This window comes from Hemibagrus wyckioides, linkage group LG18 (genome assembly GCF_019097595.1).
Source record: "Hemibagrus wyckioides isolate EC202008001 linkage group LG18, SWU_Hwy_1.0, whole genome shotgun sequence".
NCBI classification, from domain to species: Eukaryota; Metazoa; Chordata; class Actinopteri; order Siluriformes; family Bagridae; genus Hemibagrus; species Hemibagrus wyckioides.
Genome location: NC_080727.1, coordinates 15,113,255 through 15,170,000, shown reverse-complemented (window position 1 = coordinate 15,170,000; position 56,746 = coordinate 15,113,255). Strand labels below are relative to the sequence as shown.

Below are 56,746 nucleotides of genomic sequence, written 5' to 3'. Positions count from 1 at the left end.
TATGAATCTATAAATGCTTTAAAAAATTTACACCGGATCTTCAGCTTTCTGACAGAGGTACGGTGGCCAAGAAGTGCAAAACACAATAACAAATCCGAAAACGCGACGACTATGGAAAAGGTTTGCGAATGGAATTCTTCCTGCTGATTGGAAGAGACAACTGTCACTCGAGATATACAGGAAGTAGAAAGTGGATTGGTGTGTGTATGAACTCAGCTCTGCTCTTATAGTGCACTTTACATCGTTTAATCTGGAATAATTTTGTCTTCTAAACATACCTGCATTCTTTAGGTGTGTTTTTAGACATCTTTATGCCATGATACGCTATCAGAATATCCAAAATCACGCCCTATGAACGTCCTTCCTCAAAGTAGTGCTGAATGAATTCCATTTTCTTATAAATATAAATAAGTATCCTTTATTTGTCATGTATACATTACTGCACAGTAAAATTCTTTCTTCACATATCCCATCCTTGGAGGGTTGATACAGCACCCCTGGAGCAGTGTAGGTTGCTTAGCAGTGGCAGCTTAGCGGTGCTGGGGCTTGAACCCCAATCAGCAACCCAGAGCCTTAACCACTTGAGCTACCACCGCCCTAAGATATATATATATATATAAATATGTATATATATATATATATATATATATATATATATATATATATATATATATATATATATATATATATATATATATATATATACACTATATTGCCAAAAGTATTCGCTCACCTGCCTTGACTCGCATATGAACTTAAGTCACATCCCATTCTTAATCCATAGGGTTCAATATGACGTCGGTCCACCCTTTGCAGCTATAACAGCTTCAACTCTTCTGGGAAGGCTGTCCACAAGGTTTAGGAGTGTGTTTATGGGAATTTTTGACCATTCTTCCAGAAGCGCATTTGTGAGGTCACACACTGATGTTGGACGAGAAGGCCTGGCTCTCAGTCTCCGCTCTAATTCATCCCAAAGGTGTTCTATCGGGTTGAGGTCAGGACTCTGTGCAGGCCAGTCAAGTTCATCCACACCAGACTCTGTCATCCATGTCTTTATGGACCTTGCTTTGTGCACTGGTGCACAGTCATGTTGGAAGAGGAAGGGGCCAGCTCCAAACTGTTCCCACAAAGTTGGGAGCATGGAATTGTCCAAAATGTCTTGGTATGCTGAAGCATTCAGAGTTCCTTTCACTGGAACTAAGGGGCCAAGCCCAGCTCCTGAAAAACAACCCCACACCATAATCCCCCCTCCACTAAACTTTACACTTGGCACAATGCAGTCAGAAAAATACCGTTCTCCTGGCAACTGCCAAACTCAGACTCGTCCATCAGATTGCCAGATGGAGAAGCGCGATTTGTCACTCCAGAGAACGCGTCTCCACTGCTCTAGAGTCCAGTGGCGGCGTGCTTTACACCACTGCATCCGATGCTTTGCATTGCACTTGGTGATGTATGGCTTGGATGCAGCTGCTTGGCCATGGAAACCCATTCCATGAAGCTCTCTGCGCACTGTTCTTGAGCTAATCTGAAGGCCACATGAAGTTTGGAGGTCTGTAGCGATTGACTCTGCAGAAAGTTGGCGACCTCTTCGCACTATGCGCCTCAGCATCCTCTGACCCCATTCCGTCAGTTTACGTGGCCCACCACTTCGTGGCTGAGTTGCTGTCGTTCCCAAACACTTCCACGTTCTTATAATACAGCTGACAGTTGACTGTGGAATATTTAGGAGCGAGGAAATTTCACGACTGGATTTGTTGCACAGGTGGCATCCTATCACAGTTCCACGCTGGAATTCACTGAGCTCCTGAGAGCGACCCATTCTTTCACAAATGTTTGTAAAAACAGTCTGCATGCCTAGGTGCTTGATTTTATACACCTGTGGCCATGGAAGTGATTGGAACACCTGATTCTGATTATTTGGATGGGTGAGCGAATACTTTTGGCAATATAGTGTATATGTGTGTGTGTGTGCGTGTGTGTGTATATGTTTGTTATTTTCTTTAAAAGATTTAAAGATTTATCGAATAAATGTTTTAAAGTGAAGGCAGAACTCCACACATGTCCAACAAAAACAAAGCTAGATACACGATTTCCTACTTCTTGTATATCTTAAGTGACAGATGTCTCGTCCAATCAGAGGTAAGAATTCCATTCACAAACCATAACTCACTGTGTCAGAATTGTCCTTGTGTTTTTGGAGTTTGTTTTTCGGATTTCTTATTTTGTTTTGCACTTCTCGGCACACCGTTACAGAGGCCTGTAGGTTTTTGTGCCGAAATATTTGTGCCAAACTTTTGGAGCTATCCATGATTCATTCATCTTGACCAGAGCCCCAGTCCCAGCTGAAGAGAAGCAGCCCAATGCAATTCAATTATATTTATATATTTACAGCACTTTTAACAATGGGCATTGTCTTAAAGCAGCTTTTTTTCCAGAAATATAATAATTCAGAATAAAAATGACAAAGTTTAAAATTTTACATTTATATTTAACCCTAATGAGCAAGCCAGAGGGAATGGTGGAAAGGAAAAATTCCCTAGGACAAAGCCTTGAGAGGAACACCAGACCCTAAAGGGAATCTGGCTGACATTGGATAGTGTGATTAAATAATGTCCCTTTTGTAAATAGTAATTTTACAAATTAATATTAAAAATATCAAAGACTAATGTTTTTTTGTGTGCCCATTCAGCCACATTTAAATAAATATAGTACGTTAATTTATTTTATTTTATTTCTTTTACTTCCTTAGCTAGCGTAGCTAAACAGTAAAAACTGATCAATTTCCCCATTCATCTACTTTCACTAAACAAACTAGCATTGTGTCTCAATCATATAGTTTCATACTCAACACTAAATCACTTTTACTTACAGTTCTTAAATATTAAAAACACCTCAAACCAAAAAGGGGCTGTTTGTGTGTACCAGTCTTCAGGATTTTCTAGATTAGTAACTTTATTGAATATAAGATCCAAGTTTTTGATTTGAGACACATGATAACAATAATGCAGACGGTGGAAAGTTTTAAGAGACAGAGCTCAGTGTGTTTAACATCACTGTGCATAAAATCAAGCATAAACCAGGCTCCTCTGCTTCGCACCTTGGCATGGGTTACTTTCCTATAACAACACAACAAGACTGGTAAGTCTCTGCAAGGAATATTCCTTTAGTCACTTACATTACACATACCTTTCTTACTAATGTAATAAATAAGCAAGGTTTGCGGTCAAAGAAATTTAGAATGGTGCAAAAATAGGAGAATTTTTGGCCATATCTGAAATGTCAGTATTTTGCAATTTGGCAAAATCATTTGCTTGAGACTTCAGGTTCAATTTTAAGTATTTGCTTGTGAATGTAGTTACATAAAAGTACTTAAACTCAAGTAGAGCTATAAATAGAAAATTTTACCTTTTATTCAGCTAGGCCAAGGTTTTTTGGTCTGTTTAGTTAGCTGCTGATTTATGATGGATTGATGATATTTGATTATGCAAGCTAATGTAATGAACATCTGTAGCTAATGTTAGCTTGCTAGCTACTCAGGCTCAGGGTTATCCCTGTCTGCATCAGCTATTTTTTTAGGGACACTGGTAACACTTTACAGGAAGAGTATGTTAGTTAGTTAACGTAGTAATTAATAACTAGTAATGTAGTAATGTGATAATTCTAAATTGCCCATAGGAGTGAGGGTGAGTGTGTGTGGTTGTCTGTGTATATGTGTGGCCCTGTGATGGACTGGTGACCTGTCCAGGGTGTACTCCTGCCTTTCGCCCAATGTGTGCTGAGATCCCCATGACCCTAATTAGGAATAAAGCGGGTATAGAAAACGGATGGATGGATGGATGGATAGTAATGTGATGACATAGTCCCCAAAATGTCTGTAATAGTAAGGTGTTTGTTGTAGACTGAACACATTTGGGTTTGAGACCAAATGATGAAAATGAGATGAGATTTTAGAATTTTATTTCATGGTATTTCTAGATGTCAGGGTTTTTTTTGTAGGTGAGCAAAATATTGTAACACGTTTCTGAAAGGTGTTTCTTCTTCACCCAGGTGTGACCTGCTGAAACAATTAATAGCTCTACATGATGAACATCTCCTCTTGGATTTAGTCTTCAAGGTTTCTCTGTGAAGGCTGCATTTGATGTTAAATGGGATAAGCTGACATGAAGATTAGAGAGCTGTGAGTGAGGAAAAAAGCAAAACATTCTCAAGCTGAGAAAAAAAGAAAGGAAAAAAAAAAGGAAAATCAATCCGAAGGACTGGACATTCATTTGGCAGAGCCAGGACAACAATTTGCTGGAATGTCCTGAAAAAGGAAGAAAGCACTGGTGTACTGAGGAACAGACACAGAACGGGTCAGCCAAGGAAAACAACAACAGCTAATGACAGAAACATTGTGTGGTCTGCAAAGAAAAGCCCCAAAACAACAGTCTGGGACATCACCAACTACCTCCACAGGGCAGGGGTGAAGGTCTTAAAATCCTCCTTTCAAAGAAGAATTTGAGAGCAGAAATATAGATGCCATACCCCAAGTCGCAAACCATTCACCAGCAGTAAATATCTGAAGGCCAGATTGGAATACACAAAGAAATACAGAGAGAAGGAATTCATCAAGGGGGGCAAAAAGTGGAAGGTTTAAGTCTGGGCATCACCTGGCCTTAAGATAATGGAGCAGCATTCCACATCCAGAAGATGAGACTGAAGGGAGAAAACCCCAGAAATAGAGAACAACTAAAAGAGGCTGCAGCCTAGAAAAGCATCACAGAAGAAGAACCCAACAATCTGTTGAAGCCAGTGAGTCACAGGCATGATAGTTATTGCAAGCAAGGGACATGCAACCAAACATCAAGTGATATTTACTTTCATTTACTTGATTTAAGACTGATCTGTTTTTACATTTTTGAGTATATGTGGTCTGATATGAAAGGTTATATGGTTTATGTTGTTTAACACATCTAGATAAAAAGGGGTGGGGGTGTGATAGCTCAGTGGTGAAGGTGTTAGACTAATGCTCAGAAGGTTGAATCCCACATCCACCAAACTACCACTGCTGGGCCCTTGAGCAAGGCCCCTTCAATTACTCAATTACTCTGTTGTGAAAATGAGATAAATTGTAAGTTAAGGTGTCTGCCAAATACATTTACAGAAATGTAAAATAAAAAATATAATAAGACTGAAGGGAATACAAGCTGAAGTCCTGATCGCATATCCATCTTTCGATCTCAAACCCAATGAATTGACCTTGCCATTCCAATACTTTCGGAAAGGGCTATAAGTGCTGTGATGAATACAAACTAGTCAGCGGAAATAAGCAGAAAGTCTCAAACGGAAACCTCGATCAGACGAGGCTACTGGGAATGCTGAGAAATAAAGTGGATGGCGCTGTTGAATAAAAGCAACACTCATACATGCTCACAATCGGGTTGTTGTCATGAATATCAGCATGGTTGTAATTATCTGGAGCAGAATCATAGCCGAGCTGATACTCAGAAACCACAGCACTCCTTCCTTGTGCAATACTGCATTATATGTTCATTAAGGGTTAGGTTAAACGAGGATAAATAGGCCCAAATAATGGGTGTTGTAGCAGGCACTTCTTTTTGTTCGACTCGTTTTGGAGCTATTGTTTTAATGATATATTCGAATTATTTCCAACTGTCAAACTCTATGGTCAGGGTTGTCTACACAGGCAGAAGGTAGATGTAGTACTTGCATTTCATAGCTCCTGTACCGCAAGACGTGACTGAAATCAGATATCAGTGACGTGAAATGTTTCACGCTTTTCTTTTTACTGATGTGTCCTTAGGAAAATGTTTTGCTAACTCCACATCCGACGTGATTACACAGGTGTAGTCGGTTCTTCTTTTGATGCCCTGTGTAGGCTCACAATACAGTACAATGGATTCGTAACAGACAGCGGCGTGACCCTTTGAACTAAAGCCACAGTGAAACTGATCCAAATGAACATCCTAAAATCAAATACAAAGGCAGGGCTTTACTGTTAACTTTTAAGTCCAGTTTCTGAAGTTTGCTGTTATCCAGCATTAGGACAATTAACCATCTGATATGAAAAGCACTATTTCGGCAAAAATTTAAAAGTAGGTCAGCAATAATTCTTTGAAAATTGATCGCTGGACTGAAAATCTAAATGGTTTATCATGGCTTTTGATTAATTTATGGGTCCTATTGCGATTAATTGCATAAAAGGTTTAAACACAGCTTCTTTCTATCTGTCTTCCTCTTTCTCTGCGCTCTCTCTCTCTCTCTCTCTCTCTCCTCTCTCTCTCTGCTCTCTCTCTCTCTCCTCTCTCTCTGCTCTCACTCTCTCTCTCCCTCACTCTCTTTGCGCTCTCTCTCTCTCTCTCTCTCTCTCTCACTCTCTCTCTCTCTCTCTCTCTCCTCGCTCTCTCTCTTTCTGCTCTCTCTCTCCCTCGCTCTCTTTGCGCTCTCTCTCTCTCTCTCTCTCTCTCTCTCTGCTCTCTCTCTCTGCTCACCATCTGTAAGGATTTCAGAGTCCCTCTAACACCACACCCGTCTGGGTGATATCACTATGTGATGTCATCAGGAGACCGTTGTGGCGTGATGTGACATCACTCTGGCAAAATTCAGCCCAAAAATAACGCAATTGCACTAATTCAAACAATCTGACTGCAGAAAAGAGCTCCACTGTGATCAGACCCGTGGCCTGGATCTAATTTTCTTTCTGAATCATGTGCGCATTTTTACCCAGAGAGAGAGAGAGAGAGAGAGAGAGAGAGAGAGAGAGAGAGAGAGAGAGAGAATGCGAGAGAGAGGGGGGAGAGAAAAAGAGAGATGAGGTCAAATATTTTGGCAGGAGATGGAGAAATAAAGGGAGGGATGAAGAAAAGGCATAAGAGTTGGAATTTCCCTGCATCGGCATCATTGTACACGATGGAGTTTATGCTCCATATACATGACATTTTTGAGACATTTGTTAGGACATAGAGTTCCTTTTGTGACAGGAAGTCAGAATATCAGAATGTTGAATTATTTGACTGATTTACACAACAGCCAATAGTATTTCAGATGCCCACTGAGATACCCCCACTGAATAAACAAATCTGACAGTAGCTTAGTGAACCAGTTAAATTATTTAGACCAGTGGATATTTTAACACCTCTTTAACTGTGGAGAATTTCACCAACACCTTGGCCACTTGAGCAGCATGGTGGTTTAGTGGTTAGCACTGTTGCCTCACAGCAAGAAGGTCCTGGGTTCAAACAGGCAGGGGCCTTTCTGTGTGGAGTTTGCATGTTCTCCCCGTGCCTGTGTCCAAAAACATGTTCATTAGGTTGATTGGTAATTCTAAATTGTGTGTGTGGTTGTCTGTCTATGTGTGGCCCTGTGATGGACTGGCAACCTGTCCAGTGGGTACCCTGCCTTTTGCCCAGTGTGTGCTAGGATAGGCTCCAGCAGATACCCGTGACCCTAATTAGTAATAAAGCGAGTATAGAAAATGGATGGATGGATGGATGGACCTTGGCCACTTTAAACACATCTGAAATTCTGTCACAAAACCCTTAACTCACCCTCATCATCCTCTTCCAAATGAATAAGCTCTGACCATTTTCTCTAAAACAAACAAAGCCCAGAAGAGGGAATAGTGTAATTTATGCTAAACACGTTGAGATGAATCATGTTTACTGCTAACAAGCAAGACCCTGCCTTGGGAGCAGGGCATAAACCTTCTTTAGCATGTTTACTAGTACTGTATGATTCCTCAAAAAAATTGTAACAGCTTTCCCAGAAATGATGAAAATTTAAAACTGACACAGATATTTGTGTGAGGACAAAAAGGGTCACTTCATATGTAGCACTATAACACACTGCAGTGTATTATAGGAATGATATCCTCTAGTGCGAAGGTGTGTGTGTGTGTGTGTGTGTGTGGCTTTGATCCATGACCGCATGTAGGTTATGCATTCAGGAAGAAGCTCTCTAGTTTGTTCTATTCCTGGTGGTTCCCAACACGTTTTGGCTCTGATTGATGGTGTGTGTGTGTGTGTGTGTGTGTGGGTAGGTGGGTGTGAGACGTCACTGAGCTCAAAATAGAAACGATTCCCTGTAACACACAGCACTTCAGGAAGAAATGATTTCCCACCAGTCTGGAACCTTTTACTGGTTCCAACACACACACACACACACACACACACACAGACAGACAGACACACACAAAAACACACACACAAACATGCAGGTGCTGTTATGTAAAATTCTTCAGGTAAAAAAAAAAAATACAGACTCAAACCCGGAGTGAACGAATTTCAGCTTCGGTTCATGTTTCTTGAAAGTCCTTGAAAATCTGAATGCAGATTAAATTCTGATTGTACTTACTGTTGTGAAAATCAGAACGAATAAGAGAAAGGGTGTAGGAAAGTTAGCAACACCGTGCGAAGCTGTGTGAAAAATTCAAATAGTTCAGTATGTTTACGTTTTTAATAAATGATCTCTTCTGTTTTTTGGTCCTTAGGGTTTTACAATTTGCATAGAGAGGAAGTCAGAGATGAAAACATCCCACACTAATGATGAAACAGTTACACATTAAAACAGGCAGAGACCGGGATAATGTCGCAGCTCTGTCCGGGATTCATCATAAATTATTATCTGATTATGACGTCATTGCCTGTAATGTTTAACATTTAACAACAAAAGACAGAGCAATGTCATATGTCCAGATGCAAAGTTACCGCTACCTTCCTAACACACACCATAGCGATTTACCAACTATTACCATTTTTTATCATTAATTTTTTTCTTTGTCTTCTCATTATAGTTCCATTTAATGTTGTGGAACATAAACAGTCGTTCCCTGACCAGCCTCTCTTTATTCTCTTTGTCTTAAAGGAGAAGTTCACTTCCAGAACAAAAATCTACAAATAATTCCCTCACCCCCTTGTCATCCAAGATGTTCATGTCTTTCTTTCTTCAGTTGTAAAGAAATTTTGTGTTTTGAGGAAAACATTTTCTCCATATAGTGGACTACAATGGTGCCCATGAGTTTGAACTTCCAAAATGCAGTTTAAATGCAGCTTCAAGGAGCTCTAAATGATCCCAGGCCAGGAAGAAGGCTTTTATCTAGCCGAACCATCGGTCATTTTCTTAGCAAATAAAAAATTGTGTACTTTTTAACCACAAAAGCTCGTCTAGCACTAGCTCTGGGATGGGAAGGTCCCGCGTGACGTAGGCAGTGCTACAGACCCAGTGTTTATTAGTGTGGAGGAAGAGGAGCGCTCCGAAGTTGTTGCATGTGGAATGACACAAAGTTATATGTACTTTTTTGTTAGTAAAGAGTGTTTGACTTATTTGCACTTCCTTGGTCTTTGTACGTTTGCTTAGTAAACACTGGGTCTGTAGTTTTGGAATTGTAGCTTTTATTTTTCTATGAAAATGACCGATTCCCATATGTATTCTTCAACAGACTGTCCATAAAATGTTCAGCATTTACCTCAGCTTAAAGGCTAATGCTACCTACTATATAATCTGCTGTACTGGCTGCGCGGTGATGCACAACAGGGTTGTTGCTCTAAAAACAGGAAAGCATGAACATAGCTACAGGTTGCCAGTATAGTAAATAATCTGTATGAATAGAGAGTTTGTCAGCTAATTATTTAGCTACACGCCTGGAAGCTGTAATTTACCCACAACTTCTTAAATACGTCTTAAGTATACAAATGTTAACAACCCAACGTCTTCAAACATTACAAGAGAGTTATGCGTGTAATAACCTGTGGGAAAAAAAATCTTATGATCATTTTCAGTGGCAGCTCTTGGGCTTATTCAATGAAAAAATACCGAAAAGATGAGACTATAAATTAAAAATAAATTTAATTTGATTAAAATATATTTATTAAAATAAAAAAATTAAGATGCAAACTATATATATATACTACAAATATATATGTATATATATATATATATATATACATATGTGTGTGTGTGTGCGCGCATTTAGTTTCATATAACTCTTATTCTGGACACAAATCATTTGAGGTGTGTGTGTGTGTGTGTGTGTGTGTGCATCCGTGCTTTATTTAGAGAGGATTTCCTCCCTCCCTCTGTTAAAGCATCTGCCTCCCTCTCACACCATCACAACCACTTGCTGTGTGTGTGTGTGTGTGTCTGAGTAAATGTGAGTTTCGATGGAAATGTTAAAATGATTAGCCTGAAGTAAAACATATTAAATTAATCAAAGCATCTACTACTATAACACTGGTTGTCACGGTTACTCTGTGCATTAGGAAACGCCTATACCTGATGATGTCACAGGTGAAACCTTTCATTGATACCGCAGCATGATTTAGTGTGTCATCTCTTTATGTCCTCATTATTAATGCACAATGCACCGGTGTTGACCTGCGTCACACTCGCATATACACACACACACACACAAACAAACACACACACACAAGCATTCATACCTACACACCTCTAATCGTTGGAGTAATTTATTGGGATTATTAAAGCAAACAATCTGCCTAACAGCCTATCCTGTGCTGAATTCCTCTAAAACATTAAAAGCTTTAATTATTTTAATTAACATAAATGAGAAAATACATATGCACTGGTTAGAGAGGGTTAGTCAGAAGATCAGTGTATATATACATGACAACAAACCATTATTTACAGTATCAGTCAGAATGAATTAGTATAATGTTATTCATCTTAAACGACAGATTTAACCATGCTTTAAATTGACACAGGCCCTAATTTCACCTTGTGATGGGATTATAGGTTTTTTGCAAACACTAACTAATTACAATGCTAACATAAACACACACAACCACCAAGTTCACAAGAAAAACTGCAACTCTTCAACGATAAGAACACACTCTTGAGAAACACTGCAACCACTCCAAACCACTGAGCAAATTCTGTGTGTGTGTTTGTGTGTGTGTGCATGTGCACGTGTGTGTGTTGCCTAGTACAAACATTTTGACATGTAATTATCTCAAAATACTGCAATAATTTGGTTAAACCCTCTACACACACACCCACACCCACACACACACTCAGAGGAATGTGACACATCAGATCAACTGAACACATTTACATATAATCATAATAGCCAAAATCCCACATTGACCCCAGTGTCAGATGACTGAATTGGAGGAGCATATTCAAATGAATATTTATGAGTACCAAATTGGCCCCACCCACAATTACCAGACATTTTTTAGATTATGTTTTGTTTAAATATTGAGGATATGAAATCGCTGTGTGTGTGGGTGAGATGTAGGCGATTTATCATGCTTTTAATTCACTATTTTAAGTTGTTGAATTAATCATAACAGAACTCATCTGTCTTATCCACGAAAGGCTGGTGTGGCTGCAGGCTTTCATTCCAGCCGAATCGGAGGCACACCTGAGAGCTGACTGGAGACTGAAGATGAACTGATTAGGGAAGTGAAATCAGATATGACTCCTGCTTGGTTGGAATGAAAGCCTGCAGCCGCTGTACAGATAGTCTTGAAGACCCCTGAATGAAATAAAGGCAACGTTGCTTGGTAAATTTCCTATTTCAAATGTAGTTTGGAAGGATCAGCTGACTGTCTCGCTTACAGCTCACTTTAGGTTCGTTCATATTTTTGTCAATAAAAATGTCAGTCCTGTATTAGACTAAATGCTCAAGCAAAGGTCATACAAGGTTTTCATAACAGCTCTTAATCCTGTAGTTTCCTCTAAGGTCTGAATAGCGATGTTAGCGAATTCTGAATACAGCCCACTGTGAAGAACATGCAAAATTGATATACAGTAATACCTCGGAGATCCGCGTCTCACGATTCGCGGCTTGAATTTTTCATTGGAACCTAACTAATTTGCATCTGTGAATTTTTCACAGACCCGCGAAATCCTGCAAAAGTGTTTACGGTTAATTTCGTGGCCATTTATACATTTTCATGGTTTTTAATGCGAACTTATTAAGCAAAATTTAGTTTATTAATTAGTCGTATAAATATTAAAGTAAAATCAACAAAATATCAATATAAATAAAATATAAATGTTATTTTAATGCTATCAAATGTCGCCGATGTCACGTACGTACAGTACAGCCATTACGACATGCTATTGGCTGGAAGGGTTGGAAGTAGCCAATCACAGAGCATTAGCAGTTTTACCTAGCTTTTGATCGGCTGGTAGCTACGATGCTTTGTATGCGTGATGTCACGGATTCATTTCCCCGCACCTTGTGCTCGGTTCAACACGCGCGTATATTCTGTAAGCGTGAATAAGTGATATCAGTGATTTTTTTTCCCTTGTTTTTTATACAGGCGATACTGTACTCTGTTTTTACGTCAAACATTTATTTCTTTTTTAAGGGTAATGATTTAACTTTTAAATGAAATTAAAGTGTTTTAAATGAAATTAAAGTAAAATGTAATAACAGTAAGAAAGACTGAACAGAGTCGTAATAAGCCCAACATTCTGATAGGAAGACTAATTAATGATGAACTCCTATTTGTACTAAAATGCTAGTATTTGTTTCTGCTCCCTGCTGGTGGTCAGGTCTATAGGTGCATCCCAGATCACATATACCGATCAGACATAACATTATGACCACCTGTCTAATATTGTGTTGGTCCCCCTTTTGCTGCCAAAACAGCCCTGACCCATCAAAGCATTAGATCCCTGAAGGTGTGCTGTGGTATCTGGCACCAAGATGTTAGCAGCAGATACTTTAAGTGTTGTAAGTTGTGAGGTGAGGCCTCCATGGCCTCCATACTTACAGGGCTTAAAGGATACTTTTGATAGATACTGACCACTGCAGACCCCACAAGAGCTGCAGTTTTGGAGATGCTCTGATCCAGTCGTCTAGCCATCACAATTTGGCCCTTGTCAAACTCGCTCAAATCCTTACGCTTGCCCATTTTTCCTGCTTCTACATTTTTCACATCAACTTTGAGGACAAAATGTTGACTTGCTGCCTAATATACCCCACCCACTAACAGGTGCCATGATGAGGAGATAAAGAGTGTTATTCACTTCACCTGTCAGTGTTCATAATGTTATGCCTGATCGGTTTACTTACTGTTCTATGCCATTGTGTGGTATAAATAGTGTGAGTTGTGTTCACACTGAAAATACCAAGAAGAAAACATGCACTTCAAGAAAGAGGGGTGGGGCTAGCGGGCTATATATTTTCATATTTCATTCAATATCATGAGATACTTTCATTTTTTCCTCATTGTGTGATCTATTTTACAAAATTGTAAAAAAAATTCTCTGAGTTCTGATAAGAACTAGTTAGTAAAAACATTTGGTTAGTAAAATGCAGTTAGTAAAGACATTTGGTTAGTAAAATGCAGTTAGTAAAGACATTTGGTATGTTACTAACAATATCAGAACCATATTAAACAAGTATTTAGGGCAATAAACAATGGATCGGTTTAAGGTAAAGAGCAGGGACTGTTCATATAAAATGATTTTAAATTACTTAACTGAAGCTACGCAGCCATTAGCACGTAACCTAGTGAGCTTTGTTTGCTTCATATTGTGTCATTTTTCTGTCTTTTTTTTTTTTAATTCTCTGTTTGGGACCTGACTGTGCACTGTGGTGGTGTCACAAATCACACTAACACTTTCGACTCGCCCCCTCACTCAGCATACGCTCATAACAACGGCTCCAATTTGATTTACCAACTGGCCACACACACACACACACACACACAGAGAAAGATACACAGTGTAACAAAAGCCTGGAAAAACAAAGAGGAAAATTCCCAGTCTTGTTAAACAATAAAACACTAATTAGCCCACTAGCATTAGCGGTAATAAAAATATCGTCTAGACGTTTGTAAAATGAAACACTGTTTATGTCTGAAAAGACGCTCAGCATAGACTGTTTACCACAGAGTGCTGAGTCGAGGGGAAACGGAGAGAGAGAGAGAGAGAGAGAGAGAGAGAGAGACGGGGTCAGGAAGACTGACTGAGTGAGAGATGTTAGTGATGCCATGTTGAAATATAATTTGCTGTATAAAGCTGTAATTGAACTACAAACAAATTTAGTTAATTTGTCATCCAGTCATGATGAGCAGAATGAGAGAATTCACATGTGGGGAAAATGTCTCTTCAGTCAGTTTGTGTACAGAATATAAATAAAGTAGCATAAAAACAATACAAAACACACACACACACACACACATTATTTACAGCTTGCTGGCTAAATCATTTTGGGGGACACTGATGATCCACTACTGTAAGATAAAGGTTTTTAAAATAAACTGATCTTTACTTTTCTCAGTCCTCATATTAGCTAGCACTAACACGCTAGCATGATTAGCACAATATCAGAGTCCCTGGGGAAGATTAAGGAGTGATTTGGGAGAATTGCTAATCCATTCTGCATTTTGACATTATCTAATGCAGAGTAACAACCAAAGGTGATATTTAATTTGAGCTAGCTGTTAGCCACTAGGCAAGCTAGCACATATTATGACAAAGGTAATGTTGCTAACTGGTTGGTCTGTGTGTTTCTGTCTGTCATCATAATACTGCCTAAACAGTTCAACCTTTTAACAGCAAAAACATAAACAAAGCTGTAAGATCTTCATTATACAGGCCACAAATACACTCTGATGCTAACTGTTAGCAACATGACAGCAAGCAGCCAAACTGAGACCCAGCTCAATTTTCATTGTGTTTAATGAAATATTGAGTTGAGTAAACATCCACAGGGAGGCTGTAAAAAGGGAATAAGTCAGTGAGAAGGAATTTATAATCACAGCTCCATCACAGAGATAAAAATCTGACGTTATATTCACACAAGCCATGCACTCAAACAGCCTGCAGTGTTTTAGAAGCTAGCTGCTAGGATAACGGTCTGTTTTCAGTGTTCGATTGTGTCCGGTCACAAATCATTCACATGACCACATGGTGGACGGTTTTAATGATGATCTTAAACATTTACATGGAGAGAGATTAACCTTCCCACTCTGTAAGAGGAACAAAAATGAAATTACACTGAAAAAAATTAGATCAGTGAAGCTGCACCATTAACATTCCCCCCCAAAAAACACCAGCGAGCCGCTGAATTATTCATATTTAGCGTTAATGAAGTAAGAAATCTACATTAATAACCTTCTGTGTGATAATCAGGACTACACATCTGAGGGTAAATGCTAATAAATCATTAATCTATCATTACTACTGCTGTGATTTATTGATATTTAATTAATTACTCGGAGAGGATGGTTAATTATGGCAGATGAATATTTTACAGCTTGAATGAATTAACATTTGGTTTAAAGCTGAAACTGCTCTACGTTTAGCCGTTTGAGGGGAAATTTATTACACCAATTTGCCCCTGTGTCTCGGTGAATGAAGGCAAGCTACATGTCTAAAATTAAAAATGAATTTTTAAAGTGTCCATTTACCCCACAGGTAGACATTCGCTAATAAAGCTAACAAGTAAAAGAAATTCATAGCCTTCAGTTTAGCACTAGAATTGATTCTACTGTATATAGACATTTAGAAAGCTACTTTGGCTTGTAGCTCACCTTATTCAAAAACTTTCTTCACACATTTACCTAGGATACACTGTAAGAAAAGCTGTGCAACCTCAGACGCCGAAAACCACTGAGCTGCCCGAGGACAGGGGGCAGTTTACATAAATGTGGCCACCCGACATCATTTATATAACAGACGGTTATAAGGTTTTATCAGTAAAATGTCAGCCATACTAATCAGCCAACATAAAATCAGCCATACTGTCTCACTAACACAGTTTACTGTCTTGCACCTTAATGAATTCATTACTGTTATCAGAGTTTTAACCACACAAGCCTGTACTGCATCCCTGACTGACCTGAACAACGCTATAATTACAAAATAAACACAGTGTACGCTGTTGTTCTAGTAATATACTGAGTGACAGCGTGGTGTGATGAACCACACTGAAATGGATTATTTTCCTATAACAGCTGGTCTCCATGTGTTTTATTCTTCTCATACCACAGCAATGACAAGGGTAAAATGTATTAACGAATCGCATGTCATACTTTTTTATCCTTTTATATTTATGTTTAAGGCTGTCCAACACTGGTCAACTGAGTTACTTCAAATTCAGTTCAAATTATGTTTGTCACACACAACCAGACGCTGTATGACATGCTGTGAAATCCTTTGTCGATGGTCATAAGATAAGACTCAAAATAGGAATAAAAAAAAGAATAGAATAGAATTACAATAAAATAGAATTTAACTATACAAGTAGGAAAGGGCAAAATATATAAAGAGAAAATATAACAATATTATATAGAATACAGGTCAGAAGATGAAGTGAATAACACTGATTATCTCCTCATCATGGCAAGTGTAAGGATTTGAGCGAGTTTGACAAGGGTCAAATTGTGATGGCTAGACGACTGGATCAGAGCGTCTCTAAAACTGCAGCTCTTGTGGGGTGTTCCCGGTCTGCAGTGGTCAGTATCTATCAAAAGTGGTCCAAGGAAGGAATAGTTCAGAGAAGGTACAAGGCTCATTGGTGCACGTGGGGAGTGAAGGCTGGCCCGTGTGATCCAATCCGAGTCATCCGAGTTACTGTTGCTAAAATTGCTGAAGAAGTCAATGCTGGTTCTGGTAGAAAGGTGCCAGAATACACAGTGCAAAAGGGAGACAATATTAGGCAGGTGGTCATAATTTTATGCCTGGTTGGTGTGTGTATTTCTTATCTGTATATCTGTGCATATCTTTATACTTCACTACTGCTTTGCACTAGATGCTAAGTGCATTTAATTGCCTTCTCCCCATGCGCAATAACAATAAAGTTCCTAATCTAATCTAAACTAATCTAATCTAATCTAATCTAATCTAATCTAATCTAATCTAATCTAATCTAATCTAATCTAATCTAATCTAATCTAAATTATTTGGAATAATGTGCAAATGTGTGCAGTTGTGAACAGTTTTGGATGATACTTCCTGTTATCTCATGTTCTAAAAGAAATAAACACTCTTTATTTCACTTCTTTGAAAAAACACATCATGTCATGATACAGAGAACCTGCAAAACATAACCTTCTCCAACCTGAAGAATAGCCCATGTCTGAAAACGGAGCTGAAAGTTGGAGCTTTACCTGTGTTTGTTCGAGTGCTGACACTGGAGACTCCTTCCATAAATGTTAAATTTAAAAAAATATATCTATAGAAAACGTAGCTATATTATAAATTACACATAATCCATTTATTTCATAGAGAATCACTGGAATTAAATTTGGAATTCCCTGTGCTACACAACCCGTATTACACAAATGACACCCACACACACACACACACACACACACACACGCTGCAGAAATACCTGGGACTATGATAAACTATCAGTATGATCTGCGCGTGTGTGTGTGTATGTGTGTTTGTATTTTCCCACAACACTTGCTCTTACGGCACACTTCCGGCCCAAACACAGCGTTGCTGTGGTAACATTGCATGCCACCAAGCAGTTGTAGGTGAAGTGAAAGTGGGCGGTGTTCCTTTGACCTGAGTTACCTTTGTACCGTAGTCACAGCAACTCCATAGGTGTGTGAGAGTGAGAGAGAGAGAGAGAAAGAGAGAGAGAGAGAGACTGAGAGAGAGAGAGAGAGAGAGAGAGAGAGAGAGTACATTCCTGAGGACACACCCAGGGTTTCCCTTGCTGTGTTGTTACTGACGTTGGTGTTGCCGTGGCGACCAGGTGTGCCTTATTGTTGATTTGGGGAATCCGTCTGTCAGCTCCAGACTTATGAAAGAACTGTGTGTGTGTGTGTGATGTGTGTGTGTGTGATGTGTGTGTGTTTGGGGCTAGATAAAGGACTTTCCTCAGATCACAGCGCCCTCTAAAGGATATATGATATCCATGCAATTACTATGGAAACAGTTTAGGGGTGCGACACACACAAAGCAGTATGCTCACTCAAAACACTTCAGTTTTTGTTGCATTTGTTTGCTTTAGTAATCATACCTTCTGATTTCTCTGATTTCATACACATTTTCTGATACAAAACTCTACAGACTCTTAAGAAACCATGTCAAACTAAGTAGCATTTATTTTAAACGAAGATAGCAGAAGCATGCTTTTCAGGAACATCAATCCATTTCCTATACGCTTTATTCCTAATTAGGGTCACGGGGATCTGCTGGAGCCTATCCCAGCACACATTGGGCGAAAGGCAGGGGTACACCCTGGACAGTCCATCACAGGACCACACATATAGACAGACAACCACACACACTCACGGGCAATTTAGAATTACCAATCAACCTAATGTACATGTTTTTGGACTGTGGGAGGAAACCAGAGTACCCGGAGTAAACCCACGCAGGCACAGGGAGAGCATGCACACTCCACACAGAAAGGCCCATGCCTGTTTGAACCTGGGATTTGAACCCAGGACCTTCTTGCTGTGAGGCAACAGTGAGGCTAACCAATAAGCCAACATGCTGCCCTCTTTTCAGGAACAGCATTTTCCATAAAATAGATTGCACTTAAAAAAATAAACAAATATAAGTATTTAAACATTCAATAAAAGCTTCATTAAAGATAAAATAGAATCCAACAAAAATAAAAAAAACTTTATGTTCATCAAGACTAGAGCATCAACAACCTAACTGACAAGCCAGTTTATTCTCATGCTCTCGAGGGTTTAGTTCAGGGGTCTGGGAATAATTCTTTCAAAAGGCGACTGATCGAGATCCTGCTTAAAAATCCATTTCAGTCAATTTCTTTGCTTATTTGTACAAACCTGCATCCAAAATACCTCTGAGTTCACGAAGCCATCAATAAAGACCGGCTCATCAGCACACTGGAAAAACACTGGAAAAACAGCCGCAGCCACTTCCATGCTTTATAGCACCTTCAGTGCAGTTTGGTTGAACGTCTTCATCTGGCTTTCTCTACAAATATCGCCGTATCATCACAATCCATCCAAATTTGGAAACTAAGACAATTCCCCAGATGCTGCTGTTTCTCTGTACATGATTTTGAATCAGTTTCTCCATTGCTTTCTAATTCATGAAGGTGAATGGGTTCTGTGACATTACTCTCCCTCTGTAATTAGGCTTGTTGATCCGGTTTCTGAAGCAAACCTTGCTGCTGTTTTTTTGCTTAATATAGATACTATACTTCACCTTTGAACTTTTTAACAGTACATACAGCTGTAAAGGGAAAACCATTTAGTTCTTTTGTGTGTGTGTGTGTGTGTGTGTGTGAGAGAGAGAGAGAGAGAGAGAGAGAGAGAGAGATCGGGCAATTAGAGTGGCATTTGTGCTAATGATAATGAGAACTTTTCATCACACACTTTTACTTCTCTCTACTTAGTCATTTTAACAAATTACTTTTAACCGGCTGCTCCAAAGATCATGTATAATGAATGTAAGTAGCCAATTACCTTCAATTTCAGAAAGCATTTCCCCACAGATTGTATGTTAGACAAATAAAATGAGACAAAAAGTACATTTTTAAACGTATATCTGTTATCTATATATTTGAAAACATAAATGTACTTGTTGCACCCCTGCCTTTTGCCCAATGTGTGCTGGGATAGGCTTCAGCAGATATCTCCATGACCCTAATTAGGAATAAAGCGGGTATAGAAAATGGATGGATGGATGGATGGATAAATGCATGGATGGATGGATGGATGTACTTGCAGCATCTTTCTTTCAAATAAATGGCACTTGCTTTGACCAGAATACTCATCAGATCCATTGCAATTATTCATTGTTTGGTTTTGAAAAAGCACTTCATTACTAGTGGATTCTGCTGTAAACTAATCCCCATCAAATCTTTATGACTTATTTGTAGAGAATAAACAACAAAAATACCTGAAACTTGCTAGCGCATAAAACCAAATATTGTGCTACTCCACCCTATTCCTGCTGCCTAATAGGGGAATTAGGCGTTAGGGTATGAAAGTAGCACTTATGGGAAATTCACATGCTAAGTTCAACCCTGATAGACAAAGAGATTCTCAACACTTGACCTGAAGCTTCATGAAAATGTGTGTGTGTGTGTGTGTGTGTGTGTGTGTGTTCTCAAGAGTTTCTCAGTGTGCAGGCGCCCCCTGGTGCTGATTTTCAGCAGTGCCGATTTAAACATTTTCAGTGAGACTAGTATATATACTAATAATAAATATACTTATGGGTTTGTTTCACTGAACATTACACATTTTTTTATTAAAACCTTAAACACAAATCCCAAAACATCTCACGCTTCTTCACAAAGCCAAAACTTCTTTAAAAACAAACAAACAAACAAAACAAAAAAGCAGAAAAAAACAAAAAAGCAAACATTAAATCAAAATCATGAACTCTTCCATTTATACCAATCATTTGACTCAGATGGCACACAAAAATAAGCAAACACACACTCACACACACAGAGAGAGAGAGAGAGAGAGAGAGAGAGAGATTTATGAAGGTTTATTAAAAACATAATGAAGAAATATAAATAATATTCTGGTCCAAATGACTTAACCCTTTTTAGACTGAGATTGAGATAATTGTGTGGTGCAAATATTTATTAAAGAATCGCAAAAAATATCGAAATATATAATAATGAAAATGTGTGTACAAGAAAGAGTACATGTATAATAATTAAAATGATATAAAAGCAAAATAAAAGTAGCATGCCAGTAAAAGGAAAGCAAACTAAATGCACCGGTGTACAGTATTTACTACTGCTGTACAGCTCAGTTGCTCCTCTAGGGGGCGACTTCTTCACACAACTCTATCTATCTCTCTGTAACTATTAAGAAAATGATACCAAACAAACACACACACACACACAGAGAGAGAGAGAGAGAGAGAGAGAGAGAAATAAAGCAGGGCTATCATATATTTTGAGGTCCTGATCTGCATCCCACACACTTCACACACACATACACACCCCCACACACACACACACACATCAAAAACACCCAGACCTAACAGTTTACTGATGCCTCATTTGTCTCTGACATCAAAAAGATGATCTTTGACCCTTTACAGGAGTAAATAAAGCCATTGTCTGGGTTTGGGAATTCTGAGTGTGCACAGTGGTGAACTGTCACACACACACACACACACACACAGGATTTTATTTAAGTTGCATATATCCATCATCATCACGGTTAATATTTGTTAGTATTTTATGACAACAATAAAACACACACACACACACACACATACACACACACACACGCACATCACACTTTCTTGTTTACTTCCCTGCCCCCTTTGTTTGATAAAGAGCTAAACTTCTACACTTCTGAAAAACTTCTGAACATTTCAGAAGTTCATCACAAACTTTCTTATGAAACGTAACAGGTCGTTTAATCCAGCTTTACACTGTAGGATCTTTAATCTTTGGGCTGATCCTTGGTTGTGAATTGAGACAGCAGTCTTTAAACCATCTATCCATCCATTTTCTGTAGTGTTTATCCTACACAGCATGACAGGGAGCCTGGAGTCTATCACAGGGGACCTGGGGCACGAGCCAGGGAACACCTTGGATGGGGTGTCAACCCACTGCAATCACAATCACACACACTCACACACCCATTCACACACTACAGATAATTTAGAGATGACAATCAGCCTATAACACGTGTCTTTGAACATCAGAGGAAACCCACAGAGAGAAAATGCAAACTCTGTGTGCTACAAATGTGCTACGTCACTGTGCCCCCAGACTGGAAGAAAACATAAATTCTCAGTAGCAACCGATTTAGTGCCACTTTGAGCAAATTGAGTCCATCCAGGAGTCTGAGTTGTTTTAATTCAAATCTCAGCATGTGAGTGCTGCTAAAACAGACAGCTGAAAGCTACCGATTACACTGATCAGGCATAACATTATGACCACTGCCCGGTGAAGTGAATAGTGAAGGGAACCGGCAAAAGGGTCATGGGTGGGCAAGGCTCATTGATCCACGTGGGGAGCGAAGGCTGGCCCGTGTGATCCGATCCAACAGACAAGCTACTGTTGCTCAAATTGCTGAAGAATGCTGGTTCTGAAAGAAAGGTGTCAGAATACTTAGTGCATGACGGGTCAGGGCTGTTTTGGCAGCAAAAGGGAGACCAACACAATATTAGGTAGGTGGTCATAATGTTATGCTTGGTCAGTGTATACGATGGCAAACTCACTTTGTGAAGAATGCTGTGTGTTTATGCTATTATTTGATGAATGATATGGTGAACATGTTATCATACAGCCTGTTAGAAAACATGGTAAAGTGTGACAAGTAAACTTAAAAGCAGTCACACTGTGTAAAACTGGCTTCAGAGAGCACAGTCCTAATCCTTGTTTCTGCAGTGGACAGATTTTCCCAGAACAACAGACATGCTCCCTACTTAGGGAACCTCCTGTAAAGTGGAATGTAGGAGTGTGAGGGTTTTCTGAAGGGATTCTGATAATAATATAATGCATTTTGAAGAGAGAGAGAGAGAGAGAGTGTATGTGTGTGTGTGTGTGTGGTTTTTCAGTCAGCTGATTCACATTTCAGAAGATCAAACTGGAAAAAAAACAGCCTATGAAGTGGGAAGTTGAAACATAGTATTATGACATTGTCGACCTCCATGATTTTGAGCTACAAAGTAGGGGGAAAAAACATGGACGCCTCCACTCTTGTCTGTTTCCAGAAGGAATCTAGGCAGCTAACTGTGATGTGTGCTGTATTAACCTCCTCAAAGCAGCGTCCAGAACAATTCATTTAACAGTAAATACATGCTAATTTGTTCACAGCAGCCGTGTCGATGTGACATCGCTTGCTGAACTCCGATTGACGAGACCATCCTAACTTTTGTGTGTTTCTTTGTTTTCCTCTTTGGATGTTTGGACATTTTTTGGGGGGGAAATGACGAAGTTTAGACCAACCCTAATGAATCCTGCGTGTGTCAGAGACGAGGTGGTGTCCTGCTGTCACACTGCACACAGAACATTTCTCAAAACCAGCATGTCTCCAAAACACTCCACATCAGCTGCCATACGGTTTAAAGGAACACTTCAGCCACAAATTAGAAAAACAGTTCCCTTTGCTCCAAATGGTACACAAATGACATGTTTTAAAGGAGGATGATTTACACACACAGATACACATTCATGCTAAACTGGAAGCTTCTTTTACTATTTAGTTTCATTAGCCTCATAGCTTCAGTGCAAAATCTCATAACTAAACTTGAAGTAAAGGGACATTTTTATTTTTGACCGATTTATGATATGTCTGATTATTTACATATAATCTGTGTGTGTGTGTGTGTAAATAGGTTGTATATATTTTTTCAAAATCTGTACACATTTACTTACTTCACTAACATTTAAAGAGAGAGAGAGAGAGAGAGAGAGAGACAGACAGACAGACAGACAGACAGAGGGAGAGTGAAACCTCAGTGAATTGACTTCAGGACAGAGAGACACCCAGATGGAGGTAGACAGATGGAGAGAGACAGTTGTTCCACAGCAGCTGCTCTGATTCCTCTTTCCACACTGAGCTAACATTTTCACGATAAAATCTCAGCCTGCGACATCACACCGAGGGACGAAAGACGGACAGAGAGACAAGGAGTGAGAAACAAAAGAGAGACAAAGGTGAGTAACACTCATTTGCACGTCATTAGATCGGTTATAAACTTGTTATAAACATGTTACTCATGTTCATTACAGTATGCGTAAATTTACAGTGTGCTAATTTTGTGTGTGTGTGTGTGTGTGTGAGATGTGTGAGCACCGGTTCAGTCGCGTGTCCGAGCGAAGAGGAAACTCGTGGCAGGGGAGGGGATGCTGGTGGGTGAGGGGCAGTTTGGGGGGATTTGGAGAGGTGGTGTGGGGGAGGGTGAAGTGAAAGGAGGGTCTCTTGTTTCTTTTCTTCTTCTTTTTGTTCCAAAAGTGGATTTTACATTCTCCCAGAACAAACTGCAACTACAATTGACATGATTTCTAAGCTTGAAGGAGTCTAAGTAACCTGAATTTTTATTTGTTTACTGAGTAATCTACTCCTCGCAGTACTTATTTAGTTATTTCATTTAGCAGTTTTCCCCACACCTCTGGGGTTGGTGGTTTGCTTCCCATCTCTGCCCTGTGTCTATGGAGCTCTCATGTTTTCCCTGTGCTTCAGGGGTTCTCTCTGGGTACTCCAGTTTCCTCCCAGTACAAAGACATGTGTTGTAGACTGACTGGTATCTCTAAATTGTCTCTGTAATTTAATAAATGTGAAATTGAGCTGTTATGTGCTAGGCTTCGTTTCATTCTAGTTTCATTCTCAGATTAGCAGGGAAAGCTAGCTACGCATTGTAGACACACTCACACACTCTCTCTGTCTCTCTCTCTGTCTCTCTCTCTCTCTCTCTCTCTGTCTCTCTCCATCTCTCTGACTCCATCTCTCTCACCCCCATCTATCTCACTCTCTCTCTTTCCCTCTCTTCATCTCTCTCTCTCTCTCTCTCGCTCTCTCTCTCCATCTTTCTTTCTCTCTCCATCTCTCTCTTTGACTCTCTCTCTCCCAGCTGCTTGTGGTCAGTATATTTTCCAAACTGAGGTCATTACTTAGTTTGTGTAAGAAGTTATAAATAAGAGAATAAAGCAGTTTGTGGTCAGCAGCTGGTGAATCATAAAACCAGGGCTGTAACGGTACATCGCTAAAAACAGTAAACCCTAATAATTACATGTGAACCTGCTGCATGGAGACCTTTACGGACACACAACACACACTATGCTCTGGGATTAATGACAGCGATTCTCTTTATTTCCACACTTCTATATTTTTCATAGAAGTGTGTGAGGTTGTCTGTCTATATATGTGGCCCTGTGATGGACTGGTGACCTGTCCAGGGTGTACCCCTGCCTTTCGCCCAATGTGTGCTGGGATAGGCTCCAGCAGATCCCCGTGACCCTAATTAGGAATAAAGCGGGTATAGAAAATGGATGGATGGATGGAACACTCACACACAATTCTCAGTAATGAAGGTTCATCTTTTGTTTTCAACAGATTTCACTCAGCTTTTCAGTTTCTGTCTGATGATAAATGAGGATTCGTAAAACGTATGTACGGTTCCAGCAAACATCTTCAAGTTTCTGAGACACACATGGACACACGGTTTCCAGAGATGTGTGTAAGACACTGTGAAAATCTGTAACTAGTGCATGTTATTCTATAAATACTCAAATTCACATTTATTCAGAAATACGAACAATAAATCAGCAATATAAAATAACACTGTTAGTACTGCTACTATATGAAAATGTTTATTCCTTAATTATAAAAAATACATTATTAAAATATATGATTTTTTTTATTTAAATGAAATAATTTTTTTCTAAATTAAACTATTACACTTAAATAAAATTTATGCAAATTATTATTAAGAAAATGGTGGGAAATGATAGTGTGTGTGTGTGTGTGTGTGTGTGTGGCTGCTCTAACGTGGCAGGAGTGCAAACCACATTAAAAAAAACAAACCAAAAATGAAAAAGTTAATCAGACAACAAAGCAACAAACTAAAAAAAATAAAAAGCACACAACAGTTAGCCTAGCAAAATACGGTTTCATCTGAAAGATACTTGTGTTATTATAGTGAGGAGGAATGATTTCTTCTAAATATTTAGTGAATTTTCAGTGTCTTAATGGTCAAATTTGAATCATACCTAAAATAGCACTGGGTAAAAATCAAAATCATTTGATTTATTTAGGTGTTTTATCCTCGAAACCTCCTTCAGCTCCCCGTTTTCCACACACTGTAGCCAATCAGCAGCAAGCATTGTAATGATCACCAATGCATTTTTCTGCGTTCTTGGTTTGACCGAAGAGACATTCATTAATGTAATGAGACGATGGGGAACATCACGGCATATTCGCTGACGTTACACTACGACGTTCGCTGTCAGCTCGTTAGAGTGTTTCATGACTTTAAATCCCCGTTACTGTTTCTGTTCAGAGGAGACATGAACAGATGGAGGGAATGAGGGAAGGAATGAATGAGGGAGGGAAAGAGAGAAGGAGGGGTGCTGACTTGGCATTTCATGAAAGGTGGAATAAAAAAAAAAGAAGCCATAATTAGATGTTTGGTTAAATGTGAGCCACATATCCTGCATCCCCACAGTTTCTATGTTAACTATAAAAATAACTAATAAAATAGGAATAAAGAATTTTTTTAAAAAGAGCAAACATGTTTCCTTAACTGAGGTTATGATTAGTGTTAGATGTAACAGAGAAAGAGAGAGAGAGAGAGAGATGACTCCACTCTAAATTTACATCCAGACAGAAAGTCTCTATCACTGAATACATCAAAACTAGTTCACTATATCGCAGACTAAGAACGCCATCAGTCTAAAAATTCTGTTGGGACAATTATTTTTTGTATATTTTGAAGTACTTCAGGAAGAGGTAGGTCTTTAGACGTCGTTTGAAGACTGCAGATTGATCTAAAGCAAATGCCATTACAGCACAATTTCTCTCATAAAGTGGGGAGCACTGTGTGTTTTTCACCTCCAGACGTGACAAATTCTAGAAATAAATCTGTCCTGGTGAGTGTGGTCTTAATAACATTCATTACACAGCAGGGGGGGTACAGAAACACACACACACACACACACATTCAAAGCTTTGTTTAACATTTCTTTCCTGTCTGTCTCTGTACAAATCTTTCTGTCTGTCTGTTTATGAGTATAAATGATTATTTTTCAGATGTGTTACTCTGTAGATCTTCTTTCACCTGCTTTATGAGTTTTGCTTTAAACCAGCGCTCTGTAAAATGCTAAACCACTGGTGATGTAAAACCTGAATGGAATTATGTTCATTTATTTCCCCCAATTTGCTCTACCTTTGCTCTGACCCCGTGCATTGTGGGGTTTCCTCTGGGTTCTCTAGTTTCCTCCCCCAGGCCAAAAACATGCGCTGTAGGCTGATTGCCATGTCTAAATTGTCCAGATGTGATGGGTTAGCACACTGTCACAGTGTCCCCTGCCTTGTTCCCAGAGTTTCGGGATAGATAGACGAAACTGGATTGCTAACCAGCTCCCATCTTTTTGAACTGCCGTTCCTGCTGCATCACAGGGCAGTGTAATCCTCTAATCAGATATATGGAAATAAAAGCTTTGTTTATTAATCTGTTGGAAATTGAATGATTGCTAAAGTTGCTGCGATTAACAATACACCATCCACACAGAGAGCTGGTATTTAAGCTCCAGTCTGTGGATAGATTGTGGCATCCTTAGGGTTTTAATTCATCTTAAATTAATCAAATCTGACAATATTGGGGGGAAACACTTTTCAATAGACAACAAAATTTGCACTTTTATTTATTACTTGGTTTAGTTTAGTCATTGTTCGATAAAGAGCTAAGCTCCTCCTACTTATTTGGAACACCAGGTCAGGAGTCCTTCTGGAGCTAGTTTTAAGTAACTTTGAGAAGGGGGGGCATGTGTGTGTCTGAGACTTCTGAACCACTGGAAACATCTGTGTGTCCCTCCTGCACACTGAAATACCTCTGCTGTTTCTCATTTAATGTGTGTGTGTGTGTGTGTAATATGTCCTCCGCAAATATATTTGTCTTTGTATATAATTAAGGCCTTTGAGTGTGTGTGTGTGTGTGGTGTGTGTGTGTGAGTGTGTGATGTAATCCTGAGTTTCCACTAAGTTAAAAAGGACAGCCCCTCTCTGTCTGTCTGTCTGTCTGTCTGTCTGTCTCTCACTCTCTCTCACACACACACACACGCACACATACACACACACATAAAAACATCCTTTCTGCTCAAGGTGGGTGGCCGAACAGCACTTCCCAAAGAGGCTACACACACACACACACACACACACACACAGAGGTAGTCATTATCAGTAACAGCTGCATAGGTATGAAGAAAAACTAAGTGATATCACAGAGGTCATTTAAAGTTTATCACTGGAACACCAGACTGTACCATCTTAGACACTTAGGGGTGTGAGGGTGGTGGTACAGTCCTGTATCCTGCAATAACAGGGGTAGTCATCCTGTGGAGCTTCTGTTTCACTAATCAGGGACTTCTTGTATGACATTAATAGCCTTAGGGAGCCCCAAAGAATTTAATAGTCCGAAGAAAAACACCGGCTCAGGAAAAGGAAGTTGCTTCACTCAGCTTCCTGTGGAAGTGTAATTATTGTGCTAATCTGTATATGTGTTTAAAGAGGCCAGGGCTTGTAAAATACAATTTTGACAGTTATGAACAGTGAGTTCAGTCTCAGTTCATGTTGTGACGTCAGATCTTGTTTGTTTGACGCTTGTTAAGATGCAAATTTCATTTTAAATGTACAATTTGCTAAATTTTACATGATTCCTGAATATGATAATGTCACTTTATACCAGAAAAAGCAATGATTTCATTCCCACACAAACATACAAACACATCTTTTTGTATTTCTCTATCAGACACTTGGCTTCACAAACACATATACAGGGATGAGCAAATTTTGCATTTTATAATGTTCCTATAACATCTCATTCATAGGGGCTTGAAAAGTAATAGTAAAAATAATAAACAACCAAAAAATAAATAAATAAAAATTAAATAATAATAATATTATTATTATTATTATTATTATTATTATTATTATAAATCGATTGATTAAGTAATTCAAACATTTTATCTAATAAAGAAAAGCATATGATTGCTGACTTACTGAAGTTTTTTGTTAGACATTTCTTTAAACATGGGAGGAGTGTTGGTGCTTGTAAAAGTCAGTAAGTGTAAGTAAGTATAAATCATGGTACAGCAGGTATAAACAGTTATTTCCTCACCAGTCTTCTATCTTTCTACTCTCTCTGATGAAACAAAACAAATGCTGCTTGTCATGTTCCAGAGAAACCACAAACCACAAACCTCTCCGTCCTGAACACTTGGGTTTCCCTGATGTTCCATATCATTATACAGAAATATGAACTGGAAAAAATGTGCAATGGTTTTGGACTGTGGGAGGAAACCGGAGTACCCGGAGTAAACCCACGCAGGCATGGGGAGAACATGCAAACTCCACACAGAAAGGCCCCTGCCTGTTCAATCAAAACATGGTTGTGGGATATGAGGTGCGTTAAATTCAATATATAAGCTGAAAAACTGTTCAAAGTACTTAAGGGCAACTTGAGTGCACCTGTTTAACTCTAGTGCTGCGTGTTGCCATGTTGATTTAACATCCATCTGTAAACTGGGAAGGAACTCGTCGACAATAGGTTGCGAGCTTGAGTTGAATGCAGCATTAGGATGTGGTGTAGTATTGTATGGCTTTAGTGCACAGTAGGGTACAGTGTAGTATTTTAGGCTGTAGTGTAGTATTTTAGGCTGTAGTGTAGTATTTTAGAGTGTGGTGGAATGCAGTGTAATACTTTAGGATGCAGTTTAGTCTGTAGTCTAATATTTTAGTGCAGTAAAAACTCTAGTATTGTAGGGTGTAGTGTAGTATTTTAGGGTGTAGTGTAGTATTTTAGGGTACAGTGTAGTGTTTTAGGGAGTATTGTACTATTTTAGGGTGCAGTGTAGTATTTTAGGGTGCAGTGTAGTATTTTAGGGTGCAGTGTAGTATTTTAGGGTATAGTGTAGTATTTTAGGGTACAGTGTAGTATTTTAGGGTATAGTGTAGTATTTTAGGGTACAGTGTAGTGTTTTAGGGAGTATTGTACTATTTTAGGGTGCAGTGTAGTATTTTAGGGTATAGTGTAGTATTTTAGGGTACAGTGTAGTGTTTTAGGGAGTATTGTACTATTCTAGGGTGCAGTGTAGTATTTTAGGGTGCAGTGTAGTATTTTAGGGTATAGTGTAGTATTTTAGGGTTCAGTGTAGAGTTTTAGGGAGTATTGTACTATTCTAGGGTGCAGTGTAGTATTTTAGGGTGCAGTGTAGTATTTTAGGGTATAGTGTAGTATTTTAGGGTTCAGTGTAGAGTTTTAGGGTGTAGTGTAGTATTTTAGGGTATAGTGTAGTATTTTAGGGTACAGTGTAGTGTTTTAGGGAGTATTGTACTATTTTAGGGTGCAGTGTAGTATTTTAGGGTGTAGTGTAGTATTTTAGGGTGTAGTGTAGTATTTTAGGGTATAGTGTAGTATTTTAGGGTACAGTGTAGTGTTTTAGGGTGTAGTGTAGTATTTTAGGGTATAGTGTAGTGTTTTAGGGAGTATTGTACTATTTTAGGGTGCAGTGTAGTATTTTAGGGTGCAGTGTAGTATTTTAGGGTATAGTGTAGTATTTTAGGGTTCAGTGTAGAGTTTTAGGGTGTAGTGTAGTATTTTAGGGTATAGTGTAGTATTTTAGGGTACAGTGTAGTGTTTTAGGGTGTAGTGTAGTATTTTAGGGTATAGTGTAGTGTTTTAGGGAGTATTGTACTATTTTAGGGTGCAGTGTAGTATTTTAGGGTATAGTGTAGTATTTTAGGGTTCAGTGTAGAGTTTTAGGGTGTAGTGTAGTATTTTAGGGTATAGTGTAGTATTTTAGGGTACAGTGTAGTGTTTTAGGGTGTAGTGTAGTATTTTAGGGTATAGTGTAGTGTTTTAGGGAGTATTGTACTATTTTAGGGTGCAGTGTAGTATTTTAGGGTGCAGTGTAGTATTTTAGGGTACAGTGTAGTGTTCTAGGGTACAGTGTAGTATTTTAGGGTACAGTGTAGTATTTTAGGGTGCAGTGTATTGTTTTATGGTACAGTGTAGTGTTTCATGGTAGAGTGTAGCACTTTATGGTATAGTGTATTATTTTAGGATGTAGTATAGCATAGTAATATAGCATAGTATTTAGTGTTGTATGTTATTTGTAGTGTAGTACTTTATGATGTATTGTAGTATTTCTAAGTTGTAGTGCAGTGCTTTAGTTGTAGTATAGTATTGTGTGTGTGTGTGTGTGTCCCTCCCCCAACATTGTTTCAGGTCACACTGCTGTAAGAGGATGCCGGCTCTATCACACAGAGCTGCTATTATTGTGCAGAATTAACACTTTTTTGCTTTTACCCCTGCCAACTCACCTGCCCCCGGGTGGGTTTGGGATAGAGGGAGTAACAGGGGGTTAATTGGGGTGGAGGGTCAGAGGAGTCATATCCATCAAACTGAGACGATTTACAGGCTTCACTGTGGATCTCAGTGTTGTTTTTTTTGTGCCAGTAGCTATTAATTACCTAATCTAAAGCTTCATTTTTGAATACCTCGTTTATCTAAATCCTTTATTTTATTTTTCGTGCTATACTATTTAATGCTTAAATAAATACTTTATTTAATACAGCGATAAAGGTTTTAACAGTAAAGCAAGTCTGTCCTTGGGTTTCAGTGTAAACGGAATTTTGGTGTGGATCTTTTTAAAGAATCTTAAAGAATTTTAGTGTTTAAGAATCTGCAGTGATCTGCATGAGCAAGCCTGTAACACTCATACACTCACAGCAGGCAGTCTGGTGTGTGTGTGTGTGTGTGTGCGTGTGTGTCTTTCTTCTTTGTATTTTCCCTATTAAGCTGCCAGTCATGACAGTATGGAAACTTCTTGAGTGGCTGCATTTGTAATTTGTGCGTGAGTGTATCCGCAGGTAGAGCTGAAACAAAACAACTCATACACACATGCACACACATACACAAACACAGGATTCCAAATCCTGCTGTCGTTTCCTAGTTGACCTCAGGTCAGCCTGAAAGGTTTTGAAACAAAGCCGATAGAATTGGGTCCAAGGATTAAGACACAGCCCATTGACCATTTTAAACAGAAAGAGAGAGAGAGAGAGAGAGAGAGAGAGAGTGAGACAGGGAGAGTGAGACAGGAAGAGGGAGACTTCTGGTCTGTGTGTAGCCTGTATTCAGAGCTGAAGAATGGACTTTCCTGCTAACACTGTAGAATTTTGATGGACGCGGGGGCGGGGTCTGGTGTGGGGGTTGCCTTGGTGACGTGGAGGGGGTGGAGTCGGGGGAGTGGACAGAGCAGTGGGGGATTTTCTCAGTCAGTGTGTGTGAGGGAGCCGTGTGGTGGTGACTTGGATATGGACACAGGACATACACACTGAACAGGTCAGACTTCTGATTATTCATGGAATTTGATCAACGGCTTTCACTTGGATTTTCTTGGATGTTTGATAAAACTGGATTTTCTTGGATGTTGGATTTGACTTTATATTGTTAGATTTGTGTTTTAGCTCTCAGTGCCTGAAGCCCATTGGAGGACCTTAGCTCTGTGTAGTGTGTTACAGGAGTGTAGGCTGTAGTGTGCAGAGTGTGTAATGTGATTGTGTAGCCTGCAGTAATAGTGTGTAATGTGATTGTGTAGCCTGCAGTAATAGTGTGTAATGTGATTGTGTAGCCTGCAGTAATAGTGTGTAATGTGATTGTGTAGCCTGCAGTAATAGTGTGTAATGTGATTGTGTAGCCTGCAGTAATAGTGTGTAATGTGATTGTGTAGCCTGCAGTAATAGTGTGTAATGTGATTGTGTAGCCTGCAGTAATAGTGTGTAATGTGATCATGAAAAATGTTATACTAGTGTGTAGTGTGATTGTCTAGTGCACTGTAATAGTATGTAATGTAATTGTTTAGTGCGCTATTGTTGTATGTAATGTGATTGTGTAGTGTAACTGTGTAGTGTGTTACAGTAGTATGCAATGTAATTGTGTATTGTGACTATTTAGTGTGTTATAGTAGTGTGCAATGTGATTGTGTTGTGTATTATAGTACTGTGTAGTGCATTCTAAGAGTGTGTAGTGTGATTGTGCAGTGCACCATAATAGCATGTAGTGTAATTGTGTAGTACACTATTTTAGTGTGTAGTATGATTGCGTAGTGCATTATAAGAGTGTGTAATGTGATTGTTTAGTGTATTATAGTATTGTGTAGTGCACTATAATGGTGTAGCATGTACGTAGTATTACATATAGTATGTAATGTGATTGTGTAGTGTACTTAAGTTGTCTTTATTTGTCACATATACATTACTGCACAGTGAAATTCTTTCTTCATATATCCCAGCCTTAGGGGTCAGACATGATGCAGCACCCTTAGGTTGGGGGCCTTGCTGAAGGGCCCAACAGTGGCAGCTTGGCAGTGCTGGGGCTTGAATCCCGATCTTCCGGTTACTGACACAGAGCCTTAACCACTTGAGCTACCACCGCCCTAGGGTGATTGTGTAGTGCATTACTTGAGTGTGTAGTGTGATTGTGTAGTGTGCAATGTGATTGTGTAGTGTATTATAGTAGTGTGCAGTGTGATTGTGTAGTGTATTATAGTAGTGTGCAGTGTGATTGTGTAGTGTATTATAGTAGTGTGCAGTGTGATTGTGTAGTGTATTATAGTAGTGTGCAGTGTGATTGTGTAGTGTATTATAGTAGTGTGTAGTGTGATTGTGTAGTGTATTATAGTAGTGTGCAGTGTGATTGTGTAGTGTATTATAGTAGTGTGTAGTGTGATTGTGTAGTGTATTATAGTAGTGTGCAGTGTGATTGTGTAGTGTATTATAGTAGTGTGCAGTGTGATTGTGTAGTGTATTATAGTAGTGTGCAGTGTGATTGTGTAGTGTATTATAGTAGTGTGCAGTGTGATTGTGTAGTGTATTATAGTAGTGTGTAGTGTGATTGTGTAGTGTATTATAGTAGTGTGCAGTGTGATTGTGTAGTATATTATAGTAGTGTGTAGTGTGATTGTGTAGTATATTATAGTAGTGTGTAGTGTGATTGTGTAGAGTATTATAGTAGTGTGCAGTGTGATTGTGTAGTGTATTATAGTAGTGTGCAGTGTGATTGTGTAGTGTATTATAGTAGTGTGCAGTGTGATTGTGTAGTGTATTATAGTAGTGTGCAGTGTGATTGTGTAGTGTATTATAGTAGTGTGTAGTGTGATTGTGTAGTGTATTATAGTAGTGTGTAGTGTGATTGTGTAGTGTATTATAGTAGTGTGTAGTGTGATTGTGTAGAGTATTATAGTAGTGTGCAGTGTGATTGTGTAGTGTATTATAGTAGTGTGTAGTGTGATTGTGTAGAGTATTATAGTATTGTGTAGTGTGATTGTGTAGAGTATTATAGTAGTGTGATTGTGTAGTGTATTATAGTAGTGTGCAGTGTGATTGTGTAGTGTATTATAGTAGTGTGATTGTGTAGTGTATTATAGTAGTGTGTAGTGTGATTGTGTAGAGTATTATAGTAGTGTGTAGTGTGATTGTGTAGTGTATTACAGTAGTGTGCAGTGTGATTGTGTAGTGTATTATAGTAGTGTGTAGTGTGATTGTGTAGAGTATTATAGTAGTGTGCAGTGTGATTGTGTAGTGTATTATAGTAGTGTGCAGTGTGATTGTGTAGTGTATTATAGTAGTGTGCAGTGTGATTGTGTAGTGTATTATAGTAGTGTGGAGTGTGATTGTGTAGTGTATTATAGTAGTGTGTAGTGTGATTGTGTAGTGTATTATAGTAGTGTGCAGTGTGATTGTGTAGTATATTATAGTAGTATGTAGTGTGATTGTGTAGTGTATTATAGTAGTGTGTAGTGTGATTGTGTAGTATATTATAGCAGTGTGCAGTGTGATTGTGTAGTGTATTATAGTAGTGTGCAGTGTGATTGTGTAGTATATTATAGTAGTATGTAGTGTGATTGTGTAGTGTATTATAGTAGTGTGCAGTGTGATTGTGTAGTGTGTTATAGCAGTGTGTAGTGTGATTGTGTAGTGTATTATAGTAGTGTGCAGTGTGATTGTGTAGTATATTATAGTAGTGTGCAGTGTGATTGTGTAGTGTGTTATAGCAGTGTGTAGTGTGATTGTGTAGTGTATTATATAGCAGTGTGATTGTAGTGTGTTTGTGTAGTATATTATAGTAGTGTGCAGTGTGATTGTGTAGTGTGTTATAGCAGTGTGTAGTGTGATTGTGTAGTGTATTATAGTAGTGTGCAGTGTGATTGTGTAGTATATTATAGTAGTGTGCAGTGTGATTGTGTAGTATATTATAGTAGTGTGCAGTGTGATTGTGTAGTGTGTTATAGCAGTGTGTAGTGTGATTGTGTAGTGTATTATAGTAGTGTGCAGTGTGATTGTGTAGTATATTATAGTAGTGTGCAGTGTGATTGTGTAGTATATTATAGTAGTGTGCAGTGTGATTGTGTAGTGTGTTATAGCAGTGTGTAGTGTGATTGTGTAGTGTATTATAGTAGTGTGCAGTGTGATTGTGTAGTGTATTATAGTAGTGTGCAGTGTGATTGTGTAGTGTATTATAGTAGTGTGTAGTGTGATTGTGTAGTGTATTATAGTAGTGTGCAGTGTGATTGTGTAGTGTATTATAGTAGTGTGCAGTGTGATTGTGTAGTGTATTATAGTAGTGTGTAGTGTGATTGTGTAGTGTATTATAGTAGTGTGCAGTGTGATTGTGTAGTGTATTATAGTAGTGTGTAGTGTGATTGTGTAGTGTATTATAGTAGTGTGCAGTGTGATTGTGTAGTGTATTATAGTAGTGTGCAGTGTGATTGTGTAGTGTATTATAGTAGTGTGTAGTGTGATTGTGTAGTGTATTATAGTAGTGTGCAGTGTGATTGTGTAGTGTATTATAGTAGTGTGTAGTGTGATTGTGTAGTGTATTATAGTAGTGTGCAGTGTGATTGTGTAGTATATTATAGTAGTGTGTAGTGTGATTGTGTAGTGTATTATAGTAGTGTGTAGTGTGATTGTGTAGTGTATTATAGTAGTGTGCAGTGTGATTGTGTAGTGTATTATAGTAGTGTGCAGTGTGATTGTGTAGTGTATTATAGTAGTGTGCAGTGTGATTGTGTAGTGTATTATAGTAGTGTGTAGTGTGATTGTGTAGAGTATTATAGTAGTGTGTAGTGTGATTGTGTAGTGTATTATAGTAGTGTGTAGTGTGATTGTGTAGTGTATTATAGTAGTGTGTAGTGTGATTGTGTAGTGTATTATAGTAGTGTGTAGTGTGATTGTGTAGTGTATTATAGTAGTGTGTAGTGTGATTGTGTAGTGTATTATAGTAGTGTGTAGTGTGATTGTGTAGTGTATTATAGTAGTGTGATTGTGTAGTGTATTATAGTAGTGTGTAGTGTGATTGTGTAGTGTATTATAGTAGTGTGATTGTGTAGTGTATTATAGTAGTGTGCAGTGTGATTGTGTAGTGTATTATAGTAGTGTGCAGTGTGATTGTGTAGTGTATTATAGTAGTGTGCAGTGTGATTGTGTAGTGTATTATAGTAGTGTGCAGTGTGATTGTGTAGTGTATTATAGTAGTGTGATTGTGTAGTGTATTATAGTAGTGTGCAGTGTGATTGTGTAGTATATTATAGTAGTGTGCAGTGTGATTGTGTAGTGTATTATAGTAGTGTGTAGTGTGATTGTGTAGAGTATTATAGTAGTGTGCAGTGTGATTGTGTAGTGTATTATAGTAGTGTGCAGTGTGATTGTGTAGTATATTATAGCAGTGTGCAGTGTGATTGTGTAGTATATTATAGTAGTGTGTAGTGTGATTGTGTAGAGTATTATAGTAGTGTGTAGTGTGATTGTGTAGAGTATTATAGTAGTGTGCAGTGTGATTGTGTAGTGTATTATAGTAGTGTGTAGTGTGATTGTGTAGAGTATTATAGTAGTGTGTAGTGTGATTGTGTAGAGTATTATAGTAGTGTGATTGTGTAGTGTATTATAGTAGTGTGCAGTGTGATTGTGTAGTGTATTATAGTAGTGTGATTGTGTAGTGTATTACAGTAGTGTGCAGTGTGATTGTGTAGTGTATTATAGTAGTGTGTAGTGTGATTGTGTAGAGTATTATAGTAGTGTGCAGTGTGATTGTGTAGTGTATTATAGTAGTGTGCAGTGTGATTGTGTAGTGTATTATAGTAGTGTGCAGTGTGATTGTGTAGTGTATTATAGTAGTGTGCAGTGTGATTGTGTAGTGTATTATAGTAGTGTGTAGTGTGATTGTGTAGTGTATTATAGTAGTGTGCAGTGTGATTGTGTAGTATATTATAGTAGTATGTAGTGTGATTGTGTAGTGTATTATAGTAGTGTGTAGTGTGATTGTGTAGTATATTATAGCAGTGTGCAGTGTGATTGTGTAGTGTATTATATAGCAGTGTGTAGTGTGATTGTGTATTGTGTATTATAGTAGTGTGCAGTGTGATTGTGTAGTATATTATAGTAGTATGTAGTGTGATTGTGTAGTGTATTATAGTAGTGTGCAGTGTTGATTGTGTTGTGTGTAATAGCAGTGTGTAGTGTGATTGTGTAGTGTATTATAGTAGTGTGGCAGGAGTGATTGTGTAGTATATTATAGTAGTGTGCAGTGTGATTGTGTAGTGATGTTATAGCAGAGTGTAGTGTGATTGTGTAGTGTATTATAGTAGTGTGCAGTGTGATTGTGTAGTGTATTATAGTAGTGTGCAGTGTGATTGTGTAGTAATATTATAGTAGTGTGCAGTGTGATTGTGTAGTGTGTTATTAGCAGTGTGTAGTGTGATTGTGTCGTGTATTATAGTAGTGTGCAGTGTGATTGTGTAGTATATTATAGTAGTGTGCAGTGTGATTGTGTAGTATATTATAGTAGTGTGCAGTGTGATTGTGTAGTGTGTTATAGCAGTGTGTAGTGTGATTGTGTAGTGTATTATAGTAGTGTGCAGTGTGATTGTGTAGTATATTATAGTAGTGTGCAGTGTGATTGTGTAGTATATTATAGTAGTGTGCAGTGTGATTGTGTAGTGTGTTATAGCAGTGTGTAGTGTGATTGTGTAGTGTATTATAGTAGTGTGCAGTGTGATTGTGTAGTGTATTATAGTAGTGTGCAGTGTGATTGTGTAGTATATTATAGCAGTGTGTAGTGTGATTGTGTAGTGTATTATAGTAGTGTGCAGTGTGATTGTGTAGTATATTATAGTAGTGTGCAGTGTGATTGTGTAGTGTATTATAGTAGTGTGCAGTGTGATTGTGTAGTGTATTATAGTAGTGTGCAGTGTGATTGTGTAGTGTATTATAGTAGTGTGCAGTGTGATTGTGTAGTGTGTTATAGCAGTGTGTAGTACACTATATAACTATAACCCAGGGTTTCCCATAAGGTTCCACACATAGTGTAAATGAAGAGATTTTAAAAATATATAAGTTTATTTACAAAAAGTGCTCTACATTTAGCTAGCGTCTTCATTTCTGCTTTATACAGAGATGTTTGGGACACCTCGAAGCTTGCAGAGTGTCTGGGTAGTGTGTAGAGCCGCTACAGCAGTGTACAGCGTGATATAGCAATGTGTTACTGCAGTGTGTAGATGTGTGTAGAGTTTATGATGCTGAGGAGTGTTTCAGGGTGGAGTGTAATACTTTAGATTTTGGTGTTGTATTTTAGGATAGAATGTAGTATTGCAGTGTGTAGTGTAGTGTTTTAGAATGCGGTGTAGTATTGCAGGGTGTAGTTTAGTACTGCATGATGTAATATAGAGTTATAATAAACTATACAATATATATTATATTATTATATTATAGTATCAGTACTGAGCAGAGTATAGTAGGATGTAATGTAGTATAGTAGTAGTAGTGTAATATTTAATATGTATGTGTAGTATAATAGGGTGTAGTTAAGCATATTTGGATGTAGTGTAATATTTTAGAGTGTAGTAGACACACACACACACACACACACAGAACACATGAGTTGTGTATTGAATCCTAAATGCTATTAATTGGTCCTAGAGTGACCCCCCTCAGCTCTCCTGCAGTGTGTGTGTGTGCATACTTTAGTGTATCCAGGCTGACTGCTTTCCTATAACTGTGTGACTTCCTGTAAGTGTGTGTGTGTGTGTGTGTTATCCTTTGAATCAATGACAGTCAATAACAAGTGTCAGAATAAAAATATATAAATGTTTCAGAACACAAAGTCTGGTACATGATTTACTATAATGTCTAAAGTTTTGGCACACCATGAGGAAATGTGACTTAATACAGGAGCTGGTGTGTGTGTTTGTGTGTGTGTGTGTGTGTGCAACTATTATTGTGTTCATGATATCCGGAAATCCAGGGAGCACAATAGGCACTGGTATATATGAAGCTGAGAATGTAAACAATTGTGTGTGTGTGTGTGTGTGTGAGAGAGAGAGAGAGAGAGAGAGAGAGAGAGACTCTTAATATGTATGAGAGAGAGAAGGGAGCCTCTTAATATGTATGTCCAGCATTTGCATCATGCCACCTGATGAACATATGGGACTCTGTCTCTCTTGCACACACACACACACACACACACACACACATATAGCTACATAGTACACCTACAGCTGTGAGAATTACCTTGGAATTCTTATTGGATGGATGGATGATGTCTGGATTGAGAAACAGGATAAAGATGGGGTGGAAAATGATGGATGGATGGATGGATGGATGGGTGGATGGATGGGAAACTGGATGTATGTAAGTATGGATGTATATGTTTGTGTCTGTCCATAGTTTACTTCATCTCACACACACACACACACACACACATACACACACACACACTGCAGGTGCTGCAGACACTTCTGATAAAGTTCAAAATTCTGTATAGCCTCTGTCCCAGCTGTGAAAACACCAGAACACTCTCCTCTGTCGTCCTGAACACACACACACACACACACACCACAGATCTGATTTCCACCCTTTCTGCATAAGAACCCTATAATCTACAGAGCTCTTGCTCTCTCTCTCTCTCTCTCTCTCTCTCTCCCTCTATGTGTTTGTGTGTGTGTGTGTTTAATTATATCTTTTCTCTGTTCTGCTTTTCTTCCATCCCTGTGCAGATCTGACACACACTGACCTGCACACACACACACACACACACACAGTAAAAGAGGTGCAGAAAACAGCAAGGACATACCAAAAAGAAACAAAGATAGGACACTACACACCAACACTACACTAACACACACACAAACACTACACTAACACACACCACACCAACACTACACACACAAACACTACACTAACACACACCAATACTACACTAACACACACACAAACACTACACTAACACACACCACACCAACACTACACTAACACACACCAACACTACACACACACAAACACTACACTAACACACACCAATACTACACTAACACACACCAACACTACACTAACACACACACAAACACTACACTAACACACACACAAACACTACACTAACACACACCACACCAACACTACACTAACACACACCAACACTACACACACACACACAAACACTACACTAACACACACTACACTAACACACACAAACACTACACACACACAAACACTACACTAACACACACCAATACTACACTAACACACACCAACACTACACTAACACACACACAAACACTACACTAACACACACCACACCAACACTACACTAACACACACCAACACTACACACACACACAAACACTACACTAACACACACCAATACTACACTAACACACACCAACACTACACTAACACACACACAAACACTACACTAACACACACACAAACACTACACTAACACACACCAACACTACACTAACACACACACCAACACTACACTAACACACACACAAACACTACACTAACACACACCACACCAACACTACACTAACACACACCAACACTACACTAACACACACCAACACTACACACACACAAACACTACACTAACACACACCAATACTACACTAACACACACCAACACTACACTAACACACACACAAACACTACACTAACACACACCACACCAACACTACACTAACACACACCAACACTACACACACACACAAACACTACACTAACACACACCAATACTACACTAACACACACCAACACTACACTAACACACACACAAACACTACACTAACACACACCAATACTACACTAACACACACACAAACACTACACTAACACACACCAACACTACACTAACACACACACAAACACTACACCAACACACACCAACACTACACTAACACACACCAACACTACACTAACACACACCAACACTACACTAACACACACACAAACACTACACTAACACACACCACACCAACACTACACTAACACACACACAAACACTACACCAACACACACCAACACTACACTAACACACACACAAACACTACACTAACACACACCAACACTACACTAACACACACACCAACACTACACCAACACACACCAACACTACACTAACACACACACAAACACTACACTAACACACACCACACCAACACTACACTAACACACACACAAACACTACACTAACACACACAAACACTACACTAACACACACCAATACTACACTAACACACACCAACACTACACTAACACACACCAACACTACACTAACACACACACAAACACTACACTAACACACACCAACACTACACTAACACACACACCAACACTACACCAACACTACACTAACACACACACAAACAGTACACCCACACACACCAACACTACACTAACACACACACAAACACTACACTAACACACACCAACACTACACTAACACACACACCAACACCGCACTAACACACACCAACACCGCACTAACACACAACAACACTACATTAACACACACCAACACCGCACTAACACACACCAACACACACCAACACTACACCAACACACACCAACACTACACTAACACACACACAAACAGTACACCCACACACACCAACACTACACTAACACACACACAAACAGTACACCCACACACAACAACACTACACTAACACACACACAAACACTACACTAACACACACCAACACTACACTAACACACGCACAAACACTACACTAACACACACACCAACACCGCACTAACACACACCAACACCGCACTAACACACACCAACACTACACCAACACTACACTAACACACAACAACACCGCACTAACACACACCAACACCACACCAACACACACCAACACTACACTAACACACACCAACACTACACTAACACTCACCAACACTACACTAACACACACCAACACAGCACTAACACACACCAACACCGCACTAACACACACCAACACTACACCAACACTACACTAACACACAACAACACTACACTAACACACACCAACACCGCACTAACACACACCAACACCACACCAACACACACCAACACTACACCAACACTACACTAACACTCACCAACACTACACTAACACACACCAACACCGCACTAACACACAACACCACACTAACACACACACCAAGACCACACTATCACACACCAACACCACACTAACACACACCAACACTACAGTAACACACACCAACACTACACTAACACACACCAACACTACAGTAACACACACCAACACTACACTAACACACACACCAACACCACACTAACACACACCAACACTACACTAACACACACCAACACCAACTAACACACACCAACACTACACTAACACACACCAACACTACACTAACACACACCAACACCACACTAACACACACCAACACTACGCTAACACACACCAACACCACACTAACACACACCAACACCACACTAAAAGAGAGAATAAAAGACGTGAAGGAGGAGGGATAATGAATGATAGATGACATGTTTTTGTGGTTCCGATTTAAAGAGATTACAGAGGTTTAGAGGAAACCTGAGACTGTTAATCTCTTTGTGTGTGTGTGTGTGTGTGTGTGTGTGTGGTGGAGGCAAACATAAACACTGTTATCAGCTGCAGACAAATCAGTGCTCACTGTAGGAGAGAATTAAATTACACACACACACACACACACACACACACGCCTATCTAGATGTCACATTTTGAAAGACACAAGTGACTGGATTATTAGTGTGTATTTCTTTTCCTCTTCTTATCTATCACTACACTGTGGTGTGTTTAAAGCATGGCTCATGGTTGTTCCCTACTCCCTAGTGTGCATTTAGAATGAGACAAAAACTAAATCTAACCTGATTTTCTCTTTGTGTGCTTGTGTAGAAGAGACGGCCATGATCTCACTCCCTCAGTAGGATGTAGGAGAAGAGGAGACGAGACAGAAGAAGGAAAGAGAGAGAGAGACAGCAAAAAGAAGAAGAAGAACAGGATTATTATATCTATAGCGAAGAAAACAAAAAGGGAGACAGAAGTCATTGAAGGTTGTGATTTGGGACACAACTTGGAGTGGCTGGTTCACTCTCCACTTGTATTGCTGCGCTTCCTGCTTTTGAAGCATCTAAATCCTTGCAAACTCTTTCACTCAGGGTTGCCCATACACACCCTCTCCGATCATCATGTGTCATGTGATCGTTACGTGCCGCTCGATGCTCTGGACGCTCCTCAGTATCGCCGCGGCCTTCAGCGAGCTCATCGCTTTCCTTAGCACTGATTGGCTGGTGGGGTTCCCACGCGTGCCTGATTCTGCCCCGGAGGCATCCACCGAGGCTTACCACCCCACACTGGGGCTTTTTGGGCGGTGTGTGTTTGTGGGCAGAGTCATGTGTGGCCCTTACGCACTGACATTCAATGAGATCGCCAGTGGATTCTGGAAGGCGGCAGCCATTTTTCTGGCGACGGGAATCCTGCTTCTCAGCGCCGTGGCCTTCACCTCCATTTTCACCATCTGCTTCCAGAGCATCATGAGGAAGAGCATCTTCAATGTGTGTGGACTACTGCAGGGCATCGCAGGTAAACAAATATACACATGCAGTAGCTACAAGAGCAGCTTGGCTCACCTGTGTACTTTCTATACACCTGGGGGATTAAAAGCGTTGGACAGGTCAAAGTAGTCCACTGGGTTCAATATCAACCTGTAAATGTGTCCAGGGTAATGGTAACATGAAGACTTTGGTTCATATTCACGGTTGTCTAAGAGTTTAGTCAATATTTATGCATGGAGTATTCAGAGCTGGGTTATGTAACTGCTGAAGTTGCCCCGCAGAGATTATTAAAATCACCTGCATGTAGATCATACCAAAGTTGGCCAGATTTTTCCTGAGTAAAAGCAGCTGAACAAAACCCACAATTTTTATTTTTATTTATTTTCAGTCAAATGTAATACAACCTCTCATAAAAGCGAGACAATTTACTAGTGAAAAATAAATTCATGTGATATACTGTGTGATTTAAAATATGGCAAGTATTGAAATGAATCTTACACTTATATTGCCAAAAGTTTTGGGACGTCTGCCTTTACATGTACATGAATGTAATATGGAGTTGGTCCACCCTTTGCAGCTATAACAGCTTCAGCTCTTCTGGGAAGGCTTTCCACAAGGTTTAGGAGTGTGTTTATGGGAATTTTTGACCATTCCTCTCTAGAAGCGCATTTGTGAGGTCAGGCACTGATGTTGGACGAGAGGGTCTGGGTCGCAGTCTCTGCTCTGATTTATCCCAAAGATGTTCTATCAGTTCCTCCACACCTAACTCGCTTATGTCTTCATGGACCTTGCATTGTGCATTGGTGTACAGTCATGTTGGAACAGGAAGGGGTCATCCCCAAACTGTTCCAACAAAGTTGGGAGCATGAAATTGTCCAAAATGTCTTGGTATGATGAAGCATTAAGAGTTCCTTTCACTGGAACTAAGGGGCCGAGCCCAACACCTGAAACACAACACCTGAATTCAATGATTTGGATTGGTGTCCCAAAACTTTTGGCAATATAGTGTATACAAATATTAAAATTAATATATAGATATTCTAGAATATGTATATATTACCACATTAATAATCCTATGTGTTACATCAATCAATGCCAATTTGGTTTCATTTATCAATATGGCCTCCACCCACATTATCTGACAGCATTTAAAATATCACTTGATCCAGATTTTCTTTCATATTTATATCACACTCTGATTGTTGTGTGCACAAGCCACATTATAGTAAATCCTGGACTGAATTAAACGTGTCCTAAAATTGTTGCGTGTTATTTTATGACACGTTTCACTCACCGCCCTGTGAGCTGTAGAATAAATCTAATAAGATCAGTGTTTTTGTTCATTTTTGCTCAGTTTGAAGGACAAGCTAACTGAACAGTGATCTGCTACACTTTTAGCTCACTTTCAATTCATTCATGTCCACAATAATGCAAATGACATACATACAGACAGACAGTCGGTCAGACAGACAGTCGGTCAGACAGACAGGTTTATACATTATACTGGAAGCAGGGTGATGTCACTCCAGACCTTCCTGCTGTTTAAACATTTACCACTGCAATAAAGCGCCAGCTGCTAAACTGAACCGAACTGCTCCCCGGTGTGTGTGTATATGTGTGTGTGTGTATGTGTGTGTGTGTGTTTGTGAGATTCACTAACAATGACCTCATAGAGGTCAACAGGTCAAACCCACAGCTCTTTTTAACTCCATAGCAATTTAAAGTGAGCCAAAATATTTTCACTCTCGTGTCATATCCATTAGGGATTTTCTCTCTGTCTCATTCTCCATCTCTTTCCGCATGTTTGTGTGTGAGAGTGTGTGTCTTTGTGTGTGCGTGCGTGTGTGTGTGTGTGTGTGTGTGTGTGTGTGAGAGAGAGAGAGAGAGAGAGATAGTCACTTGGGAGGCTGAGCTTATTTTGGTGTTTGTTCCAGAATATTCTGACAGGGAGGATAAACTGACCTTTTGAAATCCTTGAGGTGTGTGTTGCATTCTGGGTACCATCAACTCTCACATTAAGCTGTGGAGCCCTTTCCAACACGGTGCTGGTGCTTGATATATAACCTTTCTCCAAGTTTCCACTGCAATAAAGTGTTGATGTGTCCATGAGTCTTGGTTCAACAGTTTAAATAGACAGTGTACAGCGATTCTGTCATGATTTCATCCACCCGCTAAACGACACTGTTCCATAAGACAAGGTAATAATAATAATAATAATAATAATAATAATTATTATTATTATTATTATTATTATTATTATTATTATTACTATTATCATTCTTATTAGTATAATAATAATAATAATGATAATAATAATAATAATAATAATAATAATAATAATAATTTAATTGTAATTGTTATAATTGTTTAATAATTTAATTGCTATTATTATTATTAGTAGTAGTAGTAGTAATAGTAATATAATAACAATAATAATAATAATTTTAAACACTTTTATATTATTTATGGAATCATAGAAGCCAATTAATTTATACATTATTGCTGAGGTACATATACAAAACAATTTAGGTTAAAGGTTAAACTAAACATAAGTAATAATTTTTTAAAAAATTATACGTACATGTAAATATGAAAATGGGATATTAAGCAGATATAAAGGGAGAGAAAAAGTGGGTCATTTGGGTAATTGTTACTGGAGTATGTCTGAGATTTTAGTACTGTCTAAATCTGTCATGAAGTAATCCCCTATGGACAACACATATGCGTTGGAAAATATTATGGTGGTTTTTTATCTCCTATAAAATCAGCAGTAGGAATAATCCCAGGTTATAGAAGCATATCTTGTCTGCATTGATTAAGATGTTGATAAAGATTCCTAGGAAACTAAAAAACCTAGAAAGAGTTGAAAATACAGAACTATTAAATACAAGTAATATCCAAAAGGAAATGTTCATCATCATCATTATGATAGCACAGATCAGACCCTGGAACTTTAAACTTACCTTGGAAAATATTTTGTCCTCTGTTATTAGCTGACTGTGATGAGTGATGTATATTTCCCTTCATAAAACAGGAAATATACCTGTATGTGGATTAATCTGAAGCAAATACTCGTATGTACACCATAATTCATTTAAATATACTTGTTTTGAGCAGCCATGTTGATTACTTGCTAAGCTCGGGGTTGAGGAGAACATCCTGAGTTAATAAGTAGGAATTCTGACCTGAGGGAAGTGTTTACTTTGGTATTTGTTTGTAAGATGTCAGAAATCCAAGTTAATGGAATGTTATGGTCATGTAACCTAGTAATGATCAAACACAATGCGTGGGCATGTACCCTACAAACAGCACTTAAAGTAATAAAGGTCAAAACAATCAGTGTTTATTAAAAGAGGTGAAGGTTGTACGCATGGAATTTCCAGCATTCATCGTCTCTGTGCTTTATACAGCGAAGGCTTATCCCATGTGAATCGATCATGACTTAGCAGTGTCCAGGAAATGGTGTCCTGGCCATATAGTATGGAAGTGATCAGGTCAGTGGAACAGCACAAGGAGAAAGTTGTGTTTTGATATGTGCGAACTGCTGGAAGGACAAAAAAGCTGTTAAATGCAATGATAAAACAGAACAAATCAGAAAAATATGCCGGTAAAGCAAATTATAGTTTAGAAATGGGAAAATAATTAATAGATAAATAGATAGATAGATAAATAAATAAATAAATAAATAAATAAATAAATAAGGAATGCTCCCCTCAACTGATGTTGTAGCCAATAGTCAATTTTGGCACTAATCCATCTGTGAACAATTACATGGTTACGCATAGAAATGGAGTGAAATTCTGTCTTCCTATAGAAAGCTGGACAAAAACGATTTAAGGTAAACATAAATATGACCTGGATTATAAAATATGGCTTTATGTGCACTGTAGACAAGCATGGTTTGTGCAGACCTCAGTGTGTTTTGTGTGGTGAGTTCCTGGCAACAGAAAGCATGAAACCATTGAGAGACAAAACACTCAAGCCATAAAGACAATCCTGTTGTGTTTTTTAATTTTTTTTCCAACGAAAAGAAGCAATGGGATCTGGACCAAACAAAAAGATCAAAAACGTGTGCACTGTTCAGGAGCAAATACAATCATTGCTTATTACCTTGCACAATACAAAAAGGCCCATGTGCTTGAAGGGGATCTTTTTTTTACCCCCTGCAGTCGACCTCAACAGCGAACGTGATCCAACTAGCCGAATCAACAGATATATCCAATCTTGCCTTTCTGATTTTGGCACGCAGATTGAAATCACACCCTCAGGTTTCCCGGTGATTTCCCCAGGCTAGGATTTCAGCTCTGCTGTTGTTTTAGCTGCAGTTAAATCTCATTGTTATGTTTATGCTTTTAATAATCATGCATATTCTTTATATTGAGTATACAATTTGTAGTTCAATATCTGGGTCAGTGTTTGCTTTATGGAGTTTGCATGTTCTCCCCATGCCTGCGTGAGTTTACTCTGGGTACTCCGGTTTCCTCCCACAGTCCAAAAACATGTATATTAAGTTGATTGGTAATTCTAAATTGCCCATAGGAGTGAGTGTGAGTGTGTGTGGTTGTCTGTCTATATGTGTGGCCCTGTGATGGACTGATGACCTGTCCAGGGTGTACCCCTGCCTTTCACCAAATGTGTGCTGGGATAGGCTCCAGCATATCCCCATCATATGCATTGCATTAATTCAACTAATATTTTCCACTGTACATATTCATGAGGTACAACATTAATAACTTGATATGTGAGTTGATTTATTTTCCCTTACGTCAAGTAGTAAATGATTATTATCTAATCTAATAAATTAAAAGGTCTGTACAATGGATAATTATTACTAATTGTAATATTAGTATACTAGTCAGGTAGATAGTTGCAGGTTAAGTGATTTGGAATTGTAAAACAGGCAAACGAATACAAAACATGAGGCAGAAATATCGGAATAAGAATAAAGGCAGAAGTCAGGCGATGTGCAAACAGAGAACAAGAGACAAAGACATAAACCAAAGCGCCAGACAATGCTCACTGTGAAACATTTTAAGATGGTTGAACTCAGAAACAAAAGATCAAGTTCAACTAGCGTGATCAGATTTGTTTCTTCTCACAAGCAGTCGAGAAAATGGATCTTTTTTAACATATACACATGAGATCCATATCCAAAACCTGTCATGAAACTTAATCAGGCTATTACAGTGTAATCATAACCATGAGCACATGGACTCGCAGGTACAAGACCCTGAGCATATATCTCACAAATTGTAGGGGTGAAGTGACTCTGTATATACACTGAGGCTGTGATTAGTGTAATGGAGTCCAGGCGCATGCGATCAGAACAATGGTGACCATGAATGTGAGAGTGTTTGTGATGGATTTTGAGTTCTGTAGTCTTTAGTGGTCATGTGTGTATGCCACTTTAAATTGTGGGAGGTGTACTCGCTGGCCACGTACTTGTACTTGTACTTGTAGATTAATCTGTGTTGAAACTTAATATGTTTTTCTTTGTATATATTTCTTTACCATACTCTAGTAGTGTAGTTTTGCCTCATAAAATGCTGATCCTGAAGCAAAACCCACTTTTCTAGACTGTTCCAGAGTATCACATGGCCCTGAATTTACATACAGAAAGCAGACAAGTGTGTGTGAAGACCAGAGTGTGTGAGCAGCTGAGGGGAAGTGAAGAGAGAAGGTGTTTAGGTGTGAGGGTGATGTTCTCTTGGAGTCTGGTGTTGGTGAGAACCTTAACAGCTCTGCTGAGAGTCTGTAAAGAACAGCATGCAGTGGTCAGGATTAAATATAACCCATGTGTATAAGTGTGTCATGTGTGAATATGACTAACCCTGGCGAGAGTGTGTTTAATATGATTTATATGTTCACTGATTATTTGCTGATTAATATGAAAATCGCAAGAAGGATCACAAGAGATCTCTGGACTTATTTAATGTTGTGTGTGTGTGTATGTGTGTGTGTGTAAGAGGTCAGAGATTTACTTCTTACAGTCTGGGATACTTCTGTTATGTGATTGGCCAGCGCTGTCTTTATGACGTCATCGTGCTGCTCTTCATTAAGTTAATGGAAACAGAAAAACATTGAATTTTTCACTGTACACTTGTGCCACTAGCCCAAAGGTGACATCATCCTGAACACACACACACACACACACACACACACACAATGATCACACAGACACACATACAGTTAACCACTGTACACATAAGGCATAATTACACACACACAAACATATAATACACACATTATCCTACACACAGATAATTAAACAGAGATAATCACACACACACACACACACACACAGATAATGACACATGCACACAAGATTAAGACAAATAATCACACACAGAGTAACATATAATCTCTCTTTGTCTATTACACACACACACAGTTCTACAAAGGAGTTTTCTTTTATGATCATTCATCTCTACTCTACATTGCACCTCCCAGGATGCATGCTGAGCCATGACCGTTGATCTGCCTAGGTTCAGCTGACCTTTTGGGCTGTAAGCTGATCTGCAATTGGCCATTAAGGGTGGTGCTCAAAACTGTGATTGCTTTATATTGCTATGTGATCTGCGTAGGATGATGATGATGATGATGGATGATGATTATGTTGATCAGTGAGTGTCGTCATTAAAATCTCACTTTTGGAACTCTTAAAGAATTATGAATCACCCTGCCTTTGTACACAGCCGTAATATAGAGCAGCTGTGTGTGTGTGTGTGTGTGTGTGTGTGTGAATTGAAACCATGCCTCCTATCAGTCAGCAGTGGTTAGGCAACATGTGGAAAGAATTTATGACCTAGTTTTCATTTCCTCATCTAAAACAGAGATAGAGACAGAGAAAGAGACAAGGAGAGTGAGAGTCAGGGAGAGAGTGGGACAGAGAGGCAAGGAGAGAGTAAGACAGAGAGGCAGGGAGAGAGTGAGACAGAGAGGCAGGGAGAGAGTGAGATAAAGAGGTGGGGAGAGAGTGAGACAGAAAGGCAGAAAGAGAGGGACAGAGAGGCAAGGAGAGAGAAGCAGGGAGAGAGAGAGACAGAGAGGCAGGGAGAGAGGGGGATAGAGAGGCAAGGAGAGAGTGAGACAGAGAGAAAGAGAGAGAGAGTCAGGGAGAGAGAGGGACAGAGAGGCAATGAGAGAGTGAGACAGAAAGGCAAGGATAGAGTGAGACAGAGAGGCAGGGAGAGAGTGAGGCAAAGAGGCAGGGAGAGAAAGGGAGAGAGATACAGAAAGAGAGAGGGAAAGAGAGGAACAGAGAGGCAGGGAGAGAAAGGGAGAGAGATACAGAAAGAGAGAGGGACAGAGAAGAAGGGAAAGAGAGGAACAGAGAGGCAGGGAGAGAAAGGGAGAGAGATACCGAAAGAGAGAGGGACAAAGAGAAAGGGAAAGAGAGGCAGGGAGAGAGCGATACAGTCTGTTTTTCTTTGGCTAAAGTCTCAACTGGAGTGACAAAGGGTGGTGTGGAGAAACACACACAATTCCCTATTTGCAGCTTGTTCTCTCTCTCTCTCTCTCTCTCTCTGTTTGGTTCCTGGTCATGTCTTGTGTACAGTGGTGCTAATTCTGTGTGTCTGTGTGTGTGTGTGTGCAGGTCTGTTCCTGATCCTGGGTCAGTTGTTGTACGCAGCAGGGTGGGGCAGTGAGAAGGTGAAGCAGTACTGCGGTGTGAACTCGTCAGCCTATAACCCGGGGCTGTGCTCAGTGGGCTGGGCTTTTTACACAGCACTGCTCGGCACCGTGCTCAGCTTCATCAGCGCCGTGTTCAGCGCCCAAGCCGAGATTGCCACATCCAGCGACAAAGTCCAGGAGGAGATCGAACAGGGCAAGAACCTCATCTGCCTCCTCTGAGAGAGAACCGCAGGAAAAAACCAGAGGCCCTGATGTCGGTCATGTTAAAGCCAGCGTGACAGAGATCTAATGAGAAGAGAACAAAACCACTTTCATTTCATCTCACCACTAACTCTGCTCTTTGTTTGTTCGAATTTGGGAGAAAATTCTTCTTTCTTCTTTTTTTCTCTCTTTGTCCTTTGCCTTTACTTTATTCATTTGTTTTGTTGTGTTTGGTATGTCCCTTAGATTTGTTTTCCACTCACTGAAATGAAGAATGAAATTTGTAAATAAATGTGTATATACTGTACATAATGATGATGATGATGATGATGATGAGGAAACATCTCAGTGATGAAGGTGCTGAAACCACTAATCCACGGTCACTTCCTGTTACGGGTCGAAGTTCTGCACATGTTTAACCGGGACACAGGAAGTTTACTCCTACTGTTCCTGGATCAGTTCCTGGTTTTAAAACACAAGTAGACCTGCGCAGGTGAAACTGACTCCGGATCAATGGACCAAAGGAGCCAAGACCTTTGTTAAGACTCTTCTGTGGTATTTTTTAACAGGACTCTTCCTCCTTCACCTTTTCACTCTTTCTCTGCTCAACACGTGTCTCTTTGCTCTTATTATGTTTTATATTTTCCTTCCTCTCACTCTATTATCTTCATATTTTCCCATATCATTTCTGCTTCCTTCTTTACTTCCTCCCAGTCTCAGGACAGGAAGCAAGAGGATGAGAGATCAACAGGAAGAGGAAAAAAGAATAGCCCATTTTCCAAGTCATTTGTTCTTATACATCCATAGAGTGTGTGTGTGTGTTAGAGAGAGAGAGAGAGAGAGAGAGAGAGAGAGAGAATAATCACCAGCCACATAATCACTGCTGTCTGCCAAATAAATAAACCTGACTGAACTTTGCTGGTTCTCTCCGCCTGTTTTTCCCTTCAGACTTCCAGTAAAACCCAAAGATGTATGTGTGTGTGTGTGTGTGTGTCCTCATAGATCTTGAGCCAAAGGCTGATCACCACTCTGCATGACATCACCTTCTCTAATCCCCACGTGTGTGTGTGTGTGTGTGTGTGACTCACATCCTGTGTCAATCAGTGTGAACAGAGACTCATAGCAACAGAACAATGACAGAAATACACGGCACAAAGGAGAAAAACAGATCCTGTTGAGAGACTGACAGATACAGTGAGAGAGAGAGAGAGAGAGAGAGAGAGAAATACAAGGAAAAAGTGACAGCACAAAGAAATAGAAAGATCGTTTCCAGATTTTACAGTTTTATTTTTATTCCCAGCACTGTAGGCATGTGCATGAGAATGAGAGAGAGAGAGAGAGAGTAATAACTAAATTAACAAAAAAACTGTTTTACACACAATAAGCAAATGGCTTTGTGTCACAGCTCAGTACATCATAGCTTAGAACACCTGAATAATCAATCACAGCTCAGTATAACACCTGAGTAATCAATCACAGTTCAGTATGACACCTGAGTAATCAATCACAGCTCAGTATAACACCTGAGTAATCAATCACAGTTCAGTATGACACCTGAGTAATCAATCACAGCTCAGTATAACACCTGAATAATCAATCACAGCTCACTATAACACCTGAGTAATCAATCACAGCTCAGTATAACACCTGAATAATCAATCAAAGTTCAGTATAACACCTGAATAATCAATCACAGCTCACTATAACACCTGAATAATCTATCACAGCTCAGTATAACACCTGAGTAATCAATCACAGTTCAGTATGACACCTGAGTAATCAATCACAGTTCAGTATGACACCTGAGTAATCAATCACAGCTCACTATAACACCTGAGTAATCAATCACAGTTCAGTATGACACCTGAGTAATCAATCACAGCTCAGTATAACACCTGAGTAATCAATCACAGTTCAGTATAACACCTGAATAATCAATCACAGCTCACTATAACACCTGAATAATCTATCACAGTTCAGTATGACACCTGAGTAATCAATCACAGCTCAGTATAACACCTGAGTAATCAATCACAGCTCAGTATAACACCTGAGTAATCAATCACAGTTCAGTATAACACCTGAGTAATCAATCACAGCTCAGTATAACACCTGAGTAATCAATCACAGTTCAGTATAACACCTGAGTAATCAATCACAGTTCAGTATGACACCTGAGTAATCAATCACAGCTCAGTATAACACCTGAGTAATCAATCACAGTTCAGTATAACACCTGAGTAATCAATCACAGTTCAGTATGACACCTGAGTAATCAATCACAGTTCAGTATAACACCTGAGTAATCAATCACAGCTCAGTATAACACCTGAGTAATCAATCACAGTTCAGTATAACACCTGAGTAATCAATCACAGTTCAGTATAACACCTGAGTAATCAATCACAGCTCAGTATAACACCTGAGTAATCAATCACAGCTCACTATAACACCTGAGTAATCTATCACAGTTCAGTATGACACCTGAGTAATCAATCACAGCTCAGTATAACACCTGAGTAATCTATCACAGTTCAGTATGACACCTGAGTAATCAATCACAGCTCAGTATAACACCTGAGTAATCAATCACAGTTCAGTATAACACCTGAGTAATCAATCACAGTTCAGTATGACACCTGAGTAATCAATCACAGTTCAGTATAACACCTGAGTAATCAATCACAGCTCAGTATAACACCTGAGTAATCAATCACAGCTCAGTATAACACCTGAGTAATCAATCACAGCTCAGTATAACACCTGAGTAATCAATCACAGTTCAGTATAACACCTGAATAATCTATCACAGCTCAGTATGACACCTGAGTAATCAATCACAGCTCAGTATAACACCTGAGTAATCAATCACAGCTCACTATAACACCTGAGTAATCAATCACAGTTCAGTATGACACCTGAGTAATCAATCACAGCTCAGTATAACACCTGAGTAATCAATCACAGCTCACTATAACACCTGAATAATCAATCACAGTTCAGTATGACACCTGAGTAATCAATCACAGCTCAGTATAACACCTGAGTAATCAATCACAGCTCAGTATGACACCTGAATAATCTATCACAGCTCAGTATAACACCTGAATAATCAATCACAGCTCAGTATAACACCTGAATAATCAATCACAGCTCACTATAACACCTGAATAATCTATCACAGTTCAGTATGACACCTGAATAATCTATCACAGCTCAGTATAACACCTGAGTAATCAATCACAGTTCAGTATGACACCTGAGTAATCAATCACAGCTCACTATAACACCTGAATAATCTATCACAATTCAGTATGACACCTGAGTAATCAATCACAGCTCAGTATAACACCTGAGTAATCAATCACAGCTCAGTATAACACCTGAGTAATCAATCACAGCTCAGTATAACACCTGAGTAATCAATCACAGTTCAGTATAACACCTGAATAATCTATCACAGTTCAGTATGACACCTGAGTAATCAATCACAGCTCAGTATAACACCTGAGTAATCGATCACAGCTCACTATAACACCTGAGTAATCAATCACAGCTCAGTATAACACCTGAATAATCTATCACAGTTCAGTATGACACCTGAGTAATCAATCACAGCTCAGTATAACACCTGAGTAATCAATCACAGCTCACTATAACACCTGAGTAATCAATCACAGCTCACTATAACACCTGAGTAATCAATCACAGTTCAGTATGACACCTGAGTAATCAATCACAGCTCAGTATAACACCTGAGTAATCAATCACAGCTCACTATAACACCTGAATAATCAATCACAGCTCACTATAACACCTGAATAATCAATCACAGTTCAGTATAACACCTGAGTAATCAATCACAGCTCACTATAACACCTGAATAATCAATCACATTTCAGTATGACACCTGAGTAATCAATCACAGCTCAGTATAACACCTGAATAATCAATCACAGCTCAGTATAACACCTGAGTAATCAATCACAGCTCAGTATAACACCTGAGTAATCAATCACAGTTCAGTATGACACCTGAGTAATCAATCACAGCTCACTATAACACCTGAATAATCTATCACAGTTCAGTATGACACCTGAGTAATCAATCACAGCTCAGTATAACACCTGAGTAATCAATCACAGTTCAGTATGACACCTGAGTAATCAATCACAGTTCAGTATAACACCTGAATAATCTATCACAGCTCAGTATAACACCTGAGTAATCAATCACCGTTCAGTATAACACCTGAGTAATCAATCACAGTTCAGTATAACACCTGAATAATCTATCACAGTTTAGTATAACACCTGAATAATCAATCACAGTTCAGTATAACACCTGAGTAATCAATCACAGCTCACTATAACACCTGAATAATCAATCACAGTTCAGTATGACACCTGAGTAATCAATCACAGCTCAGTATAACACCTGAATATTCTATCACAGTTCACTATAACACCTGAATAATCAATCACAGTTCAGTATAACACCTGAGTAATCAATCACAGCTCACTATAACACCTGAATAATCAATCACAGTTCAGTATGACACCTGAGTAATCAATCACAGCTCAGTATAACACCTGAATAATCAATCACAGCTCAGTATAACACCTGAGTAATCTATCACAGTTCAGTATGACACCTGAGTAATCAATCACAGCTCAGTATAACACCTGAGTAATCAATCACAGTTCAGTTTAACACCTGAGTAATCAATCACAGTTCAGTATGACACCTGAGTAATCAATCACAGCTCACTATAACACCTGAATAATCTATCACAGTTCAGTATGACACCTGAGTAATCAATCACAGCTCAGTATAACACCTGAGTAATCAATCACAGTTCAGTATGACACCTGAGTAATCAATCACAGTTCAGTATAACACCTGAATAATCTATCACAGCTCAGTATAACACCTGAGTAATCAATCACCGTTCAGTATAACACCTGAGTAATCAATCACAGTTCAGTATAACACCTGAATAATCTATCACAGTTTAGTATAACACCTGAATAATCAATCACAGTTCAGTATAACACCTGAGTAATCAATCACAGCTCACTATAACACCTGAATAATCAATCACAGTTCAGTATGACACCTGAGTAATCAATCACAGCTCAGTATAACACCTGAATATTCTATCACAGTTCACTATAACACCTGAATAATCAATCACAGTTCAGTATAACACCTGAGTAATCAATCACAGCTCACTATAACACCTGAATAATCAATCACAGTTCAGTATGACACCTGAGTAATCAATCACAGCTCAGTATAACACCTGAATAATCAATCACAGCTCAGTATAACACCTGAATAATCAATCACAGCTCAGTATAACACCTGAGTAATCAATCACAGTTCAGTATGACACCTGAGT

The 56,746-nt window shown here is 39.0% G+C and overlaps 1 protein-coding gene across 3 annotated transcripts; it reads left to right on the top strand.

The window, feature by feature from the left end:
* The first annotated feature begins 23,352 nt into the window (after positions 1-23,352).
* lhfpl2a (LHFPL tetraspan subfamily member 2a) lies at positions 23,353-52,190 on the top strand. 3 transcript variants are annotated; one of them, XM_058416447.1, is made up of 4 exons: positions 31,918-31,956; positions 32,906-33,054; positions 42,848-43,534; positions 51,104-52,190. In XM_058416447.1, the coding sequence occupies exons 3-4, from the start codon at positions 43,141-43,143 to the stop codon at positions 51,358-51,360; spliced, it is 651 nt and encodes a 216-aa protein (XP_058272430.1). In that variant the 5' UTR covers positions 31,918-31,956; positions 32,906-33,054; positions 42,848-43,140; the 3' UTR covers positions 51,361-52,190. The 3 variants fall into 3 exon arrangements, with proteins under 3 accessions (XP_058272427.1, XP_058272428.1, XP_058272430.1); XM_058416444.1 differs by lacking the exons at positions 31,918-31,956; positions 32,906-33,054 and adding an exon at positions 23,353-23,554; XM_058416445.1 differs by lacking the exon at positions 32,906-33,054 and having other exon boundaries at positions 31,863-31,956.
* The last annotated feature ends 4,556 nt before the right edge of the window (positions 52,191-56,746 follow it).

What these genes read in the sequence shown, in the direction of transcription:
- lhfpl2a (XM_058416444.1), top strand. Translation starts at nt 43,141, where the DNA reads ATGTGTCATGTGATCGTTACGTGCCGCTCGATGCTCTGGACGCTCCTC. An exon ending in ACTACTGCAGGGCATCGCAG is followed by an intron (nt 43,535 to 51,103) that starts GTAAACAAATAT and finishes GTGTGTGTGCAG; the next exon opens with GTCTGTTCCTGATCCTGGGT.